The sequence below is a fragment of the Ruditapes philippinarum genome, unplaced genomic scaffold, assembly GCF_026571515.1.
Source record: "Ruditapes philippinarum isolate M1 unplaced genomic scaffold, ASM2657151v2 ctg754_1_1_1_1, whole genome shotgun sequence".
Taxonomy (NCBI): domain Eukaryota; kingdom Metazoa; phylum Mollusca; class Bivalvia; order Venerida; family Veneridae; genus Ruditapes; species Ruditapes philippinarum.
Genome location: NW_026855630.1, coordinates 19,136 through 80,083, shown reverse-complemented (window position 1 = coordinate 80,083; position 60,948 = coordinate 19,136). Strand labels below are relative to the sequence as shown.

At 31.7% G+C, this 60,948-nt stretch overlaps 2 protein-coding genes across 3 annotated transcripts; both read left to right on the top strand.

Moving 5' to 3' along the window:
- Positions 1-896: 896 nt before the first annotated feature.
- LOC132743956 (tetraspanin-33-like) lies at positions 897-25,637 on the top strand. 2 transcript variants are annotated; one of them, XM_060732558.1, is made up of 7 exons: positions 897-1,370; positions 13,419-13,607; positions 18,701-18,889; positions 20,267-20,410; positions 21,245-21,295; positions 21,623-21,742; positions 22,994-25,637. In XM_060732558.1, the coding sequence occupies exons 1-7, from the start codon at positions 1,284-1,286 to the stop codon at positions 23,075-23,077; spliced, it is 864 nt and encodes a 287-aa protein (XP_060588541.1). In that variant the 5' UTR covers positions 897-1,283; the 3' UTR covers positions 23,078-25,637. The 2 variants fall into 2 exon arrangements, with proteins under 2 accessions (XP_060588541.1, XP_060588542.1); XM_060732559.1 differs by lacking the exon at positions 897-1,370 and adding an exon at positions 2,671-3,092.
- Positions 25,638-30,095: 4,458 nt separating this feature from the next.
- On the top strand, positions 30,096-45,399 carry LOC132743955 (glycine N-acyltransferase-like protein 3). The gene is made up of 5 exons (XM_060732556.1): positions 30,096-30,502; positions 38,678-38,791; positions 39,216-39,330; positions 41,262-41,385; positions 42,102-45,399. Exons 1-5 carry the CDS (start codon positions 30,422-30,424, stop codon positions 42,721-42,723), a joined length of 1,056 nt encoding a protein of 351 aa, XP_060588539.1. The 5' UTR covers positions 30,096-30,421; the 3' UTR covers positions 42,724-45,399.
- The last annotated feature ends 15,549 nt before the right edge of the window (positions 45,400-60,948 follow it).

The window sequence follows — 60,948 nt, the reverse complement described above, 5'->3', positions numbered from 1 at the left end:
AATGTACAACTACGTCAATTCAATTTGTTAACACGATAATTGGCTAGTTTCACGGTGTCGGGCGGAAAATACTGCATGGGTCGTTGTTATTTCTATCTTTATTTTATATACCTCTCCTTTTCAATACTATGCCATAAAAAAGTTCTGGAGATTATTCTTAACAGCAACGGGATGAAAATAATGAATTGCAAAAAAATAGAACAATTAGATTAATTTTATACAAATAAGTTGCGATAGATTATTGTATGTAAAAAGGAAGAAAACATTCAGCGATCACTTTTCGTATGACGCAAACGTCTATTTTGAAATGATGCGAACTCGCGTGACTTTGATTTAAGTCAGTTACATATACATGTACATACATATACATGTACATTGTACTTTATTTTTCATTCGTTATACATGTACATGCTTTTTAAGAAGTACAGTTAACTGTGTGCTGATAAAAGCACAAGTTACATAGAACTAGGACATCTACTGTACCTAGAGATAATAGTTTTAAATTAAAGTCTAGTCTGTACGTTAAAACTTGCGCTCTTTAAATACCGCTATATCGAAGAACGTGGGTTAAAATTTTAAGCAAATATCGCCCTTTTTAAATGTATACAACTATACGTACGCAGACACTAACACATGCGGCATTCGTCTCAAGGCAATATGATTCAATAAGAAATAGATTTTTGACTGAGATAAAATACATGGTAACATAATGTTGCGACAGCTTGTAGTATAAAATCCATGTTTCACCTATAAACAATCAGAAAAAAGGGACAGCAATTATTTTAATCATAGCTTCTTCTCTTTCTTTTTTTCATTCAATTTATGAAAGGACAAATAACAGCGCTGAATGGAAATTTAAACAATTATATCGATCTTTTTCCAGCCGTGGTTTATCTTTGAAGTGAAATTATCTGTAGGGTAAACACTTCCTTGACTAATAAAAATATAAGTCACGTGATAGCAAGGTGGTTATTTCGGGTAAATAGGAGTCATAAAACCTCACGAAATAATGACACAAGTACTAAAGTAAAGTGAACGCATGGTTGACATTGTGTAGATGTTATATTATTGTACTATTTATTTTAAGAATTTTACTGGGACAGTGTGTACATGTATCAGTGGTCAGTGTGTAGTCACCGAGGACAGGGCGGATTAACTTAACTGTGACATTGGGATTTACGTTTAGTCATTTTTACAGTGTTCAATTTTGCCGAGTTACTGAGGATTACTGGATATAACTAATTGGAAAAAAAGAATTTTGTTGGCACAAAATTGATATAGCCATGCCGTCGCCTTGGCATGACCCGAACAGATCCCCCGTAAATTTGGTGATAAAATACGTTCTGTTTTTCTTCAACTTCCTTATTTTTGTAAGTAAATTTGAATACTTTTGACTAATGTAATTTGTATAATTTTATAATTATGAAACATATTGCTTGTTTGAACCAGGGTCTTTCAAAATTTTGTTGCAGCTTCTTATTCAAATATTTTCAAATTCTGTTTTCTCTTCAAAGAACGTGGAACTTTGTTAAAATCATATATTTAACAGTGTTTGATATGTATTATATATATCTGCTCATCTGTTACTTCCGGGATTAAAAACTTGCTTTAGTACAACCGATCGGGTTTCAAACTTAAAACAAATCTTACTGTTTACTGCCCTTGCCTATGATGTTGTTGGGTTGGTATTTTTTATTTATTTATTTGTTGATTTATTATCTCTTTGAAACCTGACAAGTTCGTACGGTTAGTGTGTTTTTAATTTTCTTTTTAAATTATCCGATATCAGATTGTAATATTATTGAAGTTTTTATGTAATATTAGTCACTGTTAGAGCTATATAGTGAACACTATACACATATAATGAACATTATACACCACATTTTGAAGATTATTTTTCTGTTATGACAGTTGTGAGAAATAAACTGTATACACTGTAATAAGAATACCCTGACGATAATGTATTTATAGGAATCAAGGAAATGAAAATTTATGTGAATTAAATTAGGAAGTAATCCATCAGTTTATTTCAAGTTTGATTCAAAGATTAAACCATACAATTCATATATGTAGAATATTTGTTCATAGTGGTTTTTATTAACTTTTGCATGCCTCCAGATACGCCAAAATATTTCAAGAGATAAAACTTGAGAAAATGTCATCATCATCACATCATCATCTCAAGTAATTGCATCACTCCGCAAGGAGTATACTCGCAAATGTACTAAGATGTCAAGAAAAGTAAAAAGAAAAGGTTCAAGATCCAAGTAATAATTTGCATGTCATGTGCGATTAATGAGACAGATTTTGCAGTATATATCATCATATTTCTACCGTGTGACTAACGCAGTAATGGCTATATTTTAACATTTTTTTGGTAATTCACGTGGATTGTAGTCTTTGTTTTCTTCTCAATATTTTACATTTGAATACATTTTTTTAAAAAAATCATGAAAATTAGAATGAATCTGAAGGCAAGCTGCTTTAAGATGGTAGCAAACAGTTTAATACACGTGAATTCGTGTATATCTATCTCTAAGATTTAATCTATTTTTTTGCAATTTGTTTCCTCGTATAGCTTATATAGTTTACATTAATAGTATATATACATACTTAATTAGTTATACATACTTTAAAATAAGAAGTAATTATATACACTCGTTTAGTTTTATACAACGATGAGTAACTATATACAGCAATTTATGTGTATTATATGTAAATGAGTTGGATATATCGACCAGTGTAAAACATTAAACACATATTTTAGTACATAAAAGGATCTTAGATTTCTTTATTAGAGAATTTTCACAACAGAACACCTAGCTATTGTGTTTCCTTTTCACAACTGCACTGGTTAAGATAGAAACTTCCCTTTCTGTTCACTGTATTATGTTAACAGTGTGGGAATTATTGTGTGAATTATTGAACAGGTTTTTTTTCTGGATCAATTAGTGATGTGTATGGATTTACAGTAAACAATTTAGAATTTTGTGTTTATAAACAGTTAAAGGATTATGGGTAGCCGGGAGTCCGGGTCACCTGTCAACCTGATCACTAAATATGCGCTGTTCTTTCTTAATTTTACACTATTTGTAAGTATAAAGTATGTACAGTGTGTTTTATGCAATTATATTTACTATAATAGAGATTTCGTAGCTTTGTTGAAGTTATATTTATAATCTCGACGTGTAAATAGCTTTACTGCTTGGTTGGATGGTATTCATGAACATGATATTAAAGGAAGTGTCTCTATCAATATTATACATGCACGGCGGGCCGTGACATATCAATTATAAGGTAAATACAGTTACAACAATCTCGGCGGCCACATTACCTGAAATTTGCCTCGCGGGGCTAGTGACTGTCAAACTTGATACCAGGCCACATACCAGCTATACGAAAATTTCCCACAAATTATCTCATCCCATCCTCGTATACACTGTTTTGTAAACCGTGTCGTAGCATGACTCAATAGCATTTTTTGTTTAAAGTCATTATTTTCGTTAACACGGACTTAACGATTCACATTTTTAGCTCGACTATTCGAAGAATATGGGAGAGGTATTATACCCTCCCGGCTTGCCGTTGCCTTCACACTTGTTAAGTTTTATGTGCAAGTTAGTATTATCCCAAAAGAACTGAAGGGAATGAGTTGATACTTCATTTACTTTTTCTCTGTGATTATCTTACATGATGGGCAAAGGTCCCATTACTCGGAGTTACCATTTTACAGAGTAATGTCCCTTTTTACTGACAAACACTAACAACAGTCGAGCGCGCTTCTTTACTTACAGCTCTTGTTATTTATAAATTGCAAAATAATACTTTGACAACACCTCGGTACTAGACCGATTGCACAAAAAACAACAAGTTTTTGTATTTATTTTTGGTTTCATTCATTATCAGTTCTGTGTTGTAGTGTATCAATCATGGACGTTAACTTATACACAGGTTTGACTAAACATTTATTATTTTGATGTTCATACTTTATTCTGTCTTACCTATATGGGCGTGTCTCTGATGGAATTCTGTAAATAGTAGCGTAAACGGTATCCATGAATACAGTATCGGATCATGATATATTGATTCAAACAACAAGAGAAAAAAGGCATTAACCAGATATAATGATTCCCCAGCGTGTGGTTTTTATACCATGTGTAAAGTTAATGTTTAATTATTGCATATGCTCACTCGATACTTCCTACCATCTACACACATATGTTCTCAGCGAACTTAATCAGCAGCAGCTGCACGTGTAAGATAGTATACAGCGGCACGTGCCAATGACACTTGGAAAAGATATACTTGCTTTTGTGTGTTTTATACGCAGAACTAGAGATATGTATATAGCTGTATTTAGAAAGTTTACTGTATGCATGGGCAGTTAAAAGTTATGTATTTTTTGTACCAAGTTTTTTTTTCACTATGTAATGCGATTCACTGTACCAAACGTGAAAATGGCCAAAACTTTACAACCTTATATACATCAACAAACATATTTATTTCAATGATATGTGTGTCTTCTTTCTCATATTTCACGTAGACGCCATTTGAGAAATTTAATGTTGAATGATTCTCCTTTTTGAAGAAAAATAAAAAAAACATGCAATAATGAAAAATGGTCATTTAGAAATTTAGCAGCTAATTATCACCAGCTGAGAAAAGACTTAAGTGGAACGCGTATTTAATTTTTCACATATGTATATTTAACTATACATGCGTATTTAAGCTCTAGTACTTAAAATGTTAAATGCATATATGTATTTAAGTACACTTGTGTGTTTAATTTAGTATCATGTGTATTTTTGAAAGTAAGCATGTATGTTTCAAGTATGTATGTACTATAGTAATCATGTATGCTTATACATAGGTACACAAGTTTAAGAACATTTATATATGTTAAAAAACACACGTGTTTTTAAGTTAACTCACATGTATGTTTCAGAACAAAATATTATGTATGTGGAAAGTTTATTTAAGCACACATATACGCTGATCAAGAACGCTGGCTCTCTAAAATTGAGAACACTTGTATGTTTAAGTATACATATTCATGTATGTATTATATCTAAGTACATAAATTATATATGTTTAAGAACACATCAACGTTAACGTACCGTACGTTTGTTCTTTTAATCGCATAATTATGTATGTTTAACAAATAAGGTCACATGCTCATTGATTGACATTACATTAAACAGGAATCTGTTGAGTCCGGCTTGAGTAAGGTCGTTGATCGTACATCGTGTTCCCTATCATTTAAATATCTATATCAACAGTGGATGGACCTATGACAATATTGAAATGGAAAATTATTTCTCGATCAACTTACATAGATTCTTTTACAATTATATATATTCTTTAATATGATATGTTTCACAGACTTTAAAAAAGCTGTTCAAGCACATTGAAGAAAGTATTGTTAAGTCTGTCAGACAGTATACAAATACGTGTTCAAATTTTAATATACTGTTTGCTTAAGCGTATAGGTTCAGGGTTATTAATTCGACTTAACAGGCATTTATAAAAGTTTGCAAAAAATAAAGAAATAAAGATATATATAATTGTACATTTACGGACTGCATGACTAAATTTAAAAAGCAAATGTTACCTTGCATGGATAGTTGTCCCAATATTTAAATAAAGGAAAATATTGAAAGTGCCGCAATAAAGCTAACGCCACCAGTTTTATAATTAGCACAACATTTTTATAGAGATAAAAAAAGACAAATTATGGAAGATTTATGGCTCCATTATGTAATAAGCCTTCTTGAAGACTGGCCAGATTATTTACAAGTCTAACGACGTAAATGATACATAGCTAGGTTGAATGGATTGGCGGTTCTAAATCAAGACCATTGCATAAAAATCTTCATCGTTCTTCGGGCAGTCAAGAACTGTACAATACATAATACAGCTAAAATTTAGTAAATTGCTCTGATTTGAGTTTTGAATTGCCATTGCTAATTTAAATAATTGAAATACCAAGATTCATGAATTTAGAAGACAACAGTTACAACCAAGGTCTACAATAAATTGAACTATCTTTCAGAGATAACATAATGTGAATATTATTGTCAAGTTAGGTATCCACCTTTATAATGTACCTACATGGATTGATAATTCATCTTTGGTCTATTGTTATTGAAGAAAAGAAGATCAACAAACGTTTATTGTATATAATGTATCATGTTTTACAATGTAAATATTTTCCCAGGTATTTAATGTTTCAAAACCTTCGAAATTTATTAAAATGGACATACTTGTCCCTTTTACACAATACAAATTTGTTAACAAATCAATTAAAATATTAAACACTCGCATTAAGTTTACAAAATGTTTATCAATTGTTTTCACAGTCTATGTGATTTATTCAAAATACGTCATTTTTGTTGACAACAAGGAAGCTGTGATAAAGATATGTATGTACATGTATATCATGTATATAATTTACATACGTAATAAGAAACTTTTCCTAATCTTAATTGTAAATATATAATGCGTGCGTACACAAATATTGGTTGATTAAGTTACTTTAAATTAAACAATTTAGATAAGGCTTATGGTATGGTAATATTTATCTTGAAGGCGATATAACACTGCACACATTGAATATCTGACACTTAAATTTTCATTTCCTGTTTAATTAGAAATAAAGTGTGTACTTGAATACATTTAAATTCTTCCCATTCGACATGAAGAAATTACATAATGTTAAAAAAGAGGAAAAAATAAGTTTAAACTTAGATTCAAGTCATTCATAGAACACGATCATGATTCATTATATTACACCAGTACTGTAAAGAAAGAAATAACTTGCAGTGTGAACACTGACAAAGAGTGTCCTTAGATTTCTAGTGGTTGTCTTGGTAATGTTTAAAATCAGGAACACTATTGTTAGTACTAACAACTGAATTTTGATATTTTGTTACAAATTTATACTAAAAATTCAATTGATTTGTTGTATCAAATATGTTTATACTCTGCTTAACAAATTGTTTTAATAAGTGGTAATAATATTCTCTTAATCCATTATTGTTCATTCTCCAGCTTTACATGAAATTCATTACTATATATTGAATCCTATATTATTTGTTAAATAGAAACGTGACATCTTTACAATTTGTGTATTTATATTGTATTGATGATGTACTTTGTACAAATCCAAAAAAAAAATTCTGTTCTGTTCTGTTTAACAAAAATATTGAATGACACGGTGTGAAAAATATGGTTATGGGAGCGGACCCCGCCCCCAGCAAAAGAATGAAGAAAAAAAGACAAAAAAAAAAAGACGAGGGATGCTCTACGTGTCCGGAGACTGGTCTATTCTGATAAATAATTTCTATATATACTTGAAAACATACTGTCATTGTCTCAAGTATGGCAAAGAAGATACAATGTAAATTTGGTCGTTTATATTCCGAGACAACAAGTGTCCTATTTCAATGTTGTAAAAGGATATATAAATTTTATGGTCGGCAATAAAAACAACTCTAAAACAAGATTCATCCTCTTGAATTTCTGATATCTAAACATTCTGTTACATCTTGTATGATAAGTTGAGTACAGGAATTTAATTACCTTATGTTGACATATAGCAACAATGATCAAAGTGACGTTAGAGTAACAGCTGGTGTGTGGAATCAAGTCCTCCATTCAGATAATCATAGTTTTGTGTTAAGTTTTCCTCTGTTAATTAAATATAGTACTTTATAATATTAAGTATAGTAATATAGTACTCGTAAAAAATGTTATGACAGAGCATCTCCACATCAGTGAAGAAGAAGCTAGGCATATTCTAATTGACAGGGCACACAGGGTTGGAAATATAGATAAGGCTAAAAAACCACGACCGATTGTGGCCAAATTCCATTACCCACAAGAAAAAGAACGAGTAAGAAAGGCCTCATTTGAAAATGCGAATCATATGAAATCGAAAAAGTTGGGTATTGGAGCCCAATTACCAATGGAGATAAGAGAAACAAGGAAACCGCTATATCCGGCGATGAGAGAGGCGAAACAACACGGCAAGCATGTCAATTGATCGGAAATAAATTATTCATAGAAGGGAAAGAATACCATACCATTAACCATTCTACAACTGAGACAACGAACCTTTAAAGCTGTCGGGAAGAGACGTCACTAAATATACTTTCATGGAACATTAATGACTTAAGACGCAAGATAACGGATGAGTACATATCAAACTTTGACTTACTATTCTTTTGTGAAGTGCGGAAAATTTCAACATTGAACTAGTTAGCTTTCTTAGTGAACATATTCCGGGTAATAAATCACATAATACTAAGAAATGTCGATTTAGTGTCGGTATAACTTTTTACTATAAAAATGTTTTAAAAACTATATCAAAGTTGTAGAAAAGAACCAAAAAGGAATATTATGGGTTAAAATTAGTTCTGATTTATTTCCATTTGAACAAGATGTATATATTTGTCATCTATATATACCACCAATTGACTCAAAAGTAACTAGTTGTATAGATTTTGATTTTTTTGATCAATTAGAAATTGATATTCTTAAGTACTCTTCACTAGGAAAAGTGTTTATTTCTGGTGACTTCAATAGTCGTACTTCCAATTTAGATGATTTCATTGTATTCGATAAGTATTTAGATCGAAATATGTCCTATATTTTCCAAAATGACATCACGGCACGTGCAAATCAAGACCACGTGGTCGATTGCTACGGACACCGTCTGCTAAACACATGTAAATCGACTGGTTTTCTCATAGCGAACGGCCGCCTTTGTGGGGACCAAAAAAAGGGTGATATTACGTTTTGCTCCAATAAGGGTAGTAGCACCGTTGACTATTTATTGTTACAATATATTGATTTTAAATATGTAAAACATTTTGCCATTCAAGATTTTAATGAACACTCTGATCATGCACCAGTTTTTTTCAGCATTGTCATAAAAGATCATTCAAATGTAGAAAGTACGGCTGAAAATATACGTCGCGAACCAAGGCTAGTTTGGGATGAAAATAAAGTACCCCAATTTAGGACTTGTCTTATTAATAGTAATGATTTGCTTCAACGATTAAACGACGAAATTATTTCGCGCGTTCATCCGATTGATCACGTGATACACGAACTGAATGAATTGTTATCTACAAACGCATATAACGTATTTGGTAAATCCGATTGTGTGAAAGATAAATATTCTCGGTATCCAAAAAATAAATGGTTTGACACAGAATGCTTTAATGCGCGAAAATCATTCAAAATAACGCGCAATGCATTTATTAGACAAAAAAATGAAGAAAATAGACTTGCTTTCATTCATTCGCGTCAATATTATAACAAAATAAAAAAGGCTGCAAAAAGAAAATTCAAAATAAACGAAGGTAAACGAATCTCAGAACTAGCAAATAAACAGCCGCGGCAATTCTGGAAAAATGTTAAAAAAAGTTATAAACGTAAACAAGAATTAGCGAAAAATTTAACAGTCGAGAATTTTAAAGAATTATTTGGTGAAAACGCGTCCATAGAGTCAGAAGAGCCAAATCTGGATCAATATGTACTTTCAGACGACGATCTTAACTGCGAAATTATGGAAACGGAGCTTCATTCCGCTGTATTTATGCAAAATAATAATAAATCCGCTGGTATCGATGGTCTTACGGCTGAAATATTTAAAGCAGCATACGATATTCTGTCGCCTCTTTTATTAAATCTTTATAATAGATTGTTTAAATACAGCGAATATCCGGAATCGTGGGGTAAAGGCATTATAACACCAATATTTAAAAAGGGCGATATAAACGACCCAAAGAATTACCGCGGTATTACGCTAATAAACGTAATAGCCAAAATCTACTCCCAAATTTTATTAAACAGATTAACGAAATGGACAGAAAAAAACGAAAAGATATCAAAAAATCAGTTTGGATTCCAAAAAGGGAAGTCGGTTGTTGACTGTCTGTTTATTTTTCATTCAGTTGTTTTAAAAGTTCTAGAAAATGGAGAGAAACTATACAGTGTATTTATTGACTACGAAAAATGCTTTGACAAAATTGATAGGTCTTTTCTATGGAAAAAACTTTTAATGGAAAATGTGAGTTGTAAATTTGTTAAGGCTATTAAGTCAATGTATAAGACTGTTACGTCGTGTGTTAGATATAATGGCAAATTTTCGGAATTTTTCGACTCGAACCTCGGTTTGAAGCAAGGAGACCCCAGTTCTCCTCTGCTGTTCATGCTATTCGCAAATGACATTATTGATAACATTAATACAAATTTAGATGGTTTATTTACTGTAAACGAGCTCAAACTATTTTTAATCCTTTTTACCGACGACCAGGTTCTGTTTGCAAAGTCGCCGACATCATTACAATCTATGCTTAAAGATGTTGAAAATTATTGCACAAGGTGGAATATGAAAATCAATACATCAAAGACCAAGGCAATGGTTTTTGAGAAAGGACGTCATCATACACAGTATGATTTTTTCATCTATAATACAAAAATTGAGATTGTTGAAACGTTCAAATATTTGGGTTTAACCCTTTTTAAAAACGGAAATTGGTTCAGAAGTCAAAAGAAAATAGCTCAACATGCATCGTACGCACTACATAACCTTTTCTCAATTTTTAATGATATAGAGTTACCTATTTCTCAAAAGTGTAAGCTGTTTGACTCGCTTGTCGGATCTATTTTAAATTTTGGTGCAGAAATTTGGGGAAACCATGACGCTACAGCTGTTGAAGCAATTCATACAAAATTTCTGCGTAGGGTCTTAGGGGTGAAAAAATCAACAAATTTATTAGCACTTTATGGGGAATTAGGACGTTACCCTTTATCTATATATCGCAAAATAACAATGATTAAATATTTGGGTTAAAATAGTTAAAACAAGAAGATTCGTCTCTAGTGAAGAAAGCTTATTTACTATTAAAAGCAGACGCTGATTCCAATATAACGTATAGAGGAAATAACTGGGCGTTTCAAATCAAAAAGTTCCTATCAGAACTTGGATTTCTGTATGTTTGGCAAAATCAAAATCAAAATGAAAATGATATTCCCCTTTCTGCTATCAAACAAAGAATCTTAGATAACTATTTACAAAAATGGTATGCAGATATTAATAATTCCAGTCGACTCCAGTCATATTGCATTTTTAAACATAGTTTTGACCGTGAAAAATATCTTTCGGTGATTTCTGATTACAAATTAAGAAATACATTATCCAGATTTCGCATGTCCTCTCATAATCTATATATCGAAACCGGTAGATACTATAATATCCCAAGGGAACAAAGACTTTGTAAATCATGTAATATGTCAATGGTCGAAAATGAATACCATTTTTTGATGGTCTGTCCACATTTTAGAGATTTGAGAAATAAATATTTTAAACGCTATTACTGCCAGTGGCCGACTTTGAATAAATTTAGGGCTCTCATGTCAACAAACTCTACAAAAGATTTATTGAATTTAGCTAAATTTGTTTACTTTGCAAATAAAAGAAGAATTGTGTAATTTTTTTTCATTAGAATCACGTAAATATTGTTAATATTTCAATAGGGTTATATATATGTAATGATACATTTACATGTTTATTCGACTTTACATAATCATGATACTTTTTTTCAGAATAATGTTTCATTAAACAATCTCTTCTGATAACTGTATAATTTATTATGTAAAAAATGCATTTTGTTGTTTGCTTTTCTTTCTTCTATGTTTTTTGTTCACACTGTACAATAGAATTTGTATAGGCTATAAACATTGTTTAAACATGTTTAATGCTGAATAAAATTTTCGTATTCGTATATAATTAAATTAAGAATATTTTAATCTTTGAACGAGGCAAACATGTTCGATTGGTATTTTAGACCTGATGAGGTGTTGACACGTTTTAAAATAAACTCGACAATACATGATTACTTATAGATATACAACACACAATGTATTAATTTGCCTGACTTTCAATGCTAAGGTAATTTCAATGGAATCACACATTAATGACCTTTATGAATTCAACATTTTTTTGTTCAACATATCCTCTGATGCTCAAACAAAATGATTCAGGTTGGTGTAAAGGTCCATATTGCCCCAGAAATACTTTTATTTTTATTTCTTAAAAAATCTTCTTTTTTGTATTCCTGTAAAACAAATAAGTTACTCATTGGTCAATTACCTGAACCATCCTTTTCTTCTATGGCTTTTCGAGAATTACTATAGATATAGTTAAGTACTAAAGTATTTAGTGTGAAAGTCAAAATGCTACGTTGTTTACACTGTGCTACTTTTAAACACATATTTTCACATTTAAAATCCATAATTTAGATGATAGGCATTTAACATTATTGTAAACCACTTTTAAACATTATAACTTTATGTTTGCCGTTTCTTTAAAATGAAAATGAGCCGCGTCACGACAAAACCAACATAATGGGTTTGCGACCAGCATGGATCCAGACCAGCCTGCGCATCTGCGCAGTCTGATCAGGATCCATGCTGTTCGCTATCAGTTTCTCTACTTGTTATAGTGTTGATAAGCGAACAGCATGGATCCTGATCAGACTGCGCGGATGCGCAGGCTGGTCTGGATCCATGCTGGTCGCAAACCCATTATGTTGGTTTTGTCATGACACGACTCAAATTTATTTCGATTCTAAGACATAAGTGTGCCTTTAAGGTTGGTTTAAATCCCACCAAGGACAATTAGATCATAATGGTTACCTTATAGAACATTGGTTATTCAATTCACGTGCCAACACCTGTCACATATAATGTACTGGAGGAACGTTTTGGGTCTTCTTACACCAGTGTGTTCACCGTATTATATTTACACAGTATTTGTGAATGGAAAACCAAGACAAGAAGAAATAATCAAAGATAATTGTTTTTAAAGTTAAATGTAATTTTGTGATAGCTTTAGTATATTTTATACCTATACTTGATTATTGATATGTATGTTTAACATATATTTATAAAATGTATGTAGAACTTTCGTCATTAAAACATTGTTGCCAGTTGCCAATATAGATAGTTTATTGTCAAATACTTATCAATATCTATACATTGTTGGAATTGCCAAAGCTCACTCTCAGAGAGATCTGTGCTGTTACTTTAATACAAGTAATTTCATTCCACCTTATGTGTTATGCTGACTTATTTCAAGAGAGTATTGTGAATATTTTATTGACTGAATTCATAATTGATTGATCGAAGTTGATTAATTGATTGATTGGAGTTGATTATAACCTATACTTTAACTCTTTAAAAAGTGCTTCTTATTTTTTATATTTAAACAGGACTAATCTATGACAAGAGATGTGTGTTTTTGTCGAAAAAGGCTCCAACATACCTTGTAAAAAATTATTTCAATAATCAACACTCACTTACTTATGAAAACATAACCTGTGTTTTTCATTACTTTCAATTTTCAGTTAGTATGTGGAGCGGTGACTGGATTAATGGCATGGATTTTGGTTGAAAAGGAAAAGGCAGTGCTTAACGCCTATGACTTCTTTTTGGATCCAGCCTGTGTCCTCTGCCTGGCCGGTTCCGTGGCGTTCGTCGTGTCTTTCTTCGGCTGGTATGGCTCTCTCAGGGAATATGTATTCTTTCTGGCCATCGTGAGTATTATAGTTGATTGTTACAAATAAACTTTGTGAGTTAAAATAGTTGTGTTTGTGATTAAATTAACTATTTATCAGATTCATATGGATAAAATTATTTTCAGACGCTAATGTTGGTATCGATTTATCGCTTAACATTATAAAGGACTTCAGACATCGCCTTTTAAACATATCGATTATTGTGAGTATTACATTATCGATATGCATGTTTTATATATTGAAGATCCTAATAACGTTGAATAATAGTCTTTTCAAATAAGAATTATGTAATTGAGCCGCGCATGGCAAAACCAACATAATGGTTTTGCGACCAGCATGGATGCAGACCAACCTGCGCATCCGCGCAGTCTGATCAGGATCCATGCTTTGTAACACCGCACTTTGGGGTCAAACGCACTTTGGGGTCCGACCCCAAAGTGCGTTAAACTTCGCACCGCACTTTGGGGTTAAACGCACTTTGGGGTCAAAATCGAGAAATTGACCCCAAAGTGCGTTAATATGCTACATATCAACGCACTTTGGGTTCCAGAGGTCTAAAGGTGTAATCTGAGTTATGCTTAAATACTGAGAACTGACTTATTTTTGATCTGCGACATGGTAATATTTAAGGTGGATTTCAAGATGGCGGTCAATACTTTGGTGATGCTTAAGTGATAAAAGTTTCATTAATTTTACCACTTGAAATATCCAAAAATTGTGTTCACAAAATTACGGTGGCATAAAAGTGACATTTGTTGTTTTTTTTATTTAAGTTTTGCATACATATTTTTATTTAAGTTTTTTTGGGTTTTGCATTCATATTTTATTGTAGATTTTCGTATATATTTTATTTTTTCGTACATATTTTAGCCAACAAAACAGCCTTCACATCTCATAACAGTCCATAGTTGAGTGTAAAACTAGCGCAGTGGTTTGGTCACATTTCGGCCCATTTCTGGAATCGGTCCAGTCGTTTTTGGCCGCGCAAGTCTGGTTTCGCCCGACCTTTTTCGGTCCATTTTTTAAATCATATGTATTTTATATAATTATTGTTTTTATTTGTTTGGGTCTTCAGACCAAACAAATAATGGTAGCGAAATTTCAGAGTCTAATGTTGTTAATTGCAAATGCCGAAAGTAGTCCACTTTTTGAAGCGGTTACTTCCCTTTTGTATGTAGACTAACGCCGAAAAATTCAGGGGAGATCACTGCGTAAAGATGGTCAAAGACAGGCGCCTTTATTTTCAAGCAAAGTAATTCCCGAATGGTCAAAGATTTCTAATAGTCTTTTATTGTATTTTCTGATCGAAAATAAGTAAATACAAAGCGGACATTCAATCTCTGACACAGAAGTTTACGACAAACCTAACAACAAGTAGTTCTCAAAACAGCTTAAAACTAGCGATTTAAAAGAAAGAAATATTTTTATTTTGTTACAAGTATCCAACAAATTACAACGCATTCAAAGTTTAAAAATAGCGTTGGCTTATAGAATTGTCAATAAATGCGCAATCACAAATTACGCGGATGAATATAATTTTATCAATGAAAATACTATATTACCGAATACTACACAAACCGAGTAGTGGAATATATAGATTCTACATGTCGGACTGTTTGGGCGAGAAGATTTTCGCTAAAATATTTACGTCAATTTTAAACAACAGGTTTATCCTGAACAAAATACCTCGAAATTAATAAGGATTACAAACCCGAAATGCAATGGAAGTTCTAAATTTAGAATGACTTGATGTTATTCAGACATTGTTTGTATAACTTCTCCGTGGTACAGGGGTAACGCGCTCGCTTAGTGAGTGAGAGGTCTCGAGTTCAAATCCCAGTCGAGGAAACTTTTTTTTTGTTAAATTCTTTTTTAAGTGTCTTTGTTAAGGAAGTAGCCATGATACGCAAGGATAAAGTGTGGCTGTCGTAAAAAAATGAACATAAATGATTTTTTGATGCAACTCTAGTTATGCAGAATTCCGTATGTATCAAACTCTGGTGCCTTGCAAAATGAATTATAATACATAAAAAATAAACTTATACGGGAAAATGCATATAGATATACAGTACGATTTAGGTTGCAAAGATCAGAAAATACCACAGAACTTGCAGCCCTTTGATTCTTTATAAATATACATGCTTATAGTAAGCTCCAGGATTATTTACATCTGTGTTAAACAACAGTTAAAGTCGTTACAAGCCCTAATTTAGAATAATATGGTTTTCTTCAGGCCGTTCACATATAAATTCACCGTGGCTGAAGGGTTTTCGGGCTCGCTTAGGAAGCGAGAGGTCTGGAGTTTAAATCCCAGTAAAGGTAACTCATTTTTTTCAAATTGTTTAAGTCAAATAAACATTGGATCGAATATCAGTGTTGCAATTAGTCTTATAGCCAATTTACTACAATTAAAACGCTGGAAAGCATTGGTGGCACTATACATATAATCTCACAACCTGCACCTTTCTTACATTCTGAGACCCAAACAAATTCAGCGCCTTCTGTGCTTTGATTTAATTATTATATGCTATTATAGTAGTGTCTATTTGGAAAGGGCTGTTGATTGGTTATTATTCCATGAATATGCACCACTCAACCCCACTCCCTGAGAATAGCGGGGGCATTGACTTTAAACCAAGCCGACCACTGGTAAAATCTTTGCCCTGCGGGGGATATTCTGATAATAACATTCCTGCCTTATGCCCCGGAACAGTGCAGACATCAAAACACGATTCCTTTTTAACCCGCACTCCCCCTAGGGGCAAGGGAGGTGGTTACAAATGACAATAATGCACAATAAAAGATCTAAATATGTCGTTTTATTTCACTGATTGAGAAAACAATATATATACGTCATGTATATAGATGTATATATACTAAAAAGTGTTGTTATCTTTTTGATACCTCCAAAAATGATAATATTGGTATTTGCAAATTGCGTTAGCAAATGGGGTACTGTAATTTACAGATGGCGAAGTGTTTGAAACTGGTTTTTTACAAATGGCGTAATTATCCAAACCTCTACTTTGCAAATGGCGTCATGTAAAAATTTGTACGAAAAAAGTAAAAAACAAAACAAAAAATAAAATATGTACAAAAAACTCAAATAAAATATGTATGCAAAACTAAAAAAGAATATGTATGCAAAACTAAAAAAGAATTTGTATGCAAAACTAAAAAAGAATATGTATGCAAAACTAAAAAAAGTATGTATTCAAAACTAGAAAAAAAAATATGTACGACCACGGATTTATATTATAAACCCGTGGTACGACAAACAAAAAAACCCCAAAAATATGTACGAAAAAAAACAAAAACAAAAAAAGTATCAAAAACAAAAAAAGTTGCAAATGTCCCTTTTACGCCACCGTTCAAAATACTCTAGTACAGAAATTGTGTATTCCTAAAGATAAAAGATCCTGCGAAAAATATCCCGTTCTGTCAGTCATTAGAAATTTTACTTGATAGCTTTTGGTGCCATGTTGAGCCCCTTTTTAAATTTGTTGGGAATTAAATAAAATGCAGTTAATATTTTTTTTCCAAAGAACTATAAATATACTCTATTGCAATGTTCTGGTGAAACATCAAGTTTTTCGATCGGACTATAAATAGTGATTTTTACAAATACATTATTAAGCTTATCAACACACTTAAAAGGGTTTTTGTAAGCTCCGTAACAACCGTTCGCCAGAGGCTTTTTTAATAGGAAATCTTACATACTTCTTTAGAAAGACCAAACATGAATTTTATAATGTTAAAATAATGGTATCAGAGAAATGTAAGATGCTTGTTACATGAATAAAGTAGCGATAAATGTGAAATTATTTTTCATAAAAATAGTCAAAACAATGTAGTATTTCCATATAAAATACTTATTCACTATAACTGTACTCATCATTGTCAAAAAGCAACAGATGAAAAGGATGGTTCAGGTAATTGACCAATGTGTATTTTTCATAATATAAAAGAACATCAAAATAAAACAGCTTTTAAGAAAAACAAATAAAAGCATAATGGGCCTTTAAAATGTTATTTTTAACCCTCGGGGGGATCGATACCCCACACTCCCCTCTATACCCCCAGTGAGAATTTTACATTATTCTGAAGCTCCGCTCTTAATGTGCGACTACTTAAATAGTTGATATTTTAGTACTGCCTACACCTAGTCAAGTTTCTTATGTGTCACATTTAGCTAAATAAATGGCTATTTTAACATATTATCAGGCAATTTTTTTACTGAAATGTCTTACTAAGATTACCCAGAATTTATACCTTTGTCTATGCTAAGACTATCATATTTCTGTAAAAAGTGTAAATAACAAACGGGAAAATGATGCATTAAGCTAAATACAATGGAGTTAATGAAAGGTGTACATACTTTTAAAATAAATTGAAAATTTGAGAAAAACATATTTTAAGCTTAATAATTGATACAAATTCTTTACTTGGTGATTTATTTAGTGAAAGTTCTTCACTTACTAATCAAGACCATTTAAATCCCTATTGATTCAGGGCACATGTTTTGTGTCTATTTAATACCTTGATTTTTTGTTTACCATTGGTTTTGACTACACTATATTATTTAAAACATAATGAACATAAATTTTCTCTGACCCCAAAGTGCGGTCGTTTGCCTGATGTTAAAAAATGCATATGTACATGTTTAACGCACTTTGGAGTCGAAATTAGACCCCAAAGTGCGTAACGCACTTTGGGGTTGGACCCCAAAGTACGTAACGCACTTTGGGGTCGGACCCCAAAGTGCGTTTGACCCCAAAGTGCGGTGTTACAATGCTGTTCGCTATCAGTTTCTACTGGTTATAGGTTTTGGTAAGCGAACAGCATGGATCCTGATCAGACTGCGCGGTTTTTATATCGATATTTATGTGACTTATATTTCAGTATCGATACATCATCATATTTCTTTTTTGTGGAGTTGGTGTTTATATCGATATTTATATTACAGTATCGATACATCATGATGTTTCTGTTTTTCATGGAGATGGTGTTTATATATATATTTTTTTGTGACGAATATTTCAGTATCGATACATCACGATGTTTATGTTTTTATGGTGTTTATATCGATATTTATATGACGTATATTTCAGTATCGATACATCATGATGTTCCTGTTTTTCGTTGAGATGGTGTTTATTGTGCTGATATTCGTGATAGTTTACGTTCCCGAGTCCCGGAACCAGCTCAATATATACCCAGAGGACTCTCTGAAAGAAGCCATTGTAAAATACAGAGATGATGAGGACATGCAGAACCTTATTGACGGCATACAAGAACTGGTTAGTTAATTAATAATTTTGTTTAGAAATATCATCGGTCTCAGTGGTGTTTATCAGCTATTAAACACCGGTTTGGAGGTTTGATGTGTAGAAATTAGTTAAGTTTATACAAATTTATTTTACTTCGATTGTGCTATAAGCTTATTGAAACACTCTCGAATCCGTTCCTAGAACCAACCAGTACTGAAAATTGAATGTAAAGTTTCTTGCTCAAGGAAACAAGGGCTTGCCGCTGACGGGGTATGAACCTACGCGGACATCAATCCTTAGATTACTAGTCCGATGCGTTAACCACTCGGCACATCACAAATGTGTAGGAATTGACCACGAGGGCCGATTTTTGTGTCGCCTCTACGGAGTAGTGGCGACATATAGGGATCACTTCTCCGTCGTCTGTCTGTCCGTCTGTCTGTCTGTCTGTCTGTCTGTCTGTCCGTCCGTCTGTCACAAAACTTGTCCGGACTACTCCTCATAAACTACCGGTGCAACTTCATCCAAACTTTACAGGACTGATCAGTACCAAGTCTAGTTGTGGATATTGTCAGCATTTTCCGGTTCAATGATTTTTGTCAGAGTTATGGCCCTTTAATAATTTTTATTTTTAAAGTTTGTCCGGACTACTTCTCTTACACCACTAATGCAATTTCAATGAAACTTTACAGGATTGATCTGGAGCTCAAGTCCTTGCCACTATTGCACGGGTTTTCCGGTTGAATGATTTTTGGCCGAGTTATGGCCCTTTGATAAAAAGGTGTTTTTTCTGTGTGTTTCCAGATACACAAAAGCTTGTCTGGACTACTCCTCATAAACTACTGGTGCAATTTTATCCAAACTTTACAAGAATGATCAGTATCAAGTCTAGTTGTGCACTGTCCGTCTGTCTGTCCGTCTGTCACAAAACTTGTCCCATCATGAAATTGGCCATCATGAGGCGACACATGTGATCACTGATCGCTCTTGTCTTATATCGCTGTTCTATTTCGCAGCCTACAAAAATCTGAAAAAATGGAGTCCCTCGGAAGCAATGAAAACAAAATGATAAAAAGAATGAATGAACATTACATACTCAGTTTTTCCTGGGTTACTGATAAACCAGTTAATTCATGTGAGAAGGTGTAACATAATAATATCTGTTATACTTTTAACTTTCATCGTAAAATATGTAAAATACATAAAATAGCGAGCATCGTTAACCTTAAAATATAGAAATGAATTTAATTTGCTTAAAGATTATAGTAAAACTGATCGTGCGCTTTTTTGACATTGATGTCACTTTTCTATGTATTTTATGATAAACAAATTTTATAACTTAAATGACAACACATAAAAAGCAACAAAACTATTAAAATTTTGAAAAAAAAAACACTTCCATTTCAGCTCGAGTGTTGTGGTACATCTAATGATGATATTGGTTATAAAGATTGGGCAAGAAATCCATATTTTAATTGTTCTACAGAATTAGAAACAAGCGATTTTGGGGAATTTTGTTCCGTGCCATTCTCTTGCTGTAAAAAGGAAAATGTATGTATTATTAATTTATATAGTTATATAAGTAATACTCTCCCTATTCTCAAGAAAACAACGTGTGTCATCATTATTCTGTAGCATGTCTGTCTCTATAATGTTATATCGCATAAAAAATATATATTGTTGCTAAACACATGTCTTGAAAAAAATCTTTAAAGAAATAAGAAAATAAGAGCAGGACAGTCTTTAATATTATACTTGAATTGTACGAAAAAACACTCTTTAAAGTAACATTATCCTCATTTTTTAAATTGTCATGTTGAGCTGAATTGAGTAAATATTTCAAAAGATTGACTGTTATAATAGTAATTGACTGACCAACAGTTGATAAAGATAAGATATAGATCTGCCTTAAATATACATTTCTTTATAAATTGAATGTAACAGGTAAATCCCAATGGGTATTGACAGTTTCAGTGGGAACACAATTTTGTATGTGCAATAACTTTTGATTCTGATGTTCAAAATGCAAATAATTCATTTTTTGCATTATTCTGTTTGTCTAATTCATCGTTCGTGTGAAGTAAATTAAAGGTATACCTATTTGTTTACTTACTTCGATGGGCATAATGTCACTTTAAGGTAAATTAAACTAATACAATATAATCCCGGTATATTCTTAAAATTGAAAGAAACGGTCAATGCACACTCCTACCCACCCCTCTTGTTACCAAGGTAATTTTGATTAAAATTTAGTATTAATTAACATATTTTACTCTTTTTCATAATTCTTGCATTCATTACAACTTACAGTCATTTAACATGCATTAATGTATCATATCTGTCATGGTTATTTATTTTCTATCAAGGTATTTTCTTATATTACAGAATGGACTTATAAATTATCTCTGTGGAAGAGGTATGCAAAAGTCAACTACGGTAAGTCACGGTATTTAGGTGGTTTATTTTCGTTTTTTTAAGTCCTTGCCACTAGTATAGAACAAATCATATGTAAAGTTGGATAAAGGTGCCACGCGGTCGAATTTGTGCGACTGAAGATGAAACTTGCTTACTTCAATAAAATACCCAAAAATGAATTGAAACTAATATTTCTATAAAAAACATGGTATTGAATTAGTGCTCTAGCAATTCGTTTTCATGTTGAAATGTTTTGGACAACAATTTTTTTTATCAATAGGGTATACTTTATTTATAAAACTACATCCATTGTCATAAATTTTGATGTTTTATCTCTTTATTTTGTAGTCGGAAACATTAAGAAGTGAAACTATTTACATACAAGGCTGTTTTAAGTCTATTACATCAATTTTACAAAACAACGTGATAGTTGTTGGGGGTGTTATCATAGGAATTCTTATACCGCAGGTAAGTGATAGAAATGTGTGATTTGTCGCGTGATGGTCACGTGAGATTTGTCAAGTGATAGTTACGCGTGATTCACCACGTGATAGTCACATGAGCTTTCTCAAATGATAGTCACGTGTTATTCCTGAAGTGATAGTCACGTGTGATTAATTAGCTATTGTGTGATTCGTCGTGATAAATTGTTATGGTAGGAACTGATGTCATCAATGACTTTTATTGTATAGCTCAATGATATCATCAAGTAAAAGTTGTCGATTGGACAATAATTTCCCCTGATTATAATTGATATCGGATCAAAATCAAACAAAAATCTGTGACAGACTAACAATATTGGAATGGTAGGGATTGATTCTTTTAGTCCGTTCTAGAGTAAAACTCTGACGAATACGGATTTTGAAGTAAATAATCACCATTAAAACGTCAGGGTCAGCGGAGAGTCCGTTTGCCAAACACAATGTATTTCTTTTTAGGCCTTTCTGACTGCTTCTTTTTCGGACGAGAATATCGTTGTCTTTGATAGGATGGATTTCTGTGGGTGATATCAACCCGGTCGAAAATGATTTTTTCACCTGTCCGATACATATCTTAAAAATAATAGGTTTATAGGTTAGCTTTCAACAAAACTAATTAAAGGGAAACAACCACAATTCAAATATTTAACAAACTACAACATATTTCACTGGACCTTCAAATATAACATGTCTGTGATTTTAAACAAACGTTTCACTTAACTCATTTTCATTCCTAAATACTGAATCATTGTTTTTATGTCCTCTTTAGCATGAGATAAATGTTTGTGTCAGATTTTATTTGAAGTGTGATTGGTTGTATCCACATATTCTTCTTATATTGCACTGGACTCACTCGTGACCATATTATATAGTTTTTTAAAGTCGACAAAACGCCTGAAAAGGACCATGATTTTATTTTGCCTTTAGACTTCTAACTTGCAATGCAATTTAGTTGTTAGTAACGACCGTCTGTCGGAATAAACATTTTTACACTATCGTTGGTTGATTTGTTGACAAGTTCAACTGTTTATAAATACACTATCAATTATCACTGATTATAGCTTCGGATACTTCAAGCGTTCTGCTTGGTAACATGTGCATCTCGTGGTACAATACAGTAGAATGTACATTTCTCTTTTAATGTTATCAGTATATAATCTGTAGCTTCGTATACATACATATAATATTTCAGTAGACTTCTTCAGTTTTCTATCATCCAATTATTTGTCTCACATTTTAGATGCTGTTGACAAGTTTTACAGGACGCTTGATAGAGCAAATTGAAATGCAGATGGCGAAATGGAACCGACAACAAATGCGGTAGTGGGATTCAGAAGATATCACAGTGGGAACCAGATAATTTAGTTTTTATATTCATATCATTTACAACACATATCTGCAGTTAGGCTCCACCATGTTTAATATGATTTATTAAACACACCTATTATTACACATAAAATACGTATATGCCATTTAAAGAATTGACCATTGTTTACCAAAATTTCCCTGCATTATTTATATATTTATTATTGGAAGAGGGATTTTTCTTATCTGTCTTGCCAGATTTATCTCATCATTAGGACTAAGTCTAGCTTTATGTTGATTGAAATATCCTAGATACAGTGTAACCCTTATTGAGCGACCCTCTGGAGAGCAATAACCTCTTTATTCAATTTACCTGTGTAGAACAACTCCAGTAAGCTCTAAGCAACAAACAAAATATTTGTCTCCAAAAGGGTGTTGCTTTTGAGAGGTTAAACTGTATAATAAAATACTCATTTATATACATTCCATACACTAACTTTGTACAGTTACACCTGGGAGGGCGGATCTTCGGAAATAATGACAATTACACAAAAATATTGTTCTGTTATTCATATCTTATACTTCATCATGAAATTGTTTAAAGCCATAATAATAATTTTATACAGTATGTTGTGTAATTGAAGCATTATTTGGTATTTATTCATTTCGTTTGATTACATGTATGATGTTATATGAACATGTAGAATATCAAATTCCTTGTAAGTAGATAATTTTAAACATGCAAAAAATTTCTCATGTGCAATTTATAAATTTTGACGTTTAGTCATGATGTAAATTAATCAAAAGTTCACCCAGTTGTATTTAGAAATTTTGATTATTGTAAGTTCCTCCATGTACATTTAGTTGACATATATCAAGCAAAGGTATACTAGTAATGTGTACATTCTGTAGTTATTTACAGTGTCCTGCCAATACCCAGCTGGAAAATACATAAATAAAGGATATTCAAGTTATGTTTTCTATGATTTCATTGTGTGGTATGAAATGAATATGATAATAATAATGCTCATACCACAAGATGAAAGTACAGAAAAAAATGTCTGCAAGTATACATATATATATATATAATATTTATTCAGCCATCATTGTGAATCAGGGCATATTATTGAACAATTAAACACAATTTGGGCAAAATCGAGTATTATAAGTGGGGAGATTAATTCAATACAAGTGATCGACGTACTTTCGAGGAATGTAGTTTACCCATAGAAATTTATTTCTAATGATAAACTAATAAGAGTTTTTACATTTTGAGAGGAATTGTTTGTTTGTACACATGCACTTAAATCATCGAAATCCTCATCATTTAAATTTGTGAACATCAGCAGTGCTGAATAAATTGTTAACCCCAAGATCATCATTATCATCATTGTCATCATCATTATCATCATCGACATCATCATCATCATCAGCAGCAGCATCATCATCTTCATCATCACCATCATCATCACAATTATCATCATAATAATCATCAACATCATCATTATTATCAACCTTATCATCAACATCATCATTATCATCATTCTTCTTTTTGTCACCAGTGATATTGTGATTAACTACAGCAACTAAGCTATGAATCTTGAAGTTTATACCACAATGTAAATGTACCGTCCTATTTATAAACGTGCCTTTAATTATTTGGAACACATTCATACCCTACACAGTTATTATGTATATTAACTAATCAGATAAAATTGTATCATTAATTTGTTAATTATTTGCTGTAATGTGTTATTGAAATCCAATTGTTGTTTTTTGTTGATTTTTTCCCCAAATGAAAACCATAAAAATGTTGCTATAGTATTTTTCTTTATTGTTTATTGTTTGACTTATAAATATATACTATTTACGTTAATCCTGATATCTGTATCACCTAACATGAGATAATTAAACATGCTTCTTTTATTCCCAAAATATTGCTTTAATGACCAGTATTTGTCTTGTTATATCACCGCTACTGCTCTTTTGCTTGGATACACTGTTAAAAAAGGAAATAATGCCGAATTGTTGTAATGGATTTGCCGTGCTTTGAATTTGGAACAGTCCATTTAATGTTTTAGGGATTCCAAAATATAAAAATGCGGTAAAAAACTACTAACAGTATAGAGTCAAGTTAGTCATGTGACTACAGACTCTGAGCCTGACCTGACGTTATACTTGTAGTAAAAGCTTATTATTCTTGGTTAAGGAATAAAGATTGCAAAGGGAATTATGTACATCGAACTAGATTGTTTTGTATACAATTATGTTAACATTATTATAAGGGGGTTATACTTTTATATTGGTTTATATATGTATTAAAGGAAGGATATCGTTAAAAAAGGTTTTGCATTTATGTATGAATAGCATTGAATACTTTGTAATAAAAAAAAACAGGAATAAAGATATTAACGAAATTTATTTGTCATACATGACAGTCGACACCTATAATTTTATTTTCTTGACTCTGTTTTTGTTCTCTTGTTGTGCATATTATAACGTGAAAAAGATGATGAAAATTGTTCACAGAGAAATGTTAATATAAAATTAATCAAAATATTAAAGGTATTTAGATGAAATGATGTTGTTCTTTTTCAATACTAGTATGCTCAGACATACACATACATCTGAAAAAAATCTGAATGTTAGTTATATCTCCATTTCCATAAATGTAACAAAAGTTTATTAAAATAGGCACATAGTACCAATCAGGTTTGGAAATAAATTTATAGTTTGAAAAAGATGGTACTTTCAAATATCTCTGGGCATGGAAACTATATTTACAAAGCCAGGTAAAATAAAGTTCAGAGTATCTGTAGATTTGTCAAGTGACAAGTTGTTTTTGAGGGCTGTAATCAATGAATTATATGTTTATTAGTAACTAGCCATGTTTTTCAAGTTAAAATAACGTTAACGAGTGCTAAACTGAGCCCACGAGGGACTAGTCATATTCACAGGAGATAAACAATATCCCCGAGTGATTAACTGAGCTTACAAAGGGTAAGCCATGTTCAAGAGTGATAAGCAATGGTTATGAGTGTTAAGCCATGTGACATGTCCACGTGTGATTATAAATATCAACGAGTGAATTAGTCATGTCCAAGAATGATAAGCCCTGTCCACGAGTGATTAGCAAGAGCAATGATTGATAACCCATGTATATGAATGATAAACCATGTCCATGAATGATAAGCAGTGGTCATGAATGGTTAGCCATGTCCAAGAGTGATAAGAAATGGTCATGAGTGTAAAGTCATATGGCATGGCTTCGAGTGATAAGCCATGTCCACGAGTCATACATCCTGATTAGCATTGGTCATGATTGATTAGCCATGTTTACGAATGATAAACCATGTCCACAAGTGATTAGCAATGGCAATGCTTCATAAGCCATGTTCACGAATGATAAAACATGCCCACGAGTGATAAGCAATGTAAACGAGTGCTAAACCATATCTACGAGTGATAAGCAATGTAAATGAGTGATAAACCATGTCCACGAGTGATAAATTATGTTCAAAAATGAAAAGTCAATTTTACGATTGACACGAAAGAAAGATAATGTTTACAAGAAATGATAAGTAATGTCCCTTGGTATCTTGCACATTTATATATATTGGCGAGTTAAAAAACCTTATCATTTACTCTGGTCAAGGAGGAACAAGAGAACAAATATACATGCCATATTCTATTCAATAAACAAAGTTAAATTCGTGGACATACACTAGTGACCATTCGTTTTACAAGCTTTGCTTAAAACACCAAAAGTATGCGAACGACAAACGACTTTTGATTAAAAGAAAAATTCATTGCTATTTTAAAGTTAATATAAGTCAGCAGAACATACTTGCCACATAATAAACTGTTAGAGGAACTTGAATTTATAATGTCCACATTTGACAAGGTACAAAATATGGCATTAGACACCATATTTATGAAAATGAAATGAGTAAGGCAATTTAATAGCTACTGCAAACGTTCACAATTTCGACACCCTTAGCTAATTGTTAACTTTAAAATGTCTCCCCGTACGTTTAATCAATGATGTTAAAGTTTCGATCCTTGAAGATCGTTCGGCACAACATTATTGTTATGGAAACATGTTATGTGGTACTTTTAGTTTCTTATTTTTGGCCATTTTCAACTTGGGTGGTTCAAGTATTCCTACTTGAATACTGTATAATCAGCTTTAGGATATGTTGCCTGCTTTTTAAATTTGTCTTTTGACGTCTTATCTGTGATATGCAGGCTTTATAACCTCAGATCCCATTTCAAAATTCCATTTTATTTAGTTCCGCCCATTGTTTTCTCGTTTAGGGCAAAAGCATTCTTTTACTTGGGAACCATATACCGCTTTTCATGGAATGGCACTACTGTGTCACATTGAAGGTTCCATGATAACCGCCGTATGAACACATCTTCGGATGTCTCTAAACTCAAAATTTCACCCTTTTCGTTTTAAATGTTGAATTTTGCTTAAGCCGGTGCTAGGAGGCGTGGACGGTAACTTGCACTTTCCAGTACCGTCCATGAACAGGCTCAATCAAACCGAGCCTGCAACATTTTCAATTTTGTTGTGTTGGAATTTCTTTAGGGATTCTGTTTTACTCTATTTAAACGTTATGACTGAATAAAGTGACCTCTCATCAATTAATTGCTTAGTCAATTGATTAAAATTAATATATAAATTTTGAATTATTTATTGAAAATACTATTTTTTTATTTATTTACGATAATATTTATTTCTTAATTTGATTGATTGGTTCTTTTATTTACTTACTTACTTATTATATTTTCATATATTTATTCATTTTATTCATTTATAAGGTATTTATTGATTGATTGCTTGATATATCTATCTATAATCTATGAAAAAGACTGTCAAAGGGAGGCAACTCTACAGACCATATGACAGTAAGTTAATGTGTATATGTACTGCAGATATATCTATCTATAATCTATGCATGTCTTCACAGAAAAAGACTGTCAAAGGGAGGCAACTCTACAGACCATATGACAGTAAGTTAATGTGTATATATACTGCAGATATATCTATCTATAATCTATGCATGTCTTCACAGAAAAAGACTGTCAAAGGGAGGCAACTCTACAGACCATATGACAGTAAGTTAATACTGCAGATTTACTTCCCTTAATTTCACATGGTAATTCTTAAGAAGTATATCGTCTGCCAGGCAATAGGCTCTTAAAAAGGTTTACTTAGCAAATTCAAAGTTTTAAAATCTATTTCAGCCTTATATGTATACATTTTATACTTAGTAAGATAATATCACTTTCATAAGTATACAGCCATTTTCTATATAGAATTACAAGAGACATCTTATTTACACAAACTAAAACATCTTCTATTTAAATTTTGTAGCAGGTTTTGGCACCTATTCTGTAGATATATCTTTCAGTTCAACATTGTCGTTATATTCATTGAAAGTAGATTCCGTTATATTGGCCTTACTCAATGATTAATTCCTTACAGAAGAGGAGCCATAACTTATCACAATCCAGACAGACAATAGAGTCATATAGTTTGGTGAAAAAACTTAGAGAGGAACCGACCATATTACATTTTGCAATAACAAGACCCAATCCTCTGCTTGCATTTTTGGCTACAGTTTTAGCAGTAATATTAAAATGTAAAACAAGATACTTAAGTTTTCTTTTGAGTACCGATTGGTCTACATACGTATTTCAAATATTAATCAAAACAAAATTAATGAAAATATATAATTCCTCATCATACATTTTATCTCAACTATAAATGTCATTCTTGCTTGTTTGAATAATATTTCCTCGTTTCCTTTTGTTACATAGTGCTCCCATGCACGTCCCTGTTTTATCAGTAGTGTAAGGGGAAGAAACGTATAGTGTATTTGGACTTTGGAACTATAGTAAATTTAAAGATGAAATTGTCCGGTCAGTTATAGCTCGTTTCAAAGTTAAAGCAAATAGCGTACTGTTGTTAATGTTTTACCGATTTAATGAAAACAAAAGCGACCATGGGTTGTTATTGTCAAATAGTTTTGAGTGCAATTTCACACTGAGAGATATAAGAAATAAATGATGATATGACATCAGCAACATTTATGCCTACAATTTTGTACTAAGCTATATCAATAAAAAAAGATAAATCAGCTTCCGGCTCTGCTTCTTTTACTCCTGTTTATAAGTGTCTTTACAAGTTAACTGTTGCCCTAGAAGGAATTTTGGTAGGCTAAATTTAACTTGTAGTTTTTTTTCATTAATTTTATGTATATTTCTTTATCATTAAAGTTGTGGAAACATTGTATTTTTATGTACTTTTACAAACATTAACTTGAATAAAGGGAGTAAATTGGCGGATCAATGTGAGCAATTGTTCGGCAGAAATCCAGTTCATACAACTTTCTACCTGTTAGTAACTTATACCGGACTCACGTGATATGGCTGACCATGCATCAAATGAATGGTATTATAGTAGCCAGTGGCCCGTAAATAATCAATCACTGTAAATATACTGCGACACTAATCGTGACCACGATACGTTTGCTGCAACAATGTATTTATATTGATCAGTCCAATAGCTAAACTTAGAAAGTTAAATTACATAATAAATAATGAGATAGCATTAGAAATTTGTATCTTAACGCAACTGTATCATTACTAGCAATATTTCCTTGCTCATAATGTCGTTGATAAACCGGAGTTTTAAGCATTTCACCGAAGCATATACACAACAGTGATAATTTCACCGACTAAATATGTCGGTCATTATACAAGTATCGGTAAAGGTGAGTGTTGAACAATCGGAAACGTTATAATACATGCCGAACTAGTACCGATGATATTATGATAAGTTTTGTTTAAAAAATATTAAACACTTTTGGGTTTAAGTAATACAGAGTAAAGCAAATGTAGAGGGAATATTTATGTTTAACTTTTTGACACACCCCGTTTATTATTTAGGTAGACTCGTCCAAAAAAGGTAAATAAAGAATTGACCAATCGTGTTACTTCATGTCATTCCCCATTCACGTGTTTACGTACTATATACACAACTAAACCTACTATATCTTCAGCGATACGTTAAATGGAAAATGCATGATAAACGCATAAAATCGGTGAATAGAGGAGGAATCGATTTTCATTAAACAGTCAACACAAACTCTATCTTAACGATATTTCACAACTTTTCGTGCACTCGTGGACATAAACAATATTATAGATATAGTGTGAACTTAAAAACGGGTTAACGAAAAGTAAGGCATGTCAAGTTAATACTAAGTTATCGTTACTCATTAAAACATAGTTTTAACTTATAGTTTATTCTTAAACGTGGATTTAAACAGATAAACGTTGACAAAAGGGAATGATATACAAAACCTTAACACAAGATGAAGTTGAAGAGTTGAAGAAAGAACTGGAAAACCGTTTACCTGGAACAGCAAAGGTATTTTATTAAATACTACTTCTTGTAGAAAACATGAATTATATTTGTTTGAACACATACATTAACCTTATGCAGGGTTTTCAAATATAATCTATTTGAAAGACCCTGTCTTATGGTCGGCAACTAAATTTACCCGGCCATGCGACCAGTGCAGACCAAGTTCAGCCGAAACATTGTGTGCCTGTTTTGAAAATTTCTTATGAAATGAATATTAGTTTTTTTTTTAGATTGGAAATGGACAATTTGTTTAAGATATTTAGCGTGGTATAGGTTAGTTTACTAGTTTCTCATGTTGGTAAAGTTCAAACGCTACGACAATATGACAGAAGTTTGATCCTATCTCATCGTTTTCCCTTAGTGAAAAATGTCTTTTGCCCGGACGTAGCTTACTTGATCCATTCTCTAGTACAGTACTGGTATCCACATATGACGAAACATGGCCGCATCCCGAGTAAGGCTCGAATCCATGATCCCTCGGTTGAGGTAGACACCTGGACATCTAAGCAACGGCTTCCCTTAGTGGCAATAACACTGTGATCTAGTGTCTAGTGCATAGTGAATATCCTAATGTTCAAATGTGTTACTGGTACTTAATTCCTTCCCCCCATTTCCATGGGTCTGCAAAACTTAGTTGGTAAAGTTGTTATTATAATTAAATCGTCTTCCAAAGCCCGTTACAAACGTTTAATTCTTTTTCTCACACCAGGAAGGTTTCCTACATTAAACCGAGTCTGTAACATTTTCAATGTTTCCGTTTCTGATCCTTTTAGGGGATTCCTTTTTTTCTCTATCCGAAATGCAAGGAATTTTAACATTGCGTTATATTAGAGTAGAAATAACACCTCCACTATATACTTTCTAGAGCCGGAAAACCGCCACACATCTGTGTGACTTTAAGATACCAGGCCCTTATCCATGAAATTTACAATGGTGACCAAATTGTCAATGTGGACTCCTGGAAAGTAACCACCACTTCTTCCTTGAGTGTCACTTCTATAATGATATCAGACTCAGACTATTTGATGCTGTTTCTAACATATGTACTATAACACTTCACGAGACCAGCCATGATATTAATTCTAAAATTGTTCAAGCAGCTCATGTATATATACGTGAAAGTAACCGATTTCCATGAGATTAGTTTCACAAAATAATTTGATCTATAATATTTGATATAATTATAATATCTATAATATTAATAACTTGATCTATCCAAATGAATTTTCTTTACCTTCTTTCTCATTCTATTCAATTAATTTTATTCTTAAAAATAAGATCTTTCAAACAATAGCTAGTTTCACTTGCTTAATCTTCGATTTTTTATTCCAAATATGTTAAAAATTAACTTAATTGTTTCAAACAATATTGTAAATACTGTCATAATACAAATATATAGGAGAAGACCTTTATAAGCTTTATAGCTTTCGGCTCTAATCCTTTTTCATTCGTGTATATACTTATTGTAAATGTATTATCATTGTTTGAAATAAACTATGTTTAAACTAGTGTTCATTTACATGTATTTTAAAGCAATTTCCGGTATTTTACTTAGAGATTGTTCGTCCAATACTCGTAACACAGGCCTATGAATAGTGCAATAGTAACGACGAATCAGTGCACTTCGAAATATATAACTGAGAAGAGCAACTTGGTATGCAAACAGACTAATATATCTTGGAGTCAGCCAAATTGAAAGAAACTGTTAGCGTATAAAATGCTAAAACTTTATGCATTTATACTATATTTTCTTAAAAAGATTTCTAGGATGATGATTACTTTTGAAGCGAAAACGTGACGACCATATGGATGTAAACGAAATTTATGTAATTTGCCGATATACAAACAGTAACGCCTATATTACGTTTTTTTTTCTTTCTTTTTTTCCTTTATTTTATTCGGTATACCCGAGACATTTTCCATGCTACATGCTACTCGTCTTATAATAAGCAGACAAAATGAATGTGACCGAGACACTTTTATATGGTGTCGCTGATTTTGTGAATGATGAACCGAGACAGCACTTATATCTTCATAACACGTCTCTTAATCACATTGTATCTGCTTTCTTTGAGTTTCATATGACACAATATATGGGTAAATGTCTCGGGTATACAAAAATACGAAAATCAACGACATATATTTTTGTACGCGTAATTGTACTAGTTAGTGAATAACGACCAAAGCACACAAGTCGCCATCAATGCGGTAGCCTGATTGTCATTCTCATGAATGGTTTAAATAAGAAATAACTTTCATTAAAATATTTGTAATGGTTCTCTGATTTAATATAATGTCTTATTAGCCGTATGTGTTATTTTATTCCTTTCGATATTGCATAGACTTGTCGTCATTATTGCACATGTCTGCCGGATATACAAAATAATACACGGTGATTCGAGATTAAATTTATGATTTAATATTACAAGTTTTATACTTTACATGCTCAGTATAAGAAAATGCGTAGTTTTTTGTTGTTTTAATCTTATACATGTATATTCATTTTCTGCAGTATGTAACTTCAACACAAAGTCAACATCATATGTACATAAAGGTCACGTGACTGTCTGTATCTTAATTAGTCGCATGCATGTACTACCTAGACAAATTCAATTAATTGTAATGAGTTATTTATGAAACTGATGAAAGTAAAGATATGTACTCTATCTCCATGTATAAGATAGAGTATAGATGAGATGATTGCTTCTTGCCTTATAACTAATATAATATGTAGGAAAGTACTCATTCTGCGTTAATATTTTAAAGCCATGTTGGTAGTTAGGAATTAATGACAAAATACCGATTTTTTATCCAACTTGGAATGTGTCTAGATTGAAAAGTCCAAATACTAAGATATGTAACATGTAGAGAGGGAACACGTTCACTTCAAACGTTCAATAACTTTAGCGGAGAACACATACGAGTGTTCTTTGGCTGTTCTTCGATTTACAAAGACACTGCGACACAGTCGTGGAGGGCAGGTTACTAAGTGTTTAGGCAAACCATAAGGATGCAACACACGAGCTGTATCTCAGCCTTTATATACAGCCTATAGTATACAGCGTAAAGCGGTTATCTGAAACATTTATACTTTTAGTAAAACATCAATACACATCAATACAAAAAAAAAAAAAAAAAAAAAAAACAATTCATACATACATGTACTTACAAATTGACAAATTACAATAGATATTATCTTAAACAATTATTGTCGGAATCCTGTTGCTAATTAGTTAATTAATAGAAATACAGATTATCAACATTTACAGTAAAGAAGTAAGATGAAATATTCAATTTCGTCATGTATTTCTGTTCCAGACCGATTTTCTATGTTTTGATAACTGTTTTGATTTCAATAAATTATCTCACTGTCCAACGCAGTGTTAGTTTAGATGGTTCTAGTTCTTAGCGTTCCCTAGAAATTAATGGTCCATATATTTAGAAAATGAAGTTTTCATTTTATTTTGCTAGAGGGCGCTTCGTGGGTTGGTTGGTCAAAACTGTCCATAAAAATAATAATTAATAACGCTAAGAACTAGAACCATCTAAACTAACACTGCGTTGGACAGTGAGATAATTTATTGAAATCAAAACAGTAAAGTAAGTTAGCATGACTACATGCAACATTGCAACGTGTTTGCTCCTTTTCGGAAATGGTTCTTGAGTGAGAACTGAAATGAACGAAAATTATATGTTATTTATAGCAAAATATTACTGCTGCTTGTTTATCAATCAAACCGAGCCTGCAACATTTTATAGTTTGTCTTGTTGGACTTTCTTTAGGGATTCTTATTTCTTTCTATTTAACCAATATCACCTTCCTCAGTACAGTGCATGACGCACTTCGATATAATTTAACAGTTGTAGTAGTCCAGGTTCCCGTGCTAATTAGTACTCGAATATGAGTTAGGTATAAAATGCGTTGGGTTTGGACTTCAGTTAAAGAAGTAAATTACCGAAAGTCATGCTTCACATCGTGTCACGGTGAAAGATGAATGTCCTTGGACGATGAACTTTCATTTTTATTGATGACAAGATGATGAGAAAAAACTACAGGGGTCAACCAAGCGTGTGTGACTATTATTGTATTTCTGTTTTTATAAAAAATAGACCCGTATAGTAGTTCCGTTATCATACAAATTAACACCAGTGACAGCATGCCTAAATATTCAAAAAATAGATAATACAACGATAGATTTAACATCAGACGTCAAAGTCACCATTACAAAGTTCTTGAGCTAAAATATATAATATATTAGTAAAATAACAAATAAACGATAAATGAAACGTTTTAAGATGCTAGTTATATTTTCATATTTACGCTTAGATATTTTGAATACTTTAGTTGATATTTAGATCAAACATTCTGAAAATCATTGATCCAGGAACCGTTGTTAAACATGGTAATGTTGACAGTCATAAAAAGGGATGGTAAGTCAAGCAGGCGGCATGTCCTTACCGTGTAATTAATCAGAAGAATCAGGCCGTGAATGAAGTTTTATTAAATTAGATATTGAATGCTGATAACCATATATTAGGGGTTGAAAACATTTGTACACACAAATGACGCGGTATCAATAAAAGACAAGATATGTACGGGGCATGACGAGTACAAGTAAAAATTGCTTTAACAGCATATATTTTATTTATTCATTTATTGTAGTATTTTGTCTTACTTCGTTATCAACTATAATTTGTAAATAAAAAAAATAAATAGTTTTCGGAAAATGATTGAAAAAAGAAAAAAACTACAGAAAGTCACGGACCATGTAGAAAATGATCAATTAATGAGTATTTAACTGCTAATGTATTTTCTATATTAGGCTACTAGAATATTTTGCAAGATAAGCATTCCAAATTGCGCCAGAATCGTCATATACATGTATAATCGTTACAGAGCCAGTTACTGACCGGTACGGGATATACGTTTCATTAATTATCTCTACACCACCTGTGGCTGGTAGTAACCCGGTGTCTTATGCAAGTTCTGTTTCCGGTTTCAAATTGACTTGCCGATTTCATATTAGGGATCATGAGATACGCAAGACATGAGAACTGCAAGTTGATGATACAAATCGCTTTTATATTTATTAATAATCGTTACTTTGTTTTAAAAAGTTAATGTCGGCGATTATGTATATATCATATTCATAGTAAGCCAGACGACACATTAGGTATTGCAGAGAGAGAGAGTTCTTCCTGATACTAACAAAGATAATAAACAGTTTACATACATGTAAAAATTGCTAGGTTGCCACGGACTTGCATGATATACTGATAAAATACAAATTTTAAACTTGAACTCCTGATATCGCTGTATACTTCCTTTTTGAACTGTTAACATTTTGAAACTATGTGAAACTATATGGATACGTGACTGTCAGTCGGAAGAAAGTATTCCATAATAGGATTTGTGTATGATCAAATAAGCAATATTACGATAAACGTTTCTTATTTTGCCTTATGTAAGATTCTCACTTTGTGCTATGACGTACTACCCCATATTTAATTGTACGCGTTTAAACCACTTGGAAATTATCCAGGTATTTTAGCAAATTATTAACGCTCTAATTTGCCCAAAAGAATCTATATTAATATAACTGACATGCCTAGTTTGCAACTTAAATATTCGTTATATTTACTGCACTTATTATGTTGTATACATTGTAGTCAAAATAAGATGTTACATTATTCAGTACTATATATGTAATAGTTTGTATATTTTGTCGTTGTACAAATATTGATATAAATACTGTCTTTATCAGTTTACAAAATTATATGAAATGTTGTCCGTCACATAACACTAACGTTTACATCATCTTCAGATACAAAACAGATATTCTGTATCGAAAATTGAAAGCCATTCGATGTTCTGGAAACGCTCGTTGTTTGGTCTTATTTGTAGTATTTTTATAGCTAACTTGACATTAGAAGATCAGACTACCAACTCGTGTTGTGGTCATTAAATATATTGGTCAGTGACCGATTTTAGCGTAAAAGCTTTTGCTGCACTCCGGTACTTAATACCATTCATCGATTTTAAAAATGTCAGTTTATCTTATTAAATATTATATAAGAACCGCTTGTTGACTTTGACCTTTACAACAATCGTTAAAATATCAATATTTGAAATATGAATGTCTCAATGAAAGTTATAAGAGTATAAACCCTGTCTCTATTTTCAATAAATATTTTGCTGCACGATTCTACGAAAAACGCACTTAACATTGACTCATGAAGTTAACACATGAACAAGGAAGTTAAGTATGCATTTACATTTTGCTGGTATTCATAGCCAATTATAACCAATTAATGTCATATAATATGTAAAAAAATGCATGTGTGAATAAGTACAACATCTTGACCTTCTCAATATGTAATTCCCCCTTATTTTTTAAAGTTACGTGCCTGTTGTCGGAGCGGATATGTTCACATTGTCAGCTGAAACTGGTTAGTGAAAGTACATGGGAGGGTAGCTTTAGAAATATAACTTCCTTAAAATCAAATCCACAACACATAGCTCATGTTTAAATAAAACATAACGTAATTATCAAAACAATTATTTGTAATCAAAGTCTAAGCTATCTTTAAAATGGCTTTTAGACGAAATCGGTGTAGTCATGCCATATTATGATATCTAAAAACACACACTGAAAACCTTTTAAGGATTTATTATCCTCAATATCACGAGAGTTTCTCTGCTATTAATAGCATCTTTATCTCGTATCAACACTTGTAATGGATTGTAAAAAACTCGGTTATCTTGAGGCTTAAGTTGTAAATTTTGTAAAAATGTAATCAAGGCAGTTTTGATGTGTACACCGCACGGCCATATTCGTCTCTATCTTGTTTTAAAGCTGCACGCCTCCAGATGAGCGAAATATTTCAAGAAATTTAATCTTTAGAAAATGTTTAACGATCTTAAGAAAAGTAAAAAGATTCAATATTTAATTATTTACATGTTATGTGTGATTAATGACTTATTTTGCAGTATCAATCAATATAATTCTACTGCGTTACTAACGCAGAAAGAGATATTTATGTATATTTTGACATAATTTTGATAATTTACGTGGATTGTACGTGCCGTTTGCAATGTGTAAATTATTTTCTTTGTTCACTTAACAATATTTTACTTTTAAATACATTTTCAAAATTTTCAGGAAAATTAGCATGAATCTGGAGGCATGCTGCTTTGAAACTAATATAAATCTTGTTTCTACTTTATTTTTACTGCATTTAAAGGCCTTAGCGACATTTCCTCTAAATGTTATAATTCTAGTCCTCGGAATTGATGTATTACTTCTTCACGTAATTAAATTTTAGGAAAACTATTATCTTATTCAATTTGTCTCTTCCTTTGTAAATACAGTGCACTTTATGAAACCCACTTGAACAACAGAAAATGTCCGTTATTTCCAAGAAGCAGGCCAATATTTTTCTAATCTTGTGTTATGTTTATTAACAATGGTTTATGTATGGTTTGTATCTTTGTACCATGTTGTTTATATCACGTATGTCAGATAATTGTTTTGCAATTAACTGCACAGGATATGTTACAACTGATTGTATTCAGAAAATATAATTGTTCTGCTGTAAATTGCGTAGTTTATGCTGAGTGGTTTTTTTATATCCGATTTCTTAATAAATACTGTCAGAATGAAAACTGCACATGAATTTAAATGTGCATTGTAAAAAATCTCCTAGACCAAACAATGTCATCAGCGAAGATCGATATTAAGTTCAAATTCTTTGAAAGTTTAGATCTGTCTAAGAAGAGACCGTTCGGTTGTACTACTCAGGTGCCCGTTCGTACCTGAAATAATACACGGAAGAGTATCTGAGGTCTTCCCTGGAGAGTTGGTGCGACTTAAAACCTAACAAAAATGAAATAAGTAAATAAATAAATAAATACATGCACGCATGCATGAATGAATGAATGAATGAATGAATGAATGAAATGAATGAATGAATGAATGAATGAATGAATGAATGAATGAATGAATGAATGAACGAACGAATGAACGATTGAACGAACGAACAAATAAATAAATAATATTTTAAAAGGCTTTAATACTTGTTATATTCAGGTTTTCTTTGTATATGTTAGGTATGGAGATGTCAATGTTTGATTTGTTCTTATCTTGTTTTCTATCTTTTTTTTCTCTATCTTTTCAGATTTTCTATGTAATCAGGAGTTTTCTTGCGGGTCTTCTACCAGGAAAGGAAGTTATAGTAGACAGCTGGCCAGAATGGTCATCCGTTGTCGTGCGGACATGCTCGGAGGAAAAGGTAGGCATTATAAAACCTATTATCAAAATAATACACTAAATTTGCCTACAATAGAAAGAATAATCAGTCCAAACATTTGTGATAGCTTGTCGGGTTATAACCTGGTGGCATATGCAAACATTAAGCCCACCATTACCAAGGTTTTTGTTTCAAATGTTTACTATATTATATAAAATATCAAATAAGAACACATTGTACAACAAATCAATCATATAAACATTAAAATTAAACTGATGAAAGAGTTGTCTTATTTTTTTTATAAATTTTATATAAATATATTAATTGTTCACTATAGGTATCTGCTTATTTATATGTATTCGGGGCCTTTAAAAAGATTCTATTTGAAAGACACTGCTGTATTCAATGGATAATAAATGTTAACATATAAACATCTCAAACCAACTTGTTTTTTCATTATTCTCAGGCACAACCATTTTTCCGCCATACTTACATGTGTCACGCGCGTAGCACGAGCGCGCTCAAGTACTTCCTCCAGAGGCCAGATGTCGTAAATTGGAGAAAACCTGCAACATTTACAGGTCAGTTCTAAAGTATGTTGAGAAATGGTGACGGTCAATAATTAAAAGAAATAAGTGCCTAGTCTTTTGTTTAGTTTTCTCGGAATTTTGAACATTTGTGAATAATGAATATTAAGGATATCTTTTTTTTTATTTACAAATAGTTCTTTTTGCTCAGTGCGTGATTCATTATTATTTATCAAGTTTTATGTCATCTCAGAATTTAAATTTAACTACATTTTTATATGTAAATGCTAATGCAGCAATTGAACCAAATGAACGTATATATTTTTTAACAATATAGTTTGCATTTTTGGATGAGGTTGCTTAATTTGTTATTTGTTTAGCTTTCATTCTGTAGCAGCACTAAGTCATACACCTAAAGAAAGTACGTTTTCCTGACACATAGTGTCATTCAATTATTTCAAACATAGACCAGTTAGTTTAAATGTCTGTAAAAAAATTATACATTTACATATGTACATGTATAAAATCACATATTCTTGTTAATCTTATATAATGATGATGATGTCCACGTATACAGACGACATATGGCATTTCATCGGAAAACTTTTTTTATCACGCCCACTTAATTCACTGTAACATAAAAATCATTACAGACGACCAATCCTTCGTAAAATTTCTCCTACTATATCAGAATTTCTACTTTAATTTCAATATAACACGCATTGCTATGCAACATGATCGAAATAAAACATCTAGATCTTCTATTTAAATGCAGTTATATTACATAGAAAGTGTAACCTTAGCGTAATGAGACAGTATATCATTGAGCTATTAGAATTTTAAATTGTTAGTTATTTTATGGAGATATTGCTCTATAGATCTAGTTACTGTATGTCAATGAATAAAAGGAATTGGTTTCTCAGATAAATTTCCATTTGTTTTCGTTGACTGGAAATTCATGATAAAAGTTGTAACATAAAAAATAAGACTTCCGAGGGATCAACCTTTTTCCAGTTTTTAGAGTTCACTTTTCTAGATATTTATACTTCGTGACAGCCCGTACTTCACTTCAGTGTTGTTGTTTTTTCCCTGGTCCTCACAATTCATTGATTCTAGCATTTTTAATTTTTGATATTAAGTATCGCTTTTGTCGGTACTTAGGGGCATAAGGAATGTTATACTTTTATACTATCTCACATGAACAGACTCGATCAAACCGAGTCTCCAATATTTATAATATTTTGTTGTTTTCATTACTTGCAAGGGATCTCCCCTTTTCCATATATTTATATTTGCATTGATTTTAATTTTGAATTCGCTTGCATTTTAGTGACATTATATATGATTCGTTGTAAAGTCGAAAGAACTTCATATTTTTCAGTTCTTTTATCATGTTATAAGTGTGTTGTATATATGTTACTTCACTTTAACATGTATTTAGTCTCTTGTCTTTTTTGTCTTTCAACATTGAAATAAAGAACACAAAATGTAGTCTTATGCCCTTAGACTGATATATTTGCTGACGAGGGTAATATTGCATAGTTACAAGTTTAGTCTGGTTTGTATGTTGACGTGGCCTAGCTTTTAGACATGACATAATTAACAGCCAAATTAATGCGACGCTCTAGTCCACTTTGCGTCTGTCACACTTGTATGTCTATTTATATATGTCTATGATATGCAACTCATTTCCTTGCTGTCTTCTGACTGTCACTAATGTAATTTTTAATATTATTAAAGTTAAAGTTCCCTACTGAAGACTTGTGTATTGTATCTATACAAGAACTCGGGCAGATTCGATTTATTTGTACTGCGTGAAAACATACCAGTCAACATTTCCTTTGAATTTTCTGTGTTTATTTGTGCTCAAACATACATGTTATATATCAAAGCATAACTGCGTTTAAGGTCAGGTATTTGTATAAAATCAGACACTTTTTAAAATTGATTTTTTTATGATTGTAAAATGAAAACTTGGATTTCAGGTGTACCACGTGATGTCGCACCAGTTATATCAGCAATGTGTAACAAACATATGGGACGTATAACTACGCTCGAACCAAGGTTTATGTATGCTTGGACCAAAGAGGAGCTGCCACCAAAACAGCCGTGAGTCTAACTCCCTTTTACACTACAATTATTTGCCCAGCTATTAAGCCTTTTTAAGCAGTAAATTTTCAAGCATTTTCAGTAATAGGTGCCATGTGATGGAAAATTATTATCTTTCGGTGGCAAGGCGGAGTGGTTAACGCTCCGGACTAGTAATCATATGATCGCTAGTCGCATGGATTTTAAACCCTGTCAGGAGCAAGTCGCTGTTTCCTTGAGCAAGAAACTTTGCACTCATTGCTCAGTACTGGTTGGTTCCAGGAACGGATTCGAAAGTGCGTTTATAAGCTTATAGGTTCCTGCACGACCGAACTTAAGTAAATTCTGTATAAACTAAATGATTACCTTCTAATTTAACAAAATTGCAAAATCAGTGAAAACTTATGTTGAATACCTAAGATATATGAAAAATATAGAAATAGAAAATGTATTTTGTTATTATAACTCTGTCGTTAAAATGTGCCTCTTTTACATTTATTTGTAGAAAACAAAATAAAAAAAACTCCTCATCAGAAATAACAATGCCTAGAACCTAGATATTTGTCACGTTGCATTGCCATAAACGACTTCTGTAAAAGTTGTGCACCGGGAAGAGACCTTCTCCCCCGGAGTACACTTAAGCTTATCCTGTTCAATATGAAAACGTAGGGGCAACAATAATGGTCATATAATCTGATAGAAATATTTCTTAAAATCCATACCTTTGTCTATTGTAGGGTACCAGAAGGACTTGTTCTCGGTAAACTTCTTCCTGAAGATGCTGTGACACTTAAACGTGACTGGGAGGGATTCAGGTACCGTGACGATCTTGAAGGTTACTTCCGGGCAGTTATAGAAAATTATGAGAGTAGTTGCCTTCGTGACTCCAACGGCGATCTTCTTGCATACGCTTGTATGCAGTTTAATGGTTCTATAGCAATGCTGTATGTTAAACCAGAACACCGTGACAAAGAATATTTCAAAATTGTACTGTCTGACCTAGCACGTGCGCGTCTTAGTAAGAAGGAAGTTGCTTATGGCTTTATTCCAACAAATGACTCTGAATTGGTAAATCAAATGCGAGCAATGGACTTCGTGTGGGTACCAAGAGGAGACATGGTCTGGATGGGTTACGAACCGCTTAAAATAAATCGATCCAAGTCACCTGAAACCGAGCAGACGACAAAACAGAATTCGTTTGATGACAACAAAGTGAAGTCGTTCGATTGTGTATGCTCCGATATGGCAAAATTCTCAAAAACATTTGAAAATTGTAGCAGTGAGTTGAATGCCGGCAGCCAGAAACCAATCGTTAATACACACTCCGACAATAAAACGCTTGTTTTCCAAACGTCTTGACGAGTTGATGAAGTAGATATGGTTGAAAACTCTGGGTCCAAGCTTCCAATCAAAATGGCTTAAACTTGTTTTAAAATGGCTATTATAACTTACATTGAGAACATTGAGAGAGGGATTATTACAGATATGGGACCACTTGCTTGTTTCTGCTTTGAAACCAAACATATGCTCTTGCTTCATAATTTTGACAGTTGTTCTTTAGCTATGTAGAACAAAAACTGTCAGACTTGTCTTCCTGCAATACTTCACGAGCTAAAGTTAATAAGAATAAGAATTTATGAGCTTGAATATAATTCCTAATTTGGTTCTCTATCACTAGTTGTATTGATCTATGGTAATTTGAGTGATGACGCGTTTATGAATATTTATTTTACATCACATGATTTTCCATTTTGAATTACCATATATGCATCATTCGCCATTCTTAAATATTGCATTTCTGTTTTTGTTTCGTATGTTACTGACCTGTTTATGCACTATATATCTTTATTTACTACTTACACAAACATTAATTGAGGTCGCGCAGATTTGATTTTGTTTTCAACAATCATCAATGTTTGCTATTACATACAGCATTACTTGTAAGCAGATATTTACACTTGCTCGTGTCTTCGCCAACATTCTTTGTTATTATATACATGCTCGTACACGTACAATATTGCAGTTTTTATGCAGGTATTTTACACATGCTCTGCTTTAGTTTTTGGTATCTTTGATGTTGCAAAAAACAGGGTGTTGTATTTTTAGTTCTGTGTTTATGTTCTCAATCATGTACTCATGTAATCATCAAAGTAGGTTTTTCTGCCCGCTATTTCTTCATGAGTATATTTACTGACAGTCCCACACCGCAGGTGGTTGGAAACTATTTGAAATATGAACGCTGAATTCTGTCATTAAGAAAGTCATTAAATATTATTGAAGAAGGTCAATTGTACTTAGATTTTCTGTCGTACTTAACTTTAAAAACTTAGAGTGTCACGTTTAGTTCAAGTCGGAAGGTCGCCATATGGCCTCAACCTTAAACCTCAACAAAATCAAATCCGTGTAAGGGGTTTTATCCCTAGGTGAGGTTTTGTGATAGCATGATGTATGTCGTCCGTCGGACATCGTCCATAGTCCTTCGCTATCCAAATTTCTGTAAACAACTTTGCAGCGTTTTACCAAACGCTACAGGAATGATCCTTGGATGTCCCTTTTCTTTGTAATAAACACGTTTCCTTATGATGAATTAGTAGGTCACAGGAGTTAAAATTATTATACTAAAAGTATGAAATCTTAGAAAAGTATGTAAGTAACTCCTATGCACAGAGCTTAAATATAATATTTGTCATAGCGTCATTTTCTATAAATATTGTCTCCATGGTCAAAATTGGCCCCACCATATGTGTCGCTTAATTTAGGTTATATAGGTAAATGTCTTGGAAACTACATTTCTAAAGTTAGATATGACATTTAGGATTGCCTATAAGACCTCTTCAAAGTTGTAAAAATTCATGCCCAGGGTCTCAATTGACTTCGCCTTTTGGGTCATTTAGTTAACAACTTAACATTTACTTGTTTACCCATAAATATCAATGTATAAAGCTTAGATATTAGGCATGTAGCATCACCTCGCGGTCACTGATTTTATATTTACTTATGAAGACAACACATTTTCAAACATGGGCATAAATCATGGCCATTTTGTCAAAAAACATTAGCCAAATTTACCCAATGACTTACTTCTGCATTTTGACCTTTTATAAGAATGAATAACAGGCAAGCGATCTATGGACAATATGCTTGGGTGAAATGCTTTGAATTTCTTAAAGAATTATATATGCATATAAAGTCTAAAGCTGGAATAGCAGACAAAATCTATTAAAAGTTGTTTTTGTCCAGGTTTTGTGATGATCCATATTAGTTCCTAAATTAAATCTAATTTATTTCATTTGGATCTGCATATATTTATCTTTACACACAATTATTTATCCAAGAATAACACTAAAATATCAACATATATTGTATTAATACCAGTGTCGTGAGGACTTTGAACCCTTGAAACAAAAAAGCTTCGTGCAGTGTATTCATACTTTAACCAATGTTGCCGAACTGTGTTTTTGTCTTCTTGCATGGTTCATATCTACATTATAAATGGCGTTGCCATGACAACATTAATTTCTTCTTTCTTTAAAAACGTTTTACCCTTAATCATACATGTAGTAGACATAAAATAGGGATATGGGCATTGAGCTTGTGTGAGCCCACCATGACTGAGTGAAGGACCAATCTACTTCCACAAATGTTACATCGCTGGCTAAAACTTTGACAATTGACTGCTAACCGGTCTTTGAATGATAAATTGTTTAGATGTAAAACTCAAATAGTAGGAAAACATATTGGCAAAAAGCATTAAACATGACAAGTTGACAATTTTCTATGTTCTTACTCAATTATGTTGTTAGAAGGATGCATCGCTGATTCATTTTGCGTCAAAAATAATTACATTACGTGTTAAGCTTTTTCCTCTTACATGCATAAGAACATGCTTTAATTGTTTATGCAAATTCGTTGTTTATGTCTTTTTAGATATCTAGATTTTTGTTTTTGTTGTGTTTTTTTTACCGAAAATAGCATCTACACAAGCTATCTTGATAAGGCGTTGTTATTGGTTAAATAAATATGTTATTTAGCTTATTTGCTATTATTGTTATTTTATGAAAGTTCCCTTCTTAACTGTCACCAGTAAAACACTTCCGTACGCAAATCAAATTTATAAAGTCAGTGCATGTTAAAATGCCATTCTCCTCTGTATTTTGTAATCTATACAACACTCCCGTACTCAAATGAAAATGAAAATTTTATATTTTAAATCCATAATGTTCATTGCTGTATCGACCAGAAGTTCTTGCACTGAATTCCAACTGTTGTGATATCCAACTATTGTGATGATAAAAAAATCCCAATATCTCTTGCACTTATTGAATTATTGCGCATTCAATTTCATACAGAAATTCTATTATTCAAGCGTCGAGTAGTTCTTCATTATTCTTTAATATCGTAATGGAATAACATCATTCATATGTTTGTTATTGTAGAACAGTTTAGCATAAAACTTGATTTGTTTTTGTTTCAAAATTGCATTCCATGAATGCACTGTTTTAAATTGTTTTCTACCCCCTTAAAATACAGTTTATAACTTTATAGGTAAAAACAGAGAAGCGCTAAAATGTTGGAAAATAAATTGTAGATATAGAATTATTAAAATTTGGCATACCTTTAATAAGTAAATCAAATAGGTAAAACAATTCATATTAAACAAAAGTCTTTGAACATATTCAGTTGTTTATCTTTCATTCGCCTTCATCACATCAAGATTTTTAGCTCGACTTCTTTTTGAAAAAAATAAATAAATAAATAAACAACATTGTAGTATTGTTACAGTCGCTTTGGCGTTGCCGTCCACAAACGTGTACCTTCATCATAACCTTTTAAGTTCTTGATGTATTGTCTTCATACTTGACCACAATTTTGATAGGTTCGCCATATTTTTGGAAGATTCGCCAGATATTTTCATAAACTCATCCTCACAAAGAAATACATAATGAATTTATAAATGTTAACCAAAAATATTTCAGTGAAATGAATAAGTTAGACACACTGTAAGAAGGTAAGTAAAGGGATACATGAGCAACAATATTTTAAATGAGCACTGATGTAATGATTGATGATCACGGGATGTAGTTAGATACACAGATGTTAGCAATGTACAACGATACTAGACAAGATTATCCTAGGCCTGTTATTTTATTTTTCTTCATTTTAAACGTTTGTTCACATTTTTTAAAAAATAAAGTGCATTCTGTCGCCTTGCTTTTTGCAGTTTTTTTGGTTTTATTCTGGGGCAAAATAAAATAAACATTTATTTTCTAATATATGTAAGTCAATATCCTATCTCATGAATGAATCAAACAAGAAAAATATTACATACATTCGTATGTAATATAGGTACGATTGCATACTTCTTTTTTGAAGACTTTATGTTTGCTGAATTAAAGGTGTAATGTTAAATGAACAAACATGTCATGAGATATTTTATATCTTTAAACATTTTCATGGAATGTAATTAATGTATCACCATTTTAAAGTTGCATGCCTTCAGATGAGAAAAATGATTTCAAGGAAATCAAAATATGAAAAGAAAATTCACGGTCAATTGACTGCTTTGAAGCATAATCACACAAAAAAATTACAGGAAATTAAAAACCTTTTTAATACACTTAAGGTAGAATTTCATTGTAAATCATAGTCAAAGATTTGAGATATGATTATTTATTCATATTAACATCATTATTGGTTATAATTATATTGATAAAAAAAACCGAAAGACACAGTTTGTAAATATTTATTACAATAAAATATGAAAAAGGTATACGCGCCGAGGTTAGCTATAATTAAAATTCCCGCGCTAAGTCGCGGTGGTGCTTGGGATAATCACTTGATACTGTAAATGGCAGCCATTTTACGATACGAATCCTCGGACAGTTTATCCTGCCGAAAAGATATGAAAAAATACTTGCAATTCAAAGTTTGCTGGCTACATAAAGATTATCGATTTATTCTTTGCACACTTTTTCTCTGCCTGAGTATAATAATATTGACGTGTTTTCATTGGCTTAAACCATCACGTTACCAATACACATGTAGGTGTGAACTAATTTCGTGTTCATTAAAATTATTCCATTAATAGACATATAACAATCTTATTTACAAATGAATTGATAAAACAACACTCCCAGAAGCATTTAAGATAATAACAATCATTGGAAAAAAATAAATGCATATAAATTGTAAATTTGTGTATGACAACTCAACCCCCTAAACAAAACATAATAGACTCAACCAAAACAAGCGCCTGCTTCTTTACCTAACTATGTAGTTGCATGACCATGATTAGCAATTTAGCAAACAAAATCTAAGAGATAAACCTATTGTAAAAATAATACTATGACCACAGCAGATTTCGTACAGAAAAGAAACATAAAACCTAGCACATAACGAATAAGTAAGATGCAATATAAAATACGAGACATCTCGGCATCTTATATCAAAGAGCACTTTAAAAACCGAAATTGTCATCAGATGAGATTTCTGTGATAGTTTGAAATTAAAGACATCGCCAACAAGATTTCCTAAACATTTCAAATGTTTGTTCACGTTTTTGTAAGTTAAGTGGATTCTATCGCCTTGCATTTTTCATTTTTTTTTCATTTCATTCTTATGTCAAACAAATTCAATTTAACTTTTCTGTACTGTAATATGTATGTCAGTGTTTTATCTACAAAATCATTAAAAATAGAAACAGAATAATAATATAATCTTAAATATAACAAATTATTGAGATAAATTGTAAAATACGAGACATCTCTACATCTACATATGAAAGTGCAATTTAAAAAACTAAATTGTTTGTAAATGAGATTTTTGTTATAGTTTGAAATTATAGACTCGCCAACAAGATGTTTTATTATTTTATAACATACTTAGTATATAATATCTTGTATAAATATTTCAAGAAGAAAAAAAGTTTAGTATGTCACTAATAGACTATTATGTCCGTGAATTAGTTGATGTGTAAATCTTATTGCAGCAGTTGATAATCAACAAATACGTATGCAATAAATAGATAGATAAATAAATATAAAAAAAATCTATAAATGAATACTTTTACTGGAAAACGGAATTTCTGCTCTCCTTCCACAAAACTAAACGAGTAGATAAAACGTACATTTCATTGTTGCTTGAATTAGGCATAGAACTATTTACAATGTCTATAGAAATGGAAGTAGCATTTTGAGCATGCCATTCTGTGAAGAACAAAAAGCAATAACGAATTTGCTTTGAACAGGAATCCGTTTACATCCATCATTTAGAAGCTCAGTTTTACTTATACTTATTACTAAAAATATCTTAAATACAAAATAAAAGTCAAAAGAACATCTAAAAGAATAAAGACACTGTATTACGTCTCAAAAACTTCTGAAGAGAAATACAATACATGTATTATTTGTTCATGGAACTGATCAATACAGAACTAAATGTTTTCATCAATTACAGTTGCTAAAATTATTTTCATTCTTTTATTTCTAATTCTAATTAACATTTGCAAAGTCTATTTTCAGACAATAATAAACAAGATATAATGGAACAATTGCAATCTAGGTTTAGATTGCATGCTTTTATATTTTATTTATTCTCCTGTATTGATTTATCCATTTTAAATTAATGACGATCAAACAGTTTAGCAGAGATAGAAATGCAGAATACAACATAGACTCGTCTTAATTCACGAAAGACAGAATTGTTCTGTAATTATTTTAAGAGATAACAGATAACGTCAAAGAATAAACCTGCTGATTTTATTGTATTTAAAACAAACTAGAGTTAACAGCGTAAACAATCATACATGAATGTATTCCTAACAACACGAGTTTAGGAAACAGCGTACAGATTAAGTTACACCAAATGTTACATCACTTGCTGATTACATCTGAGTACTCTTGTAGACGTAAACGTTTGACAACTGACGACTGCTAACCAGTCTTTGAATGATAAATTGTTTAGATGTAAAACTGAAATAGGAGGAAAGCAACCGATCAAAAGCATTAAACATGACAAGTTGACAATTTTCTATGTTCTTATTTAATTTATGTTGTTAGAAGGATGTATCGCTGATTCATTTTGCGTCAAAAATACTTACATTACTTGCAAAGTTTTTTTCTCCTCTTACATGCATACTGTCATTAGATAAGAACATGTTTTTATTGTTTATGTATATCCGTTGTTTATATCTTTTAAGATATCTAGATTTTTTTTACCGAAAATAGCATCTACACAAGCTATCTTGATAAGGCGTTGTTATTGGTTTAATAAATATGCTATTTAGCTTATTTGCTGTTATTGGTATTGTAAAATTCCCATTCTTAACTGTCACCAGTAGAACACTTCCGTACGCAAATCAAATTTATAAATTCAGTACATGTTAAATTACCATTCTCCTCTATACAACGCTCCCGTACGCAAATGAAAATAAAAATCTTATATTTTAAATCTATATTCGACAAGGAGTTCTTGCAATGAAATCCAACTTTTGTGATATCCAACAATTGTGATGATAACAATTTCATTATCATTGCCCTTATTGAATTATTGCGCTTTCAGTTACATATGGAAAATTTATTATTCAAGCCTCTAGTAAGTTCTTCATAATTCTTTAATATCGTAATGGAGTAACATCATTTTGTGAACAGTTTTTAACAATGCAACATAAAATTTGATTTGTTTTTGTTTCAAAATTGCATTCCTAGTTTTCACTGTTTCACATTGTTTTCTATTTTATAAAATATTGTTTATAACCTTATAGGTAAAAACAAAGAAGCGCTGAATGATGGAAAATAAATTGTAGATATAGAATTATGGGCCACTCATTTATATATATATATATATATATGCACAGTGCGGTATTAGTTGCCCGCATTCAATAGCGCTCATTTTTTCTGGGGTTAACTTACAGTTGTATCATAGTTTAGGGACCTTACTGTTGAAAATGTGTTTTTATGTTTGACTATGGTATAAAAGAGAAAGAACATCAAAACACTCGGCAAGTAATAAAAAGAGCATCGAACCACGAGGCTAACTGATTTGTACGAGCCCCCCCCCCCCGAATATTAATCAGATTGCCGAGTGTTTTGATGTTCTTTCTCTTTTGTATCATAGTCAAACATAAAAACCAATCCCTGTTGTCACAATATGAACCCCCCCAAAAGTATCCAATGAACGAGCATCTGAATATGATATTTCAATCGTCTTCCCTTTCTCTGCAGTCACAATAAGTAAGCCCCGGCAAAAAAGAGCCATCAATGGGCATGCTCTAGAGTGCGGGTAACTAATAGTCCTGCACTCCAGTTAAAGCACTGTGCATGTATATGTATACGATTTAACCCTTACACAAGTCCCCAAACAAATCAGATAACCTCGTGTTTCGATGCTCTTTCTTTTACTTGTTTAACTTTATTTCACCATAGTCACATCAAGATTTTTATGAATTAAGTTCAGGGACATTTAACCTTATGGTGTACGAACAATTATGGAAATTTTGCAATTAAAATTGTTTAAAATTTCACCTAGAGAACACATGCATCTATAATTTTCAAAGGTTCACCATATGTTCTATAACTAAACCTCACACAAAAATACAGAATAAAATTATAAATGATATCCAAAAAAAAACAAATTCAGTGAAATGAATAAGTAAGATATACTGTAAGAAGGTAAGTAAAAGGATACGCGTAAACGTATCACTTAAAATATAGCACGAACACGGAACAACATTATTTTAGATGAGCACTGATGTTATGATTGAAGATCACGTGATGTAGTCTAATACCCGGATGCTAGCAATATACAACGATGCTAGACAAGATTATCCTGTTATATCAATTTTTCTTCATTTTAAATGTTTGTTCATATTTTTATAAATTACGTGCATTTCTCCGCCTTGCTTTTTGCAATTTTCCTTTTATTCTAGGACCAAACAAATAAAATTAACTTTTCTGTACTGAGTAATGTATGTCAATGTTTTATCACATAATGAATTTAAAAAAGAAACATATAATCATACATATAAGGAATAAGTCAGATACAATATAAAATACGAGACATCTCGACATCTCATAAAAAAACACTTTAAACATCTAAATTGTCATCAAATGAGATTTCTGTGATAGTTTGAAATTAAAGACATCGCCAACAAGATGTCCTGTTATATTATATATTTTCTTCATTTTAAATGTTTGTTCACGTTTTTGTAAATAAAGCGGATTATGTTACCTTGTTATTTGCAGTTTTTCGTTTTATTCTGAGGTCAAACAAATTAAGTGTATCTTTTCCGTACTGTATTATGTATGTCATTTTTTTTCTGAAAAATCATTAAAAATAGAAACAGAATAATTATATAATCTTACATATAACGAATAATTGAGCTAAACTGTAAAATACGAGACATCTCTACATCTACATATGTAAGTGCAATTTAAAAAACTAAATTGTTAGTAAATGAGATTTCTGTGGAAGCATGAAATTACAGACATCGTCAAGAAGATGTTTTATTAATGATAAGGGATATAATATCTTGTATATGTATTTCAAGAAAGAAAAAGACAAGTTATCGCAACAGTTGAAAATCGACAAATTTACAATAATAAATAAATAAATAAATTGTCAACAGAATCTCTGTCCTTTTTCAAAATTAAACGTGTAAATTTATAGGTACATATCAGCGTTGCTAGAATTATGCATAGACTTTGAATAGGAACCCGTTTTCATCCATCATTATAAAGCTCAATATTTCTTATACTTGTATCAACTAAAGCTATTTAGATACAAAACAAAAACAAACGAAGACCTAAAAAATAAAAAAAAAACACTCTCTTACGTCTTGGAAACTTTACCAGGGAAATACATTACATGAGCTATTTGTTCATTAAATTGATCAATAAAGAACTAAATGTTATCCCCAATTACAGCTGTTAAAGTTATTTTCATTCCATTTGTTGTAATTACGATTTGCAAAGTCTATTTTCAGACAATTATAAACAAGATATAATGGAACACTTTCAGGCTCGGTTTAGATTGCATTTCTTCTATTTATACTCCTTTATTGATTTATTCATTTTAAATTAGTGACTAACGAACAAATAAGCAAAGTTTGAAATGCAGCATACAACATGTCCGTAGAATCGACTTGTAATAGAAAGAGCATCGTAACACGAGGCTATCTGATTTGTACGAGGGGGCGTAGTCACGTATTCACTCCTTTTGAATAGCTTCGTTAAACAGACAGACGGAAACCATTTTTGTGTTTTCTTCCACAGAGAAAATATCACCAGAAGGATTTTGTCAGGGACTGTAATATTTATCATTAGATCAGATGATCTGTTTTACATCAAAGTTACATAGTAGCTCTGAGATCTAATCTGTATGTATGGAAGAATTAAGAAGAAGAAGATAGTGGCTTACGATACGTACATACAGTACATACACATAACAAAATAACAAACACTAAACGGTCCCAAGATCTATAAAATATGTGTCACTGTTTATAGTATAAGTCTAATAAAATAATTTGGTTTAATTTCAATACTAGTAACTAAACTATGAATGATTTAACAGATTTAAAGATATAAGTACTTTGCTCATCTTTATGCTCTTCTGTGTGTGTACTTAAAATATGTTTATTTTACATTTAAAACATTTAGCATAATATATCATAATTATTATTATACAATACACGTGTATATGATATCGCACCTGCCTTATTTATTATCCTAATACACGTACAAAGATATGATAATAAACTCTCTTGAAAATACTTTAAATAAAATAAAGTAATACATATTCATTAATTTAATAGTATGCATTTTCTATAAATTGCAATATTTCTATATCAGGAGACTTTCTCTACATATTTTCTAATCTGTTTTGTGATTTGTCATCGTCATTTAATACAACAAAACATGGTATCCATTTATACATGTGTTTCACCAAAAGATTGTGATCGTACCTTGTCATATTTTAAGCAGCTACGCAAGAAGTTTATTTTGTTGTCGATAATCTGTGTAAATAGAGTTAAACAGAAGGCAATATAAATACTGAATTCAAATTTATGTAATGTCCTTATTTAGAACGATTACAATTTAATAATTGTGAGTCATCTAAAAGACGAAGATGAGCCAATCTCCTACGCGGTGATCTCCCCCATCACAAACATCAAAATATCAATATTTTAATACTTTATATTTTTTTAGCTTTTTAATTTATTTTTCAGTATTTTGTATACTTTTGATAATTTTTTGATAAAATATAACGGATGTAGGTACGAAAAGTTAAAAATAAAACAGAAAGAGAAAAATGACGTAAGATTTTCTTTGTAACGTTTGAATTTCGACGTTACGTCATGTGACTTTCATAATCATGTGACGTCTGTGAAGATGCAGTGATTACGATTCTGCCACTGTGAGGAGTTTGGAAGATGAGCCTGCAACATTTTCATTTTTGCCGTGTTGGGTTTTCTTTAGGGATTCTTATTTGTGTGCTCCCACTTTAGGGAGGGGGCATTTAGATTTACCCTTGTCCGTCCGTCCGTCCGTTCTCTTTTGTGTCGCACCTAACTCAAAAAGTGTGTGACCTAGAGTCATGAAACTAAAGAGGAATGTTGATCAGCATGTGCAGTTGTGCACCTGGGTATTTTCATGTGGATTTATTTAGTATTTTTTAGACTCATTGCCCTTGACTTAGTATAATTTGCTATTTTCAACTTGTGTCGCATGTAACTCAAAAAGTATTTGACCTAGAGTCATGAAACTTTACAGGAATGTATTGATCAGCTTGTGTAGTTGTGCACCAGGGTATTTTTGTCTGGATTTATTTAGTATTTTTAGAGTTGTTGTCCTTGACTTAGTAAAAATTTGCAATTTTCAACTTGTGTCGCATGTAACTCAAAAAGGATTTGTACTAGAGTCATGAAACTTTACAGGAATGTCGATCAGCATGTTAAGTTGTGCATCTAGCTATTTTTGTGTGGAGTTTTATAGTATTTTTAGAGTTATTGCCCTTGACATAGTAAAATTTTGCCATTTTCAAGTTGTGTCGCATGTAGCTCATAAAGGATTAGACATAGAGTCATTAAACTTTACAGGACTGTTGATCAGCATGTGTTGTTGTGCACCTGGATAATTTTGTCTGGATTTATTTAGTATTTATAGAGTTATTGCCCTTGACTTAGTGATAATTTGCAATTTTCAACTTGTGTCGCATGTAACTCAAAAAGGATTTGACAAAGAGTCATGAAACTTTACAGGAATGTTGATCAGCATGTTTAGTTGTTCACCTGGGTGTTTTCGTCTTGATTTATTTAGTATTCTTAGAGTTATTGCCCTTGACTTAGAAATATTTTGCAATTTTCACATTGATTCGCATGTAACTCAAAAAGGATTTGACATAGAGTCATGGGAATGTTGCTCAGCATATGTAGTTGTGCAGCTTGGGGTTCGGTTGTGAATTTATCCAGTATATGTAGAGTTATTGCCCTTGACTTAGTAAAAACCGTTTCATTATGTTGTGTTATTTGTTCCTTGAGTGCTTGAGTTAGAATCAACCAACTTTACATCACTAAATTACAGGAATAATGATCAACATCACTGTGAAGCTATGCACCTGGGACTTTGCATGTGGATTTTTTTTCAGTTTTGTTAGAGTTATTGCTATTGACTTACAGAAGTATAAATTTGCAATTTTCAACTTGGTTATGCATAGCTCAAAAAGTATTTGACTTGTAGGCCTGAAAGTTTACAAGAATGATGGTCAGAATGTGTACTTATGCACCTTTTGGGTTTGCTTGTGGATTTATTCAGTATTTGTAAAGTTCTTGCCCTTTACTTAGTAAAAGATTTTTAGTTTTCAACTTGTGGCACATGTAGTCCAGAAAATATTTGACCTATAGTCATAAGATTGACAGAACAGTGGCGTGTGGGGGCACACGTGTCCTAAATACACATATCTAGTTATCATTTTAGCTTGCATTTATTATCAAAATGATATATAAGAAGGTACAATTTTTATTTACTTAAACCCGGATAAACAGACAAGAAGGAAGTCAATTGTGAACTTAAACGTGGGGTATTATCATTTGATTTATTCCACTGGAAATTTTAAAGATGTATGCTAGGGTTATATAATTTGGGCATACAGAATGAAAACTACATAATACAATTTATTTAAACCTTTCTTTGTTTAGTGAATGAAAAAAGAAGAAACGCACTATAATAAAAATGGGGGTAACTAACCTTTTTGAGTTATCTGGCTTTGAATTTGAAATTCTTGTTATTTTGCTTACTTCAAGGGGAGAAATTTCATAATCAAGGTAAACAAGGAGTTACTGTTTGTGTAAGGAGTTTTATCTCACATGCGCACTAAATTCTCAAAGACGAATTTTTGTTTTTGTGTTAGCACTATGTATGTCGAACGTTGGATATCGTCTATAGTCAATCACTATCCACAATTTCTGTAAACAACATGGTAGAGTTTTACCAAACGTCACAGGAATGATCATTTAATGTCCTTCTTTATTATAATAAACATGTTTTCTGTCTGATACATAAGTTGGTCACAGGAGTTAAAATAAGAGTTAATGTATGAAATCTTAGAAAATTATTTCTTTAATACCTGTATTCAGAGCTTAGATATTTGACAATTAGCATCACCTTGTGGTGCTCTATAAAAGTTGTATAACAATTGTCCCAATGGTCGAAATTTGCCCCACTATACGGATCGCTAAATTTAGGTTAAATAGGTGAATATGTACAGTTCCTAAAGCTTAGATTGCCTATTAAACATTTTCAAAGGTATATAAATCATGACCAGGGTCTATATTGACTTCGCCCTTAGGTGTCATTTAGTCATAATTTATTTGTTTTGGTACAATCTTCTCCACAGAAACATCAATGTAGAGTTTAGATGTTGGTATATACATGTAGTATCACCTCTCGATCACTTATTTTAAATTGACTTACGTAGAAAACACGCTATGAAAACATAAGCCTAGAGCTTAGGTATTTGGCAAATAGCATAAATAATAGCCAGTTTGTCAAAAAGGCATAAGCCCAATTTTACCCAATGACTTGCTTCTGCATTATGGCCTTTTATAGGAGTGAATCACAGGCGTGCGGTCTAGGGACATCATGGCCCATATGAAATGCATTGAATTTCTTAAAGAATTATATATGCATTTAAAATCCAAATCTGTTATATCAGGCAAAATCTAATGAAAGTTTGTTTTCTTTGTTTGTAATGACCTTTTCAAAATGTAATCTAGTTTATCATATATTAATCATTACACATACTTATTTATCCAAGACTGACGCTTAGATATCAACATATATTTTATCAATATCGTGAGGGATATGTACACTTGAAATAAAAAAAGCTTCGTGCAGTTTATTTATAATTTAAAGAATGTGACCGAACTGTGTTTTTGTCTTCTTGCATGGATCATATCTACATTATTAATGGCGTTGCCATGACAACATTAATTTTGTCTTTCTTTCTAAACATTTTACCCTTCATCCTACATGTAGTAGACATAAAATAGGGATATGGGCATTGGGCTCGTGTGAGGCCACCATGACTGAGTGAAGGTCCATACTACTTCCACATTTGTAACATCACTTGCTGATTACTCTTGTAGACGTAAAATTCTGTCCGGTTTTTGAATGATAAATAAAAATAAACTGAAATAGAAATAAGCAAACGATTAAAAACATTAAACATGACAAGTTGACAATTTTCTATGTTCTTATTTAATTATGTTGTTAGAAGGATGTATCGCTGATTCATTTTGCGTCAAAAATAATTACATTATTTGCAAAGTTTTTCCTATTTACATTCATACTGTCAGAAGATAGAACATGCTTTTGTTGTTAATGCATATTCGTTGTTTATGTCTTTTTTAGATTTTTAGATTTTTTACCGAAAATAGCATCTGCACAAGCTATCTTGATAAGGCGTTGTTAATGGTTAGATAAATATGTCATTTAGCTTAATTTGCTGTTATTGTTGTTTGTTTAAATTCCATTCTTATCTGTCACCAGTAGAACACTTTCGTACGCAAATCAAATTTAAAGTCAGTACTCATTCTCTGTATTCTATAATCCTATATACAATGATCCCGTACGCAAATGAAAATTAAAAAAATATATTTTAAACTTATAATGTTCATTGCTGTATCGACCAGGAGTTCTTGCACTGAAATCCAACTATTGTGATATCAAACTTTGTCATGATAACAATCTCAATATCTCGCCGCTCTTATTGAATTATTGAATTTCATATGGAAATTATATTATTCAAGCGTTGAGTAGTTCTTCATTATTCTTTAATATCGTAATGGAATAACATCATGTATATGTCCGTTATTGTAGAAATGATTTAAACTGTAAAGCATAAAATTTTATTTGTTTTTATTTCAAAATTGCAGTCCACGAATGCACTGTTTCAAATTGTTTTCTATTTTATAAGCATATAGTTTATAACTTTATATGTAAAAACAGAGAAGCGCTAAAATGTTGGAAAATAAATTGTAGATATAAAAATTGTGTGCTTCATTTAGAAATTTGGCATACCTTTAATTAGTATATTAAATTCATGATGAATACAAATAGGTAAAACAAATTATATTAAACAAAAGTTATGAACAGATTTAGTTGTTCATCTTTCATTCGCCTTTGTCAAATCAAGATTTTTACCTCGGCTTTTTTTAAATATAGAGGTATTACCTTCCATTGCCGTCCTTAAACTTGTACCTTGATCATAACCTTTTAAGTTCTTGATGTATTGTCTTGATACTTGACCACAACAACCCTTTGGACAACACCGTTCTGTAGACCATACTAACCTTGACATTTATTCATAAATGACTTGACCTTCAAGGTCAATTGTCCAAATTTTCCTTGTATTTTGCCCTTGGTGGCTACATATAATTTTATTATTTTTGAATTGATTGTTTTCAAACTTTAACATTATTAATAAACTTTTAGGATTTTTAGCGCTTCAAGTTAACTAGACAAACCTTGATCTGCACTCATAAATGGCATTGACTTTATAGGTAAAATTACTAAAAAAATTTGATGTTTTTGCGTAACTTTCTGTAACTTTGTTATAATTGAATTGATTGACTTCATATTGTAACAGAACTTTCTTTAGGATAAGACCTTTATGTATATCAAACTCACATTGACCTTGACTCTTTACATTTTTCTTTAAGGGTTATTAAAACCATTTATTTGTTTGCTTTTAAAAAAAGTAAAAAAGTATAATTTTGCCCCGCCCGGTAGTGGCTCTTGTTATGATTGTGATTTAAGTTCGGGGACTTTTAGCCTTACGGTGTACAAATAATTATGGAAATTTTGCAATTAGTAAAATTGTGTAAAATTTCACCTGGAGAACATATGTATCTATGATTTTCAAAGATTCGCCATATATTTTCATTAACCTCATTGCTCACAAAGAAATGCAAATAATTTTTTTAATAATAACAAAAATATTTTATTGAAATGAATAAGTAAGAGACACTGTAAGAAGGTAAGTAAAAGAATACGCGTAAATGTATCACTTAAGATAGAGCGTGAAAAATATTATTTTAGATGATCACTGATATTGTAATTGAAGATCACGTGGTGTAGTTAGATACCCGGATGTTAGCAATGTACAAGACAAGATATGCTTTTATATAATTTTTCTTCATTTTAAATGTTTGTTCTTTTTGTTTTGTTAAGTGCGTTTATCCTTTTATTCTGGGGCCAAATAAAATAAACTGGATTTTTTTGTACTGATTTATGTATGTCAATGTTTTATCTCATAAAGGAATAAAAAAAAGTAATATATAATCTTACATATAACGAATAGGTTAGGTACAATTTAAAATACGAGACATCTCGACATCTCATATCTAAGAGCACTTAAATAACCTAAATTGTCATCAAATGAGATTTCTGTGATAGTTTGAAATTAAAGACATCGCCAACAAGATTTCCTAAACATTTTAAATGTTTGTTCACGTTTCTGTAAATTAAGTGGATTCTATCGCCTTGCTATTTGATATTTTTGATTTCATTCTTAGGTCAAACAAATTCAATTTAACTTTTCTGTAATGTTTGTTTGTTTAATTTTACGCCTTTTCCCAACATCATTTCAGTCATATAGGCGGGTAGTTCCTGGAGAGTTACACCAGAACTAGACTACCTTCCTCCGCGCTAAACTACCAAAGCATCTCCCGGGGATCGAACCCACGCCAGAGAGGTAACTGGATTAGAAGTCATCGACTCTAACCCCTCGACCACGGAGGCGGTTTCTGTACTGTAATATGTAAGTCAATGTTTTATCTACAAAATCATTAAAAATAGAAACATAATAATTATATAATCTTAAATATAACGAATTATTGAGATAAATTGTAAAATACGAGACATCTCGACATCTACATATGAAAGTGCAATCTAAAAAACTAAATGAGCCGCGTCACGACAAAACCCACATAATGGGTTTGCGACCAGATCAGGATCCATGCTGTTCGCTATCAGTTTCTCTACTTGTAATAGGGTTAGTAAGCGAACAGCATGGATCCTTATCAGACTGCGCGGATGCGCAGGCTGGTCTGGATCCATGCTGGTCGCAAACCCATTATGTTGGTTTTGTCGTGACTCGGCTCAAATTGTTAGTTAATAAGATTAGTGTTATAGTTTGAAATTATAGACTCGCCAACAAGATGATTTATTATTTATAACATACTTAGTACATAATATCTTCTATAAGTTTTTCAAAAAGAAAAAAAGTTTAGTATGTCACTAATAGACTATTATGTCCTTGAATTGGTTGACGTGGAAATCTTATTGCAACAGTTGAAAATCAACAAATATGCAATAAATAAATAAATAAATCAATGAATTGACTGGAAAACGGAATATCCGCTCTCCTTCCAAAATCGAGTAGATAAAACGTACATTTCAGTTTTGCTTGAATTAGGCATAGACCTATTAACAATGTCTATAGAAATGGAAGTAGCATTTTGAGCATGCCATTCTGTGTAGGACAAAAAGCAATAACGAATTTGCTTTGAACAGGAATCCGTTCACATCCATCATTTAGAAGCTCAGTTTTACTTATACTTAATACTAAAAATATCTTAAATACAAAACAAAAGTCAAAAGAACATCTAAAAGAATAAAGACACTGTATTACGTCTCAAAAACTTCTGAAGAGAAATACAATACATGCACTATTTGTTCATTGAACTGATCAATACAGAACTAAATGTTTTCATCAATTACAGTTGCTAAAATTATTTTCATTCCTTTATTTCTAATTCTAATTAACATTTGCAAAGTCTATTTTCAGACAATTATAAACAAGATATAATTGAACAATTTCAGACTAGGTTTAGATTGCATCTTTTCTTCTATTTATACTCCTTTATTGATTTATCCATTTTAAATTAATGACGAACAAACTAATTAGCAGAGAAAGAAATCCAGAATTCAACATGAATCGTCTTAATCCAAGAAAGACAGAGTTGTTCTGTAATTATTCTAGAAGTTAACAGGAAACATCAAAGAATAAACCTGCTGTTTTTATATT

Excerpts from the sequence above, each read along its gene's own strand:
- LOC132743956 (XM_060732558.1), top strand. The coding sequence starts at position 1,284 with ATGCCGTCGCCTTGGCATGACCCGAACAGATCCCCCGTAAATTTGGTG. Across the intron at positions 13,608-18,700 it reads ATGTATTCTTTCTGGCCATC|TATCGATACATCATGATGTT; the intron begins GTGAGTATTATA and ends CGTATATTTCAG. Across the intron at positions 18,890-20,266 it reads TTGACGGCATACAAGAACTG|CTCGAGTGTTGTGGTACATC; the intron begins GTTAGTTAATTA and ends CTTCCATTTCAG.
- LOC132743955 (XM_060732556.1), top strand. The coding sequence starts at position 30,422 with ATGATATACAAAACCTTAACACAAGATGAAGTTGAAGAGTTGAAGAAA. Across the intron at positions 30,503-38,677 it reads GTTTACCTGGAACAGCAAAG|ATTTTCTATGTAATCAGGAG; the intron begins GTATTTTATTAA and ends CTATCTTTTCAG. Across the intron at positions 39,331-41,261 it reads AAAACCTGCAACATTTACAG|GTGTACCACGTGATGTCGCA; the intron begins GTCAGTTCTAAA and ends CTTGGATTTCAG.